This window comes from Diplotaxodon limnothrissa, linkage group LG2, assembly GCF_057381915.1.
Source record: "Diplotaxodon limnothrissa isolate DT_005_m linkage group LG2, D_limnothrissa_male_GT1.1, whole genome shotgun sequence".
In the NCBI taxonomy this organism is placed as follows: domain Eukaryota; kingdom Metazoa; phylum Chordata; class Actinopteri; order Cichliformes; family Cichlidae; genus Diplotaxodon; species Diplotaxodon limnothrissa.
Genome location: NC_140597.1, coordinates 2,994,075 through 3,052,411, shown reverse-complemented (window position 1 = coordinate 3,052,411; position 58,337 = coordinate 2,994,075). Strand labels below are relative to the sequence as shown.

General features: G+C 43.3%; 2 protein-coding genes across 2 annotated transcripts; one reads left to right on the top strand and one right to left on the bottom strand.

Moving 5' to 3' along the window:
* Positions 1–6,235: 6,235 nt before the first annotated feature.
* Positions 6,236–15,204, top strand: rell2 (RELT like 2). The gene is made up of 6 exons (XM_085365672.1): positions 6,236–6,333; positions 7,928–8,131; positions 11,125–11,187; positions 12,182–12,245; positions 12,751–12,927; positions 13,012–15,204. The coding sequence occupies exons 2-6, from the start codon at positions 7,942–7,944 to the stop codon at positions 14,609–14,611; spliced, it is 2,094 nt and encodes a 697-aa protein (XP_085221798.1). The 5' UTR covers positions 6,236–6,333; positions 7,928–7,941; the 3' UTR covers positions 14,612–15,204.
* Positions 15,205–21,574: 6,370 nt separating this feature from the next.
* LOC146638027 (F-BAR and double SH3 domains protein 1-like) lies at positions 21,575–41,261 on the bottom strand. The gene is made up of 21 exons (XM_085365661.1): positions 41,241–41,261; positions 40,198–40,295; positions 40,067–40,112; positions 37,204–37,277; positions 35,673–35,817; positions 35,166–35,302; positions 34,707–34,770; positions 33,604–33,732; positions 33,185–33,307; positions 32,254–32,349; positions 29,994–30,110; positions 28,371–28,475; positions 26,675–26,830; positions 25,825–25,950; positions 24,457–24,540; positions 24,243–24,387; positions 23,878–23,978; positions 23,443–23,559; positions 23,207–23,366; positions 23,075–23,130; positions 21,575–21,625 (listed from the first exon to the last, which is right to left on the bottom strand). The coding sequence occupies exons 1-21, from the start codon at positions 41,259–41,261 to the stop codon at positions 21,575–21,577; spliced, it is 2,151 nt and encodes a 716-aa protein (XP_085221787.1).
* Between the last annotated feature and the right edge of the window lie 17,076 nt (positions 41,262–58,337).

Genomic DNA, 58,337 nt, shown 5'->3' with positions numbered 1-58,337 from the left:
GTGGGACAGACAGAGGCTGAAGAACATGCGCAGCGTCCCACAGACGTAAAGATTGTCAGCAAAGCAGGCAAGTGTGTGGATCTAGAGCACTCCAGTAGTGAAAAGCAATCCTTCAGGCTTCCAAAGGGTCTGATTGGTACCAGGAGCACTGCTGAAGTGATAATTGAAGATAAAACATTTAGTTGTCTGCTAGATACCGGCTCGCAAGTGACTACTATCCCCCAATCCTTTTATGAACAACACATGTCAGTGCAGGACATCAAGCCTCTCTATGACCTCTTGGAGGTTGAAGGGGCGAATGGACAGGCTGTACCTTATTTGGGCTACATTGAAACTACTGTCACTTTTCCAAAAGAATTTCTTGGTATGTCTATTGAGGTGCCCACATTAGCTCTCATAGTTCCTGACGTTCGAGCTACCTCAGGGTCCTACTTACTCATAGGGACAAATACACTTGATGTGTTGTATGACATTTATTGCAAAGCTAATCCAGGAGATCCCAAGACATTTCCTCACGGCTACAAAGCGGTCATTAAGGTGCTTGAACTCAGACACAATCAGTCTAACGTCAGTCACCATGGTGTTGTAAAACTGAAGGGCAGAATCTCTCAGGTTGTCCCAGCAGGGGCCACAGTGGTTTTGGAGGGTGTCTCTACTGCCAGCGGTCTTCAGCATGAACAATCAGTTGTTGTTGAGCAGCCTTCCAGTTCCTCTCTACCTGGTGGTCTGCTAGTGAACACTTGTCTGGTTGACCTGTCCAAACAACGACCCTTTAGGCTTCCAGTTGTGATTACCAACCAATCTGAACATGACATTGTCATTCCTGCTAAATGTCAAATTGCTGACATTAGCGCTTACCAATGTATTTTGTCAAAGGAGCAGAGTGTGGTTAACTTGCAAAAGGCAGATCTCACTCAAGAGGCCAATTGTAACTTCAACTTTGGAGAGTCCCCAATCCCTCCCGAGTGGAAGGGTCGTATCACACGACTCCTTAACAACATGCCAGATGTATTTGCGCAACATGACTTGGACTTTGGAAGAACCGACAAGGTGACTCACCACATCAAGCTCTCAGACGAGGCTCCTTTCAAACACCGTGCTCGTCCGCTACACCCTCAAGACATTGAGGCTGTCCGTAGGCACATTCAAGAGCTTCTTGATACAGGTGTAATCAGAGAGTCCGAGTCTCCCTTCTCTTCGCCCATTGTAGTAGTCCGTAAAAAGAATGGCCAGGTCCGGTTGTGCATAGACTACAGAAAACTCAACCTTCAGACAATAAAGGATGCTTACACGCTTCCTAAGCTTGAAGACACCTTCGCGGCTCTCTCTGGTTCCCAGTGGTTTTCTGTGCTTGACCTAAAGTCTGGATATTATCAAATCGAGGTAGATGAAGTGGATAAACCCAAGACGGCCTTTGTCTGCCCTTTGGGCTTCTGGGTATTTAACCGCATGCCGCAAGGCCTGACAAATGCGCCAAGCACATTCCAAAGATTAATGGAGAAGTGCATGGGGGATATGCATTTGAAAGAGGTGCTAGTTTTCCTCGACGACTTGATAGTGTTCTCAAAGACCCTGGAAGAACATGAAACAAGGTTGTTGGAGGTGCTCACTCGGTTGAGAGAGTTTGGATTAAAGTTATCACCTGAAAAGTGTGTGTTTTTCCAGACCTCAGTGCGGTACCTGGGACACATAGTGTCCAGAAATGGAGTTGAGACAGATCCAGAGAAAATCTCTGCCCTTCGTACTTGGCCAGTTCCTCAGACCCTCAGGGAATTGCGATCTTTTCTTGGGTTCGCTGGCTATTATCGAAGGTTCGTAAAAGACTATTCCAGCATTGTGAAGCCCCTCAATGATCTGACTCAGGGCTATCCTCAATCAACCAAAAGGGGTAGATCAAGAGACAGCCAAGAGCATTATCACCATCCCAAAGAGCCGTTTGGGAACCGTTGGACATCAGCTTGCCAGCAGGCATTTGAGTCAGTTATTGAAAAGCTGACAACTGCCCCTGTCCTAGGGTTCGCTGACCCTCAAAAGCCTTATGTGCTCCACACTGATGCTAGCACTACAGGCCTTGGTGCTGTCTTGTACCAGGAGCAGGAAGGGCAGTTACGTGTCATAGCCTATGCAAGCAGAGGGCTGTCGCATAGCGAGTCTCGATACCCAGCGCACAAATTAGAGTTTTTGGCGCTTAAGTGGTCAGTAACAGAAAAGTTTAGTGACTACCTATATGGGAATCACTTTACTGTTGTCACTGATAGCAATCCCTTGACGTACATATTGACGACTGCAAAACTTGATGCAACGAGCTACAGATGGCTCGCAGCTTTGTCTACGTTCACATTCAAGCTGCTGTATCGTCCTGGGAAGCAAAACTGGGATGCGGATGGGTTATCCCGTAGACGCCACGGAGCTCTTGTGGATGATCTGAAATCCCAGAAAGAGAGGGAGCGCATTTTCCAGTTCACTCAGGGTCATCTCGCTGATCTTGAAAATCTCGAGGAAGCCAACCAAGCGGTTGTGAAAGCCATTTGTGAAAGACAGTCAGTGTATAGCGCCAGCTCTGTTAATCCGAGTTTGGATGGCTGTGTTACTCTTGTTGAAACTCTTGCTATGTCCTCTGATGCTGTGCCTGACTGCTATGGACAAGAAGATGAGTTTGGAGGATTGCCTGTTATTCCTCAACTGACTGAGGCTGAGTTGATGGATAAACAGAGAGCTGACCAATGTCTAAGGCATGTCATATCCCAACTTGAGCATGGGGTAAGCCCACCGCCTACTTTAAGGGGTGAACTTCCAGATCTTCCACTCCTACTTCGAGAGGTTGGTCGGTTTCAGCTTATAAATGGCATCTTATACCGGAGACGCCAGCTCGGGTCTCGGGTATCTCACCAGCTAGTACTGCCCCCAGAGCTCAGAGAGACTGTTTTGAGCAGTCTGCATGACCATATAGGTCATATGGGCATTGAGCGCACATTAGATCTCGTTAGGGCCAGATTCTATTGGCCCAGAATGGCCTTGGATGTAGAGAGGAAAATAAAGACCTGTGGTAGATGTGTGCGCAGAAAGGCGTTGCCTGACAGAGCTGCACCGTTAGTCAACATCAGTACCACAAGGCCACTGGAACTGGTTTGTATGGACTTCCTCTCTCTCGAACCAGACAAAAGTGGAGCTAAAGACATCCTTGTGATCACTGATCACTTTACTAAGTATGCAATTGCTATACCAACATGCAATCAAAAGGCTCGCACAGTAGCTAAGTGCCTATGGGACAATTTTATTGTGCATTACGGGTTCCCAGAAAAGTTGCACAGTGATCAGGGACCTGATTTTGAGTCTCGTACAATAAAAGAGCTCTGTCAGATGGCTGGCATACAGAAGGTTAGAACTACTCCCTACCATCCCAGAGGAAATCCAGTGGAGCGGTTCAATCGCACATTGCTGGACATGCTAGGCACTCTTCAAAACAAAGACAAGTCTCACTGGCGTGATTTTGTGAAGCCCCTTGTTCATGCTTATAATTGCACCAGGAATGAGGTGACTGGATTTGCACCGTACGAGCTTATGTTCGGTCGCCAGCCTCGCCTGCCGGTGGATTTGGCTTTTGGGCTGCCGGTGAAAGAGGAGCAACAGATTTCACACTCACAGTACGTGCAAAATCTGAAATCCCACTTACAAGAGAGTTACAAGGTAGCTACTGGAAATGCTGCCAAGATAGCAGAAAAGAATAAATCCAGATTTGACAGGCGTGTGACTATTTCAGATCTGGAGGTAGGGGACAGAGTATTAGTCAGAAATGTCCGCATTCGTGGAAAAAACAAGATTGCAGACAAGTGGGAGGCAGCCATCTACATAGTCGTAAGCAGAGCAGGATCCCTTCCAGTGTATACTGTGAGACCTGAGAAGAAAGATGGTCCACTGCGGACATTGCATAGGGACCTATTACTCCCTTGTGGCTATCTCCCCAACGAGAGTAGTGACAAGCCTGTAGGGCAGACACAAAGACGCAGGCCAGCAACACGTCTCAGTCCAGTTGCAGACTCCGATCAATTCTCAGAGGCTGAGGATGAGATTTTCCCCAATTACTGGTTCAGAGACGCCCCCAGTTCTGAGATACCTACGGTCACCATTCATCAAGAAACGCACCCTTATTTATCAGTGTCTTCTGGGGAAGATGCACAACTTCCAGAATTTTGTCCCTCAGTTAAAGGTTCTACTGCTCGATATCCAAGCTGCAATCCACAGACTGACCAGTTATGTAACTTACCTGTTGACAGTCCAGATTCAGCAACTCTTCCAGTGTCTGAGAGTCACTGTCATGACACAGAAATCGTGAGCGATGACCAAAATCCACCAGCAGAGATGGAGACCGAAAGGATTGCACCTGGAAGTGATTGTCATGACTTGAATCCCGGGTTATCTTCTCTTGCTCCAAACCTGTCTACGGATGTTGAGGCGGCAGGTCGAACTGAAATGGGATTGTCAAATGAGTCACCAACAGATGAATCTCCTGAAGAGCTCTCAGTAGACCAGACACTGATTGGAAGCCAAGACCAACCTGGTTCTGCTAGACGATCAAATAGGGAGCGAGAACCGCCTAAACGCCTTCAGTATGTGAAACTTGGGCATCCACTTATAGCGGTGGTGCAATCTCTGTTCCAGGGTTTAACCACGGCTTTTACAGACATTTTGGATGAGGGTTATCACCCATTAGATTGCCCTGTCCAGACCCATCAGACAGTAATTACCCAACCATTGCCATGCAACAGGGCGTGCATGAGTTCAGTGGGGGAGGTTGTAGCCCAGCTAGAAAAAAAGAGCAGTGGAAAGTAGTTTTTTTTTCATGTATAATGTAAAGAATTTAGTCATTTCTTTTTTCTTTTATGTTTAAAGGAAGATGTGGACCAATAAGATTATCTGTTGTCATTTAACTTGGCCAATCAGCAATGAGCTCCCAGTGACCCTTGCTGTTGACCTTGATCACATGATTTCCTGTGTTGCCATTTCGTTCCTGTTCATATAATGCCATGTGCCAGAGAAACTAATGTTCCCGAAGTCGAATCGCTAGGAGTTAAAAGCAAGTCTGCTGCAGTTGTTTTTGGTTGTTCAGAGTTTCACCCTGTCAACGGATGACTCGACAGACGGACCCAGTCTGAAGCAAGCCCCATCGAGGAGCAGTGATTCCACAGTTCCAGTTAACTGGATGGCGAGCCAACCCGAAATTGAAAAGGATTTGCCAAGGTTTTATTGAAGCCAAAGTTTCGTTCCCATTGAAGCTTCAGATACCTGCAGGACTACGAACTTTCTTCCTTCATCGGAGTGTGGTAGGACAAACATTAAACAAACTGAACGGGCCCCAACGATCCATCAGTTATCAGACATTATCCACTCATATAATTGACTCAGAGAAAGCTGTATGCGCGCACTTTTATTTAGTTTGTTATTTTGGGGGAAATATTTTGTATTTTATTTTATTGTTTTTTCATTACATTGTTGCAGCTGCTGTGTGTCAAATATAACAAATTTGTGAACAGTATATTGTGGTGTGGTCTCTTCTTATTGGTGTTTATACCTTGGGCTCCTGCCGATCCTAGATCTTCTGATACTGGCTAGTGGGAGTTCGGTCATTCTTAATAATAATTCACAAGTTGGGTTACATTATCACTGCTTAAAAACACTTTCAAAGGGAACAAGTGCTAATACAGTATGTGTGTGTGTGCATGTGTGTGTGCCTGTGTGTGTGCGCGCGTGTGTGTGTGCATGTGTGTGTGTGTGTGTGTGTGTGTGTGTGTGTGTGTGCGCGTGCATGCATGCAAGGGCGTAACTGGATGCTGATAAGCCAGCTGGAGGGCCAAACTGATAAGCAGTCATATGTTACACCATACAGTACATGTATGCAAGTATGTTATTCATAATCACGTTATGTAAAATGTACATATACACAGTAATACTACAAATACATGACTCTAACCTTTCTCTATGATACAGTTTGTAGTATCACTACATTAAAGCACAAGTTGTACTACAGGCATAAAGCTTTACTTGTAAAAGATTTTGTAACATTTCTTTTTGTGAATAAAAAGGACGTGGTTGCCCTGCGCCCCCATCTCTTCTCTGGAGATAGACAGAAAAGGTGGGGCTAAAGGGAAGCCAGACTGGAGGGGCACACGCTGTATGATAGTTTCTTATCCACCACACTCATTGGAAACAATGTTTATCGGCTAAATCTGAACAGCGTTTTTGCTTTGTTGTTATTGGTTTCTTTTAGTAGCTTGTTTTTTAGTAACATCGCAGACTTTCACAAGTTCCGATGTGTCCACGCAGGCAGTGAACCTGGTAAGAAATATTTGTTACAGGAATATTTGTTGCTTAACAGACAAAAAGCTGAGTTCTGAACCTATAATGTGTATTTGTAGGTGAAACTGTTGCCTGGGCAGAGCCTAAGAGACTTTACAATAACCAAAGCAAAGTAAATGAAGAATAAGACGAGTATGGTAAACAATGAGCAGGAAAAAGATTGAGTGGTTGAGACGTTTGCAGGTGACACCTTTTTCCAGATCTGTGTTTGTCTAAGATCTACTACACATAAGCTTTTTTTTAACCATAAGAAAATGTCAATGATTTGGAATTTTTTCAGGAACTACATGAACACGTGTGTGGGATTTGTTGTGTCATCAGCCTGCTTGCTTTCCCTCATGATTCCTGTTCTTACTCCTATTTCCAGGAGATTTTGGATTCCCTTTGTGGGCTTAGTTGGATTTTGTGTTTGTGGGGTTAATGCAATCCAAAATACATCTTTGGATCTTTTTGTTAATCATGTCTGCCTCCATGGCTTTCTGTTGGTATGTTTAAAAAAACTTCACGCAATCTGTAATATAATCCAAAATACCACTAAAAAGATTATATGAGTGTTACAATTACTGGTGTTAATAGAATAATTATTAGGTTTAATGTAAGATACATATATAATTCTTGAGACTATTCTGAATTAGACAAACAGGTGTTTTAAATAAAGGTACATTTGTCACGGTTTGTCTGGCCAGACTCAAATGCAGGACTGAGATTATTTACAGTGTTGGTGCAGACAGTACTCTATACAAAGTCTTTTTGAAGTTCTCAGTTCAAACGTCCTATTTGTACAAAATTCCCTGGAAGGAAGGTCGGTGAATCAGAGTTCCCGATCCTCTGAGACTCTCGAGAATCCGCCAAGCAACAAACACTTTCTCCAAACTCCACTGGGCCGTCCTGCCACAGGAAGAGACGCATTAAACTCTTTAGCCAGTAAACTGAAACAGAGCCTTGCAGAGAGACACAGTGCAGACGACTACAGTTAGACAACACTCAGGCAAAGACTGAAGGTCAGGTCCCAGCTTAAGTAGCAAACAGCTGAGTGCCAGCTGAGCCACAGGTGCTTGATTGATTCAGGTGCAGAGGGCGGAGCTTCCAGGAGGATCCCGCCTCTGTGAGGCTGGTAAAAACACCCACACACAGAGCAACAAGCACAATATCAGACGCAGAGACAAAGAGAGATGGTGGAGACGCACAGGAGGACCATGACAAAACTTTCAACTAAATAATAATTAGTTTATGATAGAAAACACGTACGTAACTTTCACAACTCATACACCCTGTTAAAGCGTAGTCATGCTAAAGGTTAGAAAACAACCCTTCACAGCCTAACTGCCTATAATAAGACAACAGTAGATGTGTGTGTGGCATTTGCATTAACTAATACAGATGAGGCATGCACGTAGTATGACACACATTTCTTCCTGCTCTGTTTCACGTCCACTTCCTCTAGAGGAGTCTCTCTATCCTCTTAACCTAATATTGATGTTAATGTTGCAGCCTCTGAAAAAATGTTCCTGCTTAGATCATTACTGTCCCAACAGTGGAGTTCAAGGATGACATGGATTCTGTTTTGTTTCAGGTTGAAGCCACATTATGACTGAATTAGAAGCCATGGGGGCAGGGACGCCTCCACCCTACATAATGTTTCTGGTGGTCTTCCTTTTCTTTCTTACGGGACTGCTGGGCTTCCTAATCTGCCACCTCTTGAAGAAGAAGGGCTATCACTGTCGAACAGACGTGGGGGATGAGGAGGAGGAGGAGAAGCTAGGAGAAAATGCAGATGGTGGGTTGGAGAGAAAAGGCTAATCAAGGAAGACAGAAAGTAAAATAAGGTTTAAGTTAGCCATACTGGCATTATTGTGCATGTGACAATTACATATATATTTGTAATAGATTACTATTAGAGTACTATGAGTAATGTATATGATCCAATTTTATTTGTATAGCAAGAAATCACAGCAACAGTTGCATTAAGGTGCTTTATATTGTAAGATAAAGACTCTACAATAATACAGAGCGAACAGAAACATTTTGTTGTTTGTGACAGTGTCTGTTAGTAACATAAATAGAGGATTAAAGCTGCATTCATTTATTTAACCACAACAATGACAAACAGTGGGCTATTGTTAGCTTGCTAACACATCTATCGTAGTGGCTGTGCTCGTGTGCTTGTCATGTCACAGATGTGCACGTTAAAGCAGATGACTCGTAAGCTGGAGAGGAAATAGCGTCTCGCTAATTTCAAAGATCATCATTTAGCCTGGAGAAATACTTTGTAAAACTAGAACATCTTACTGGTAATCAGTGATTGTAGCCAGGCTGAAAGTCAGAGCTCTGTTGAGCAAAGCTTTCCCTTCATGAATGTTTTAATTGTTAAAGAAAAGATCATTCATAACCATCTCGCAGATGTATCACTACCTGCAGCTGCTTTCAATACTATTGATATTTATTTACATTTTTTGCTCCAGTTGTTCTGAGTTAACCTCCAAAAATCTTTTCCTTAATAAATGAACCAAATACCGACACATACCACAGGACTTTAGGCTGGCAGTAGTTAAACTGTTACTTAAACAGCCATCGCTTGACGCAGCTGTCTTCGCTAAATGTAGGCATATCTCCAACCTTCCTTTTATCTAGAAGATTCTTGAAAGAGTAGTTGTAAACCAGCTAACAGATCATCTGCAGAGGTTCATTTGAAGACTTTCAGTCAGGTTTCAAATTCACAGCACAGGAACGGCTTTAGTGAAGGTTACAGATGATCTTATGATCTCTGCGGGGGACTCATCTCTGCGCTAGACCCCAGCACAATATTTTATTACAGATATTATAGTATGTGCTGCACATATTAAGGCACTGCAGTGGTTTGGTTAGTAGCTAGTCTATTACATAACTATCTAATAGACTCCAATTGGTTCACGGAATCGGGGAGTCTTCATAACACAATAAGGCTGGAATTATAAAGTTCCACAGGGTTCTGTGGAAATTTTGATTTTCATTCACCTTTTCCACCCACAATGTGTTTATACACCTCTCTGCATGTAGTCATTTGTTATCATTAATCTCTTGTCTCTTCTTCCTCTCCACCCCAACCAGTCGTGGCAGATAGATGCCCCTCCCTGAGCCTGGTTCTGCTGGAAGTTTCTTCCTGTTAAACGGGTGTTTTTCCTTCCCACTGTTTGGGTTGTTGGGTTTTCTCTTTCTTTGTATTGTTGTAGGGTCTTTACCGTGCAATATGAAGCGCACTGATGCAACTGTTGTTTTGAGTTTGCGCTACATAATTAAAAATAAGTTGAATTCTAAATAGTTCCCATTGCTATTAGAAACCATAGCAGACATTTTCACTGCTATGCAGATGATACCCAGCTTCAGATAACACACACCAAAGAGACAAAGACCTGGATGACCTCTAATTTCCTGCTTCTTAATTCAGATAAAACTGAGGTTATTGTACTCGACCCAAAATAAAACAGGAAACATGAAACAGGCAGAGAGAAAAACCCAGAGACTGAGATTATACACAGGCCAACTTAAGGAATATCCAAAACCCTGAATAACAATAATCGAAGAATATAAATTAATCAACAAACGCAAAACACTGAGTCACAGACCCGTGACAGTAAATTTAAAATGAGAAACATTCGGTCTTAGCGTGAAGCTGAGATGCCAGTCGTGTAGCTTAACAGATAGTAGAGCAGACCATCCGCTAATCGGAAAGTTGGCGGTTTGATCCCTGGCTGCTCGAGTCTGTGTGCCAAGTATCCTTGGGCAAGATACTGAACACAAGTTGCTCGCCGATGGATCCATCGAAGTATGTGTGTGAATGTTAGATAGAAAGCAGTTAAGCATAGAAAAGCGCTGTATAACAACCAGTTCATTTACCACTTGCATTTGTTACTTGTAGTTTGACTACTGTAATTCATCATAATTATTATTACCTAAAAACTCCCAGAAAATCCTTCAGTTGATCCAAATGCTGCAGTGGGAGCAGACAGGGACTAGAAAGAGAGCAGTTTTACTGGCTTCCCTTCATTTCCTCTGGGATGAATTCCATGTTATCTCAAAGACCTCAGTGTAGCATAGTACCTCGTTAGAGCGCACTTTACTTGTGGTAAAAAGTAGGATGGGAGGCAGAGCCTTCAACTTTCAGGTCCCTCTTCTGACAAAAATGTTAAGATTAGTCTTAAAGCTTTCCGTTTTGGGTCTGGATCAGCTGACCTTGAACACTCCCTGCGTTATACTGCAATAAGTGGTGTGCAAATAAAACTGAAGTGATGTGAATCACGTGCCTCTAGCTTACAGTGCCGGCTAGCATTGCTGCTTGCAGCACTGTGAAAAGCAGAAGTGAGTAGGTGAGTCTCTCCCTGACAGTACATGGCCTTTCTGCCATTAAGAATCACTGAAGTGTCTTCTTTTGATGACACACATCAGCTGAGCACCTTCCAGACTGAACTACGGCACACTTTAGAAATCTGACCACCACCACTTGTTCCGCACCCACGCCCACTGGTGTGTGGACATGCTCTCATAGGCACACACCAGATCCCCAGCTTTGAGTAAATAGCCCCATTACCTTGTGGCTGTCCTGGTACAGACAAATGCCAGCAGAGTAAACCTGAATAGTGGAGCTCCAGAGATGGTTGGCTGGTCTGCTTGCCACCTTCTGCCAGGTCCTGCATTCAGGCCCATATCTTGACTTTCACTCTCTTATGTTTTAAGAACAAAATAAAAGGAATTTATCAGCTAGAAGATGAATGTGTTTGTTTTACTGTGTTTCAGATGAGGATGAAGAGAACCAGGACACGGTGGAGCAGATCCTTAAATGTATCATACAAAATGAAGGTGACAGAACCCACCAATATTTTCTCAATATTTTTTTAATTTCTTGTTGGAATTTGGAAATTCTAAACCTATAACATATTCCAATTATAGTTATATAATGGTCATGGAAATGATGTGTAGACCAGGGGTCTGAAGTTCTCCAGAGGCCTGGTAATGAACTATTCATTTGATACAGGTGTGCTGACCCAGGGTGAGAGCTAAAAGCTGCAGGACACCGGCCCTCAAGACCCCTGATGTAGACTCTCAACTTTCATTTAAGGGTATCCACATTCAAATTGGATGAAGGGTTTAGGACAGGGGTGTCCAACTTCAGTCCTCGAGAGCTACTGTCCTGCAGCTTTTAGATGCATCCTTGTTCCAACACACCTGAATCAAATGGCTCGTTTGATTGGCTTGTTATCAGGCCTTTGTCAGACTTGATGGCATGCTGAAGAGGTAATCCAACCATATGATTCAGCTGTGTTGGAGTAGGGATGCACCCCCGGTTTAGGAGTTTCAGCTCCTCGACGTGTGCCTCGCTCTTTTTAAAGGGACCAAAAGTAACTGGACTATTGACTTAAAGGCTATTTCATGGGTGGGAGTGGGCAGTTCCTTCATAATGTCATGGGATGGGTAATGAGGGAACAGGCTTCAGGTGGGAACAGAGCTGACACTAATCAGGTTGATGAGACAGGAACAGGAACTGGACCTAACACCAAGACGCAGAAACACGTGAATGTGACACTAGGACTGGGAGTAAAATGACAAGGGTGACATGTAACATGCATAGAAACAGAAACCTTAAAACTACAAGACAAACAGATGCAAATACTACACAAGGCAGAAACGCAACAATAAGAACCAAAGCCAGGAACATAAACTACATTTTAGAGCATTAAATAAACCGGAACAAAAATGTCCAGATACATAAAACTGGATCACGGACCCAGGACCTAACAGTAGAAGTTGTATTCCTGTTAATTTACTATTTACTTCTTTTATTTGTGTCCTCTAGCAAATATGGAAGCCTTCAATGAGATGTTGGGAAACCATAAAGTCTGCGTACGTCATGACCCCAGGTATGCTTATTCAGCTAAAGCTATGTTACACTACATGGTAATCTTTACTTTTTTATATGACCTCTAACAATTATTGCATTAACCGTTAAAGAATTACACATTTTATCACATTTTATGACCCAGTCATAAGGATGATCTGGGCATTCTTCAAGAATCTGCCTATGTGAACGTCACTGAGACTCTAATAATCTTAGGCTACGTCCACACGTACACGGGTATTTTTGCAAACGGAGATTTTCCGTTTTCGTTTTCAAAAATACCCGGGTACGTGTGGACGTAGCCTAAGTGTGATCTAAATGTTCTAGGACTTCACTTTTTTCCCCATTTTCCAAAATATGGGGTTGATTTGGACATTAACATCTTAGAGCCAGAGACTGTAAGGTAGCTTCAGGTTTCTTGTAAAATCAAGGCACTGAGGGGATTGAGCTGGATAAAACATTCTGATCTATTTAAGGTAGAAAGGTATTTAATCTAATTTCAAAACTTTGCTCATGTTAATGGCCAGGTTGCGTAAGGAGTCCATTGGTGGTATTCCTCCCCATCTCCACACAGTTCACTCAGGCACCGACCACAACTCCTGCCACCTCTGTGCCCAGATTAAATCTAAAAAAGGCCGCAGACAAAGCAGAACCCTACGTGCCAAGCAACGACCTGGGGAACAGACTGTCTTCTCTGTTGGCAGGTAATAATGAAGAACTGGACAGACACAGAGATAAAGTAGTGACAAATAAGAGGATTTATAATTAATTTATTGAAATCCTTTCAGGTTCCGAGTGACACACACTGATAAAAAGTCTCATGGTGGGCCAAGTCCATTGGCCATTTCAGGGGACCAGCTGGACCAATCCCAAGACAGCGATGATAGGAAAGATGGCGGATACAACCTGAGAAGCATGTTTAAGGAAGTCCGCCGACCTTCAGAAAGTGCCAGTGGAGTATCTGCAAATGTGGGAAGAAGAAAAAAGAGCGTGACTATATTTGGGCTAAGGCGGGGCAGTGACCCTGTAGGTATGAAGGTAGGGGAGGAGACGGGCAAAGATATTGGAGGGGTTAAATTTGCTGTTCAGCAGCAACCTGTAGTGCTGGAAGAGCCCGTGCCTGTTAAGAACATTAAAGTTGATCTTCAGCATGGCACTAAATCTGATTCCATACTTGAGACTGAGCTACAACAGGAGAACAAAACATCAAGTTCTCTTAATTCTCCTTCTTCCCAGATTAAAACTCTGCTCAATCCTGAACCTTGTAAAAAGATCCAGTCTTCATCCGGGAGTACAGTTGTTTCTGCCCCAAGTTCTCTTCCTATTCCATCTGAGAAGGGAGTAAATGTTGAGGGTCAGTGGATAAAACCTGAAGAGGCATATGAGTTTGGTCCACTGCAGACATCTACACCCATTGTACCTATGCCCACATCAATTCCAGGTTTCACTTCTGTCACTCATACTGGTCAGCTTGACGCCTGTTCCAGGACAGGTTCTCAGCTTATTCAAGACCTAAGCTCTGGTTCAGATATGGAACCAGGTTTAACCCTAGATTCATCCCCTTCATCTTCCTTCCCAATCAAGACGCCATCTTCAGTTTCTTCATTAAAAACTCCTACATCCCCCCTAGCAGGGGCAGCAAGTCCCAAAGTTGGCTCAAAAAATATGCCACCAGAAGCTGTAAAAGGAGAACTTCCTCGTGTCCTCACACCAAGCCCGAAACTCCCACTTCACCAAGAAATGTCTAGCCAATCACCTGTTTCCTATTCATCCTTTAGACAAACTTATAGTCCATCACAAGCCCGGGCTCCGGAGAGAGAGCTTGAAGGCACCACAATGCCCAAAGCTGAAGAAAAATTAGAATTTAAGAGACCTGGAATTCTAAAAAAAAATAAACTGTCACCAGTTGCAGCAGGGGAGTCTAAAAGCTCTGCCCTTTCATCTTCACCTGAACAACTTTTTAAAGACAGATCAAGCAGTTTACCTTTGTCACCTTCTAGCCTGTCTCCCTCCTCACCTCAAGGTGGCAGAATAAGTAGTGTGACCATTGTTAAAGCCAGTCCTGACAGCCAGAGGGAGTTCTCTGTTGTCACAATGGTGGAAGAAGAGAAGTCAACCACTAACGACCAGAAAGAAGACGATTATGAACTTGGAGCTGAAACAGACAAGAGGGTTATCAGATCAGCTGAAGGAGAAGATTTTGTACCAGGTGCTACACAACCTGAGAGCCAGAGCGGAAAAACTTCTGGTGTAGAGGTTATCCCGTCTTTGAGTCAAGAGAAGGAGGACATGATGGAAATGGAAGATATTAGAGACTGCAAGGTGATGCAGGTGGAAGGAGCACAGTTAATGGAGGAAGAAGTGGAGCTGAAGATGGAAAAGGACTGACAGCTGAAGTCACAAAGTGGTGAAAAGTTAAGTGTCCAGTGCTGATCTAAAGAAAGTGACTGTTGCCACCACTGAGTAGAATAAGGCATTCTTATAAAATAACCATGAGCATATTTTTAATTATTAACTGGTTACACTGTAGGGGGACTGGACTGGATGCTTGATTGAAAAGCCATCCACACAAATTTCAAATTGTCTTTATATAATGGATAACCACTCTTCAGTTCACACTTTGGTCCATACTAAGCACTTCAGTACCAAATATCCCCAAATGATGGGAATCCTCTAAGCTCTACACACTTTCTCACAGCCGGAGCTTTGTCAAAGTTCTGGGAACCGATGGAGGAACTTTTTACTGCGTAGCTAAAAATTCAAGTTATTAGATCTGTTTTTGGGCTGTGTGTAAGAGTAGGACATAAGTGAAGCAAACATACAGTGATTTGTCCAGATACAGTTTGGTCAATCACATGAATGTAGATCTGGCAAAATATTACCATACAAACAACAGTTTTAACATGAGCCCTAACAATGGACCAAATCAGAAAGAAGAGAACTGACAGCAAAGATGCAATTTAGTTTTTCTAAAAAAAATACTCACCTCATAGTGAAGAAATGTAAAGAGAAATTAAAGTGGCTGAAACAGGATTACAAGAAAATAACACAACTATAGGTGATGTTACCTTATCAACCACTGACATTACTTCAAATTTCCCGATGAAACTGATGTTTAGTGATCCTTGTTCTTTTGTTTATCTCACAAAAGATGACATAGAACATCCAGTTTTACCTCAAAACTCTCAAAGTGTTTTTCAACAAAGTTGTTTAGATATAAATTGGATGGATCAGTCATTGAGTCAATTTTTTACAGACATTCATTCTGAATGAATCTCAATACCTCTGGTGATCTTGAATGAAATTTCTGTATCTTTTAGAATGATTGCATTGACATTTTTTGACATTTCATCAAGTTTTTCTCGAGATGCATCTCAATAACTTTTTGTCTAGCTCCACGATCACGTCAAAATTATTATTCTTTCCCACATGCTGGTTTATTACAGAGCCCCACAAGGGACATTGGAGAAAAAAAACGGAGATGAACTTTTGCGAGATCTCGCGAAATAGGCCGCATCCTTCAGAGGTCGCCAGCTCGAAGCTGACCGTGAGGTCGAGGCACAGTGTGCCGGGAGTATGGTCCTCCCCCCGGCTCTAGTAAGCCTCGACCTCGCGGTCAGGTTCAAGCCGGTGGGTAACAGATGTCTTCGAAAACGTCGGAGCGCTTTTGCAAATATGTGATGTCTTGATAAACCGAGCAGATGTTTGAAGTTTACACAGCTACATTCTTGCCTCAAAATATCTTAGTTTAGTTTATTTTGAGACCCAGAAAGAGTAATATTAAAACTAAGTAGCTGCCACCATTGTTGGAAACTGGAAGTGGCTGGGGTGCGCTATGAATTCTGGGATAGTTTGGACCACGAAGGATACACCGACTCGGCCTTCAAATGCGACCTGCGAAGGATGCGGCCTATTTTGCGAGATCTCGCAAAAGTAACTCTGGATCTCACAAAAGTTCATTGTCATTTTTTTGTCCCTTGTGGGGCTCCGTAGGTTTTAATTCCACAGCTGCTAAAAGAAATCATGTTCCTGTTAGCCTCAGCTGTACTTTGACTTCAGGGGTAATTAGCAGACTTTAGCATGCTAACGAAACTCCTGAGGAGTGTTGAATTGTGTGATTTTTAAGTTTGCTTTTATATTCAACATGAACAGATGGTGTTCACTGTCTTTCAAGATTTCATACCACACAGAAATGAACACAAAATGGTTGTTTGTTAAATAACTCGAGTCAAAGATGAGCATATTCATACGATGGCTGGCAAATCTAATCATGATGGGCCTAAAAACACTAGTGACCACACTAGATCCTGAATGAATGGTTCCTGTGTATTGCAGGTGTAATTTTATGTTGAACACCCGGTGTTACAGAAACTTAGGTTTGCTTCGTCTTTGAATTAAAAAAAGTGTGTTTATTGGCTGAACTGCAGAAGATATGTACTTGAAGGTTATTTCTTTCACATTTAGTGCATGGACATGAGCACTAAGCTAGCTATAGCTGAGGTGATAGCAGAGCCCATCACTTTTACATAAAGTGATATCCTTTTACTAATGGCTGTAGTATGACCTGTGGATCAGCGGGCTGTTGAGATGTAAGATGGTCTAGCTGATGGTTGAAACAGTAATTCTTTACAACACATCCATTAGATTGTGAAGCAAAGTGGAGCCATAATGACTCCATGGGCAGCTGGAGATTTATTAATGTGCTGGCTCTCCATTAAGTTGTAATTGTGTTTGATGCTATGCTATATAAAGGTGCAAATGTTGCAAGCTGGTTCAAACAGTCCTATTATTCCATTTTCTTTCCCCCAAATTAATATTTGTGCTAAATTACTGCTAACTGTCATTCATAGGAGAGTAGGTGACAGCACAACAAAGAACTTTACCTTGACAGCAGAACATTTATGATATACACTCTTCTGTATGTGCCCTGTCAGTAGTAGTGCCCCGATAAGGACTTGCACACTGTTACTTTGTTCAAGAACCTTTGCCTTTTATGATGGTGCTAGACACTTTCATTGGCAAATACAAACCTCTTTAACCCCACACCATGGCTCAGTTTTCTGTCGTTTAAATATGAATGCATAAGTAAATAAATGCATAAATCAAACATGTTATTTTCAACATTAAACTGATGCAAAAACAATATTGGAAAGCAGAGCAGCAAACTGTCTGCTGGTCGTTTGGACGACTAAGCTGCACTTTCTTCCCAAGAAGCTGTCAACCTGCAGGCAACTTCCAAGTAAACTTAAAAATAAAAATAATGTAAAGGTGTACATTTTCAAAATATTGGGAATGCTAAACTGCAACTTGTAACATTTTACATGATATAAAATAAAAGTGAATAGACTGGATCTCTATTGATGCATGCACTCTGTTTGCAATATTTGATTGTACAGTTGATCGTAGCTGTGAAACTTGAACATGGTTATATGAAGAAAGGCCACGTGTCAGAGTAAAACCAGGGTGATATTATTCATTCATTTATTTATAACTTTACTTTTATGTCTATATATTGTCTAATTTAATGAATATTAATAGTAACAAGGTCATTATATGCTTCAACTACAGAAGCATACTTAGCTACTTATATATTCCAGAGGCCAGAAGAAGACTTATTGTCTGCTTTTAGTTGTTTAGAAATTTAGTTCCATTTTTGTGTAACGACACTTTACTCATTTAGTCACTAAAATAACTGATGAGGCTGAGCACTGATGACCACACAAGTTTTAATTTGTTTGAAGCTGCTATAGCTATCAGACTACATTATCATATAATTGATCTTTGAATGTATCGAACCTCCCTCACTTCATGAAGAAAAGCCTAAAACACTCTCATAAAGCAGGGAGAACAACAGGATGTGAAATGTTAATATACAACTTTCCGTACTACTGACAGAAACCACAATATTGGTGTTTTGGCCATCTTTGAACAAGAGAATGGAGCACAAAGTTATATGCTTGTTTAGCAAGCTACAATATAAGCTATAGACAAATTTGATCTCACTTAGCTCTCAATGATGTAGCCTTAAAATGGGGCTAATCTGTATTTATTCAGCTTTATACTTTCTTGTGTGCTTCGAGCCCTGGGACTCACAGCTGTGTTAAAACAGAAAGTTTAAGAGACACAGTTCAGAGTTCAGCATTATTTCCTGTCCTTGTGAGAAACAAACCCAGAAGTCCCTGGTCTAGTGTCCCAGTTTTCATTTTTTCCCATGCGTTCGCTTTTCATTCCATTCTCTGAGTGGCTTGCCTCCTTGTGCAGTGTTATGCATGGCTATAAATGAATGAACATATAGCATCTTCATGCGTTAGCGTGTATTTCCATTATTCTCCAGCAAACTTTTCTAGCAGCATTAACATGTCTGTACTTTTCAACATGATACGTTCACAGGGCTGTTTGTTTTACACAGCTGGATATGTGTATATGAAAGACACAAGTTTTTTTTTCACTTATGCACTATAATTAAACACCCATAACAGTTAACTCGGCATTACATGCATATATATTATATACTCTTTGAAAACATAAAAATAACTATATGAACTGCCTATGATTTGCCTTAACAGAGCAGGTGTCTGTAGCTTATTTTCTCTTCAATTCAATTTTATTTATACAGCGCCAAATCACATCAACAGTTGCCTCAAGGCGCTTTATATTGTACAGTAGATACAGAGAAAAGCCCAACAATCATATGACCCCCTATGAGCAAGCAGTTTGGCGACAGTGAGAAGGAAAAACTCCCTTTTAACAGGAAGAAACCTCCAGCAGAACCAGGCTCAGGGAGGGGCGGGGCCATCTGCTGTGATTGGTTGGGGTGAGAGAAGGAAGACAGGATAAAGACATGCTGTGGAAGAGAGACAGAGATTAATAAAAAGTATAGTTCAGTGCAGATGATTCATTAATGTTCTATTTTATTTTTTATTTTTACAGTTGAAGTGAAAACTTGACATTCTTAATTACCTCTAACATATCAAAATTTCCAGTTAGACTAAGTACAATTAAAAATAAAGCTCAAATACAGTATAGTGACTGGATTATAAAAAAATATGGAGCCCATGATTTAAGACCTATTCTTTTTGTGGTGATGATAACAATATGATTCCATGTAAAGCTGGATTTTCATTCACATAATTGTATTCGGTCAAAATGAAGCCGATGATTTAAACACTGATACTATGTTCCTGGTTAACCATGATTAGATCAGTCTGTCTGTTTTCTACAGGTTAATGAATTCAACTTAAATCATGAGTCAAGTTTACTGGATTGCAGCATCGCATCGAGTTATTCAGAACCATTTGTTGCTAAGATATCTCATTCCGAGCTTCAATTGCAATGAATTTCACAGATTTCTTTTCTTTAAATATAAAAGTTGACCTCATGGACAGTGCTGTGTTTTTATGCAGAGGTCAGATTATGTATTGACTGATCGAAGTTAAAACCAGAATAAAGGCAGGTCTATACTTCACATATCACCTGTACTGTCCGCGTGTGAGGAACTGATGCTATACTGACAAACAAACGTGATATTTGTTAGTAGAAAAAGTATGTAAAGTCACATGACTCGTCATCTGGTTTTCACTTTAGTTGCATTTTTTTCTTCTGCTTCAGGCTGACAAGATAAAACCAGTTCTTGGAATTTGTGTGGTTCATTGAGATAAGAACTCGTGCTGCTACTGAAGCGCCACTGAAAGCTGCAAAACCTGAAATAAGCAAGCAAACAAAAATAACTACTATAATTGGCTTGATCAAATCCTGGAGTGTGAGTGTTTGAGAGATGTTTCTTGTGATGAGCTTGGAATATTTGTAAAATATTATACAAACACTAAAGAAAATGTAAATAAGCAGATGGATTATAATATATTCTGATGCAATAAAAAACAAAACAAAACTCTGGTCTGTGCTTCTGAAAGCTCTGAGTGTGTCTTTTTTCCTTATTAGATAATGCCACAAGAGCCAAGTGATTCAGGTGGTAATGACTTACATAAATAAGCAAACAAACTCCAAATTTAATAACTTAATTTATTCCACAACAATGACTTACAGTACAAAAACAATTATATAGAAGAGGATATTTCAAAAATCCAAAAGCAAATTATGACACTAGCCTTGTTATTATAATATCATAATATAAGGGTAAACAAGTAGATCATATGTTAGCCTTCGACATGCTAACTAGCTTAACTGTTGCCGTTTAGAATAGCATGTATGCTAGCTAATGTTAGACTTCATGAAAATAAAACAAATACCTAATGTTACATCTGAACTGTGTTTGTTAGTGATTGCTACACTAAAACTTAAGAGGTCCAAGTTTAACACGCGATTGTGTAGTCATGTGGGAAGGATGGGTTGCATTTTGGAAGGGTTGCATAGCTGCAGAGCCACCTTTAGCAACAACAACTTTCTGTATTTCTTTATGAATCACACATTGTGCAGGAGTTTTAGCCCGCTCTTCTTTACAGTGTTGCTTCGATTAGTTGGGGTTTGTGCACATTTGACTTTAATATTTAACATACTTACTGGGGTCTGAAGAGTGTAAGATGTAGCGCTCGGGTGTTTTGCAATTCTCTGACAATTGCAAAGTCTGAACTTGGAGTGAGTTTGCACACCTCCATGCTCCCGACCAGCAAACTGCCAAAACCTCTTCTTTATGTTAATCAAGTGCATCTGACTATCAACAGTTGGCTGCCATGTAACTTGTTAATTCCTATTAAAAAAGTAGTGCTATATAAGCTTTCACAGAAGTGTATGGAGTGCTGTGAAAACTTTCTTTTTCACACGACTGCAATCAATTAAGGTTGTTTTTACAATGCCGCTTTAAAAAGATACTTTTTGTAAAAGTTTCATGTCAAGTATTACATTCTTTACATATAAATGACTTTGTAATGCTTCTTTGCTCTTCTAGCTGCCCAAACAAGTGGGGACATATTGTAATCCTGACTGTTGATCTAGCTGTAGCTTTAGTAATACTCATATAGGAATGTCTCATTTTGGATTCAGGACAGACTCGCTGGACTATCTTGTGGTTCAAAGTCGTATTGCATGTGCAATTTCTTATTTTTACAAGTTGTATTAATAAAATTGGCATTTTGATATTCCTTGTAACAGTGCTTTGGCAGTCTTTAAAAGGTCAAGTACTAAAAAACAATGCTCTGGATCTAAGCTGCCATGTTTTCTTGATAACCTGTTGTTCCTGCAAAAGCGACGATGAACAGAGCGGTGATACACACACAGATTGCAACTACTGTACTTGTGTGACGCCTCACATGACCAAGAAAACCACCTGACGATACATAAATGGCACAAATCAGCAATGTTTTGGCTGTAACAAGACAGCTACGACTCCAGTCTGTCTCAAGCCTGAGATGAAGTCTTCTGTGTTGGAGGTGGAGGAGGTGCTCGACACTGAAACAATACAGAGAGAAAATAAATGTGGGTTTTAATAAGCACTGATTTGTGTGAGCTCAAAGATATTCAAATCTTCCGTCAGCTAGTCCCAGCTCTGTCTCCGTGTCACCCTGTACTGAGCATCCTCTTCTGTCACACCAGCCCTCTGTGTGTCCTCCGTTGCTACATCTATGAATCCTCTCTGCATGTGTCCAAACCATCTCAGCCTTTCCTCACTAACTTTGTCTCCAAAATTATCAACCTGATCTGTCCCTCTCATCACAAGCATCACATCTACGGTGCTGTTTCTCTGCATGAAGCCCTACTGCTGCTCACTGATCGCCACCTCTGTACCTTCAACAGCTACCTGCACATCATCCTTGTTGAAATCAGTACCAGAACACCACTTCTCCATTCCTCAGGCATCCTTTCCTAATCCTCTACACTTCCTTTACTAACCACCCATGCTCTCATCTCCTACATTCATGAACTCCTCCTTTTTGCGCCGATTCTAAAGCTGTTAGTTTTATCTCTCTCCAAACAACATTGACCGAACCAGCAGCAAAAGAAGATCCAAACTACGCTTCACATAAACATCGTCATGGATTCACTCTGACTTTTGCTGTTTTGCTTCCACCAGGATAAAATCTCACTTCATGCACGGCTCTCTCTCTCTCTCTCTCATCTGTTTTCTGCATTATTCGCTTGCTTGTTTTTACTTTTACTTACTTCCGAAAAGAAAACCTCATTTCTGCTGTTCAATACTGAACAAATTTCAACTTTTTAAAATTATGCAAAATTGCAAAACACTCAGCTGTGTCTCTAATCAAACCTCTGTAACTTTGCTCTGCTTCACTTCAGCAGCATCAGGTAATGTTCATGTGCTGATTAATGGTTTTCTTTCGTTTTTTGATCTACTGCAGAATATTTTTATAAAATCCCAGAACAGGAAAATCACCTTCATGTTTTTCTGTGTTTTATCTTCAGCTACTTTGACACAAAGGCCTCTGCTGTGATGCTCACAGCTCTGATAAAGTCTGGCAAGTGTCAGCTTCCTTTTTATAGATATAAAAATGTGGAAATGTACTGATGCATGATCAGAATTATAATATTTCTGACTGTCTGAGGCAAAATTTCCCCGATTCAAATCGAATCGATTCTAGAAATCAGTGACGACACCCAGCCCTACTTTTATTCTTGCTTAGAGTCCAGTCGTATATGCAGTTCACTTTAAGCCTTTTCTTTGCCACCTCTCTCTGCTGTACATGAACTTCTATCTTATCTTTCTTCATCTCCATGCTTATTATTATAATCCCTATAATTAAAGTCCCTGCTCTCACCTCCAAACTTTTGCCTTTTCTTTGTCTCTTCCTGCCTGTTAAAATGCCCTGTCTGGGCTTGTGCTTCCATACCTCCTCTGAGGTAGGCTTTTATTTTCTATAAGATACGTGTGGGTGTTGCACCTACTGGTCTCAGTGGAGTGCTGGAGTGCTCAGGAGAGCTGTGGCTGCTGGTTCCGGCCTCTGGCGGTGCAATAGACACAGAGTGAAACACCTCAAATGACACATTTTAGATAGAAAACAGAGAAATAGACTCTACCCGGTCTGTTGCCTGCCAGCTTTGATCCCTCCATTAGAGCAGCCTGCTGTTTGTCCTCCATACTGCTCGGAGAAGCAGCGCTCAGTTCTGAATTACAGCTAGGAGCTGAGGGTGTGGGGATGGGAGGGGAGAAAGGGGGCATGGTTGGGGTTGGAAGAGGCTGGAGAGGAAAATAAACATCAGAAAAACTGATTTTTGAATTTCAGAAGATTCTGATTACCAGGATGTAGTCTCACCTCCATCTCCCCTTTTTCTTCCTCATCCTCCTCTTCATTGTGAACAAGCTCTACCATCAGCGATGGGAAGACGCCGACGTGTCCGTTCAGCTCTCCCTCCCAAAAACCATCATCAACCTGTAAAAAGACTCACTTAGATTTGCAGTCTTCACCCTGAGTGACTGAAGCGAGGTAAAAGCTGGTGGCTGTTAGGGTTTCCCTCCCTTCCTCTGTAGCTTTGAAAGAGCTAAATTGTTATGAGGTGTTTTTTACTGTAAATCGCTAAATAAGCCACACCCTCTATCCATTCATGTAGAGCAGTCATGTTTGTAGGGACAAAAAAACAAACATTCTTAAAAAAAGTATTGCTGTTGGTGCATGATGGGCTCTACGTTGTTTTCTACAAATCCAGGGTTGTGATCACTCCAACGTCCAACGGCAGCGTAGAACACACACCTCTCCACGTGGACGGCGTATCAGGTGTATTAGCGCCCCCTCTTGGAAGGAAAGCTCCTCTGTGCTCTGAGCCTGGTAGGAGTACAGAGCCCTGGCTACACCTGAGACACATCAGAGCACATGGTGTAAACTCATATTACGGAAATTGGAAAAAAATACATCTTAGATTCATCTTCTTAATTTATCTTAGTTTTTCAGTTATTTCTTATGACTTTCAGTGACTGAATGAAAATAGACTTGATCCAAGTTTTAGGAAGGATTTGTAGGGCCTGGGTCAATATTTCCCCTCTGAGGCAGCACTTATTTATACAAAGTGCACAGTAAGTAATGTGACGTCAAGTGCAAGTGTAAACATGGCCACAGACCTCTACTCCCTGGTGTCTCTTTAGTCACAGTGGAGGAGGTGGAGCTGAATGAGCTGTCCAGCGGAGTGCTGTCCTCTGCTGGCAGACACAGGAGCTGCACATACCGCTCAGGGACGTAGCCCACCTGACCACACGAGTTACACACCTGCACAGAGAACATCAGAGTAACCTTTCCAATAAAGTACATTATACTGTATCACATCAGTATTGCTACCTTCAGCCAGTCCTCCATATCTCCATCCTCGATTACTTGAAGCTCCTCCCCTTCCATGATTGACAGCTCATCTGATTGGCTAGCCTAAAAGAGATAATTTTCCATTATTTAACTGTAAGCCTGTTAATGCAGGTTATCAAATAGCTGTTATTACTCTATATTAACATTATAGTGATACAAACCTAAAAAATATAACACAGACCTGCTTATTTTATGAAAACATCAGTTCAGTGCTGTATGCAAAGACTGGTCCAGCTTTGAACAGCAGGACCCCAGAGACACTCAGTCTGTCCTTTTCTACATCAAGTGCTGTGTAGAGAATGTGACATCCGTGTTTTTGCTAACCGAAAACTTTGGACGATGAGTGAAGTACAGGCTCTGATCAGAACTCGGGACAGTTTTCTGTGAAGCGCTCTTCCAACCTAAGGAGGGGTGCAAGCAGCATCCCAGGGGATGTGGTTAAAGCCTGCACGGACCAAATGGCAGAGATCCTCACTGGGCTGTTCAACCTCTTCCTGACTAATGTCATTTCCACCCGTCTGAAGGGCTCCACCATCATTCCCATCCCTAACCGATCTACCCACCAATGTCATCGTCAAGTATGCCAATGACACCACTGTGGCTCATCTCTGATGGAGATGTGACAGCGTAAAGGGCAGAGGTGGAGAACTTGTCCTGCTGGTTCTCAGAAAATAACCTGAAGCTGAACGTCCTTCAGGAGGCACAGGCAGGTCCACCCTCCTCTCATTATAAATGGAGAATGGGTGGAATCTGTCTCCACCTTCAGGTTTCTGGGCACCCACATCTCAGCTGATCTCATCTGGATCAACACCAACACCCTGGTAAAGAAGGCCCTGCAGCGGCTGGACTTCCTCCATGTCCTAAAGAGGAATAACCTGGACCAGAACCTGCTGCTGTCCATCTACTGCTCCTCAGTGGAGAGCCTCCTCTCCTACTGCCTGGGTGATTCATACCTAGGGGCCACTACTGAGGACAGGAAGGCTGCGCAGAGGGTAAAGAGCACCGCCCAAAAAAATCATTGGCTCCCCTCTATGACCCGTGCAGGCCATCACCAGATCCTCCTGACTTAAACTTCTTTTTTGTTCATTTCACATCTCCAACATCGGGCTCGAGCATGCTTTGGGGTAGCTGATGAAGGACCTTCTTGCTTTGATGCAACAATGCTATCCACTGCACCACTATGGCACCAACAACAGCCTTGAGCATCTTGTAAACACCTTAACAGCTCTGCTTCAGACTTTGTACAGATCTTTTAGACTCATTGATTCATTGAATTTGCTAAAAAAAAAGTTTTAAAAAGTGTGTGTGTGGGGGGGGGGGGGGGGGGGGGGTGCTGATGATCACTACCTGATAGCTGTAAATACCTCTGCAGGCTGCAGGGTAAACACACACTCCAGATGCTGACACTGGATCTGTGAAGATCTCTCCATTATCATCGTAGTCCTCAAAGTCAGTCAGCTCAAACTCATCCTCCTGCAAAACAAAGGATTTAAGGGTGTCGTCTCCACTCTGATCCCAAAAATATTTTTAGAGCATCTGCAAGACACGCTGAGTGATAAAACAAGTGTCATCCAGCAAGCATGCACTGAAGTTAATTCTGTATCTGAAATAGTCCTTAGCCTGTTTGTTCCCCTGTGTGTAACATCTGTTGTGTGCAATTATGTTGTGGAGTCATACTTGTGTGTTTTTGTTGTAGACAAAAAGCGACTTCCTGTGTTGTGTTGGAGGCTGACGGCTGATTTTAAGGTCAGGGCAAAGTTGAAGTTAAAGAGAACGTATTTTGCTTTCCTTACTTTCTGTCACATGTATAATGTTTCAGTGGTGGAGGCTTATATTAAAGTTATACAGTCTAATAAAGTTTCAAATAATGAGGTCAGGATGATATCCCTATGTTCTTCATCTCAGATACACCTCTGGTTGGTCTGCAGGTCATGGTCAGAGGCAAAGACTCTTGGGTAAAGAAAAGGGTATGGCTAAAAAGTCATAAACACACAAGTAAAACTTAAGGTGTAACACAACTGATTGACAATTTATACCATGTACTTTAAAAAAAACACTCAAATGAAGTGGGGTCATTTTTGACCCCAGAGGACAAAAGGAGTATTGCGTTACGAGTGATAGAGGCCTCTAAAGAGGACATGCAAGCCACCATGTGATGAAAACGCAGCTCAATCTGTGTGTTTGTTTGTTTGCATACTGAAAAGTCTTCAGTAGACTTCCTCTGTTCGCTGAGATGTCGCTCTCTCTCCAACTCCTCTTCCACCTGGTTCATGGCAGCGTGAAGCCATTGTTCTGTTCCTGGTGTGCTCTCTGACAGCAGGGCCAGGCGAGCCTCGGCCTTCGCCCTGTTCAGCTGAAAAACCAGGAAACTTAGTTAGACACACACAGACATGTGACTCTGAACCCCGAGTCGCACGGATTCTGTGTAACTCGCGAATTTTCCTGAGCTTTGGTTTGGTCATAAGCTGAAACCAAGCTGATTTTGTGTGCCTCAGTTAAACGACCATGATCAACATCGAAATCTAAATCCCTCTGAGACAAATTCAACTACACAGACACGACATCTTTCATATTTCAGCTATTATAATGTAGATTTCCAGATGCCGTTATTATATATTGCCAAACTCATTGCTCCCTAATATAACCCACCGTCTGTGTTATTCACTTCACCTCTCTGTGCTCGTGAAGTTATGCCTGATTGGTATGGTATTGGTGATGTCACTGCTGTGATGTCACAGATTCAGATTCAGCTAATGATATAAAACTGATCAAAACTGATACAGCACCAATTTTTATTTCACCAGTGCAACAGATTTTGTGCTTTGGAGCGTTTTTAATCTGACGATTGATAGTGTTGATACTTTGTGGTATCAATAATGTTGAATGTTGGATTTTGAACTTATAGGCTGGAGAAACTTTCAAAAACAAGTACCGTAATTGTCGGGCTATAAGCCGCTACTTTTTGCACAAGCTTTGAACCCTGCGGCTTTTAGTCAGGTGCGGCTTTTCTATGGATTGTCCATGATTTTTGTGATATCGTAAGACGATTTGTTTTGTTTGTTCCGCTGTTGTACGGCACTACGTTGCCTGGCGGAAGGATCGGGGTTCAAGAGTGGTATGTTAGTCACATGTCCGTCCGCCAGGCAACGTAGTGCCGTACTAAGTAGCGCGAAAAACAAACTTCAAAGTAGCGCTACGCGTTCAGCGGGAGGCGTGGATGACGAGTGGCGATAAACTTGTGAAAAGCAAGTTATGCCCAACTCCACCGGTGGATTCTGACAGCGTGGAAAAGTGTGAAAACATCCACGATCACCAACGGATTTTGAAGGGCTGGACTGCTGCATGATGGAGAGGACACCGCCACGGCCCTTCTGAGGGTGTTCGACTCTGACACTGACAACAAGGATTTCTTTGGTTTTGAAAGTGACAACGAAGGAGAGAAGCGGAGAGTGGATGACGAATCCACCCTGAGCCTGTTCGTTTCCGACACTGGAGAAGAGGACTTTGGTGGTTTTAGAGCGCAGGAAGAAGAGAAAGATGGTGAATGACTGACTTTTCTTCTTGTTAAAGCCGTGTCTCTGCACCTGAGCCTAAAAGGTAGTCCGAATCTATTTTTCTGGTGTGCTGTAGGTTACTGTTATGTACTACATGTGCAAATATGTACCCATAACTTGTTTTTCAAAATATTAATAAAAGGGGTGTGTCTCCAAACAGCCATCTCTTTCCTGACAATTCCCTTTGTGCATATTCTCTTACATATGATAAGTCAACATTGAAACACCTGCGGCTTTTAGTCAGGTGCGGCTAATGTATGTACAAAACAGGATTTTCCCCTGATTTTAGCTTGTGCGGCTAATATTCAGGTGCGCTTTGTAGTCCGGGAAATACGGTACCTTGGCTTTCCTGACGCTCTCCTGTACCTCTGCTATCTTCTGCTCCACACTGAGCGCCGTCTCCCCGGATAGGAGCTTCAGTCGGCTCTCTAACATCTGTAGAGCCTGATGAAACAAAGCAGATCTTAAAGTTAACGTAATGCAAAATTATACATTATACAGGAAACCAGAAAGGAGCCACTGCATCACAATGGTGACGGTTCTTCCTCTAGCCCTCTGTAGAACCTGGGACCATTTCGTGGCCTTTGCGTTTTTTAATTCCACGCCATTTCCACTGTGTTTAATGGAGTATAGCCAAATTTTCAAACATGTATTTTTTTCCCATTTTATTTTAAAATTTCAGTCTGAGTTTTTTAAATGAGCTTAAATGGCTGAATAAAAGGCATCCACTATCGAACCTCGTGGCCGATTTGTGCCCCATTGAAACCCATTATAAATGCTATTTTTCACGCCAGAAAAATTACGGTCAAATCGATCGTCAGGTTTCCAGCTTAGGTTTCGTTTTGGACTACAGGCCTTAGAGTTGTAATTTTTTTATTTGTCCACCGGGTGGCGCCCTTGCTCCACATGTGACGCCTGCTGGAACATACACATGTTCTCCAGCGGCCTGCTCGAGACAGATACCCGGAAAAGGCACACTAATTTCCCGCGTACCACAGCAGCTTGGCCCGCTGCTCGTTCCGGACCATTTTCTACCCTTAGGTTCGTTTGATTTTTTTTTTTTTTTTTAATCAACAGGAAATGACGTATTTGTTTTCACGTGGTAGCGGAAGTGTGTGCTGCAGACACGGGAACCGAACCATATGCTCCAGCGCTGCGCGAAACACACCCGCGGCAGAGGCACTCCTCCCCGGGGGAGCAGGAGCAGCAGCGCCGCCTGGGGACATTTTTGGCTTCTGGAAAAAAAATTAAAACCGGATCGAAATTAATGTTCGTGCCAATCTTTTGTCCATCTAAAGGCCTAATTATAATAACAATAAAATATTACTTCAAATGTTTTTTTTGGAAAATATTTTATGTTTTATGTTTTTGGGGCAAAAAAAGCAGTGCGCTCATGTGACGAAACCGGGATATAAAGGGTTAAAATCCGCGAAATGTAATTAAAACTTGACATGAATATTTCAAGGAGAAGTAGGTCTAAAAGATTGGCTAATTTAAAGTGGAATAAAATATTAATATATAAATTTTTTATAGCACTTTTTGGGCGTGGTCGATAGTGTGCATTTTATGAAATGCGCTCCTGGAAAAAAAAATAAAAGGCGATCGAAATGACTGTTGGTGCCAATCTTTAGTCCATCTAAAGGCCTAATTATAATAACAAACAAATATTACTTCAAATGTTTTTTTTTGGAAAATATTTAGTTTTTTTGTTTTTTGGGGCTAAAAAAACAGGGCGCTCATGTAATAAAACTGGGATTTAAAGGGTTAAAACAATGAAAATATAATTAAAACTTGACATGGATATTTTAAGCAGAAGTAGTTTTAAAAGATTGACTAATTTAAAGTAGAAAAAAATATTGATATATAACATTTTTAGAGCACTTTTGGGGCGGGACCATTTTTTGGTCCCGAGGTTCACGAAAGGATGGGATTTTGAGGTTCTACCAAGGGCTAGTTTCTCACCCTCTCTCCGTGGGCAACGATCTTGTGGTCTTTAGCCACCTTGGCAGTCCATTTCTTGGCCTCCTTCACCAGGCAGCCCTCTTCTTCTGAACTACAAACTTCCTGCAGAACTGACACCTATGAAGAGGAGTACCAGCGACCACAATGTGAATTTACACAGATACTTTTTCATTTGAGTATTTCTTAGTTTAGAGTATAGTCCCGGTTTATTACATTTCAGTGAAAAAAACCTTCTAATTTACTAAAAGCTTAACAGCTTTAGTTTGTAATTCATTTTAAGATATAGACTTTGTATGAATGATAAAATAATGTTTTTAAATACAAAATTCAGTATTTGGCAGTACAGAAAACCTTTGGAATGACCAAGAACTAACATGGAGTTTGAATTTGAAAAAGTAAATGATCTGTTGTAAATCCTTGCCAAATAAAGCTTGTGGATCATCAAGAATGAGATTTCCAGGCTGGAGACTGAGTTAATGTCCCTGTGTTACTGTTAAAGACAGAAACAGGAGAGGGAGAAGGAATGTTTGCAGGGGGTGAGAGAGAAAGACAGGCAGGAGCAGTGTTGGTCAAGTTACTTGAAAAAAGTAATCAGTAACTAATTACTGATTACTTCACCTGAAGAGGTGATAAAGCGATAGAACTTTCAGCCCAATTCTGCTTTTTCTACATAATCCATCATACAAAATGTAATCAAATGGAAAAGTCTTTTTTTAAAACTTGTTTTATTAGTTTTAACCTTTTAAAAAATTTAATTATCTGCAACATTCTCTGACTGGAAGAAATTAGTTTAACATTTAAACCTATTTTCTGCACATTCCAACACATAAAATAAAATATTTTTTGTGTTTACACTCAGTCTTTAAAATAGATGCAAGTAAAACACAGCAGAAAATAAATAAAGTCAAAGACTCAGCGGCCCTGTTGCTCTATTTTCACCTGTAAAGCAGGAGTGGGGTAGGCGGAGGTTTACCCTGGTGCAGGTGTGCTGCGGTCAGTGGAAGAATCCGCGAGTTTCTCTGTGAGTTTCCCATTAAGTCGTAGCTACTCGGTGCTTGTTGGAAGTTTAGGGTTTTTTTTGGCTGTAAAAAGAAGTTTTCTTCCCACGCACAGCGGACACTAATGTTTTTGTCACTTTTTATGGAATCAAACTCAAAGTAAGGTCAGTACTTCCACGCTTTAAACGCTGCACGCTCATACTCTCTCCCACAATCGATATGTGATCCATTGTTGATCTGCACACAGCTGTTGTCACGAACGTCGCACTCACTTATGTCACTGTCATCAGACACTCTCGCAAAAAAATCACGGTTTTAGTAACGCAGTAACGCAGCGTTCCTACGGGAAAGCAACGGTAATCTAATTACCGTTTTTGCAATAGTAATCCCTTACTTTACTCGTTACTTGAAAAAAGTAATCGGATTACAGTAACGCGTTACTGCCCATCTCTGGGCAGGTGTGGAGGTGTGAGCATGGACAGGTACAGGGAGAAAGGTGGCTGATATCGTGGAGAGAAGGCAGATATGCTGTTTGTGGAGAGTAGATAAGTGCTAGACAAACATTTACCAGTTCAGTAACAGTGTTATTGAGATGAAAAGTGAAGACACGATCATGAGTTTAAAGAGTGAATGTTGCCAGTGCCAATTTATTAGTCCACAACGGTTGGATGTCAGAAGAGAAAGAATAAGAGTAAACTGGTTGAAGTAGTAAGTGAAGGGACCAGGGGTGAGGTGTGGGATAGGCAGGATGTTAAAGAGAGAAATGGGAAAGGACAGATGGTACTGAATCTTCCAAAAAGGGTGGAAACGGTTGTGAAGGAGGGTCTTATGCCATGTTCACTTGAATCGCTTTGAATGACTTTCTGAAGCAGGTCGCATTAACTGTGTCTACATGCACAATGAGTTACTACCATGTGGTTTTCTGATCAGATATGTGCATTGGGCATTGAGTGAGCATATAATGCAACCACACTCTGGTTCAACTGCTGTACTGTAGGCAAGAGGAAATTGCAGCGGGTGGGGAGGGCAGCGGGCGGGCAATTGGCACCCCCCTCAGAGACTCTATTCTATTCTATTCTATTCTATTCTATTCTAAATTTTTTGCCAATGTTTGCCAAGTCACACATTTTCTCTCATTGTATTAAACTGAGCCAAATATGCAAAATATCTCAATATGGAGCTCATCACTAAATCTCTACTACAATTTGTGGACTGTCACTGTGGCACTTGGACTACAGTCAGCATGTCTTCCTTAGACACACCTTGTCACGCAGAGCAGGCTGGAAGGTAAATTCAGGGGTTTTGCTGAACGATACCGAATCTTGGAGAAACTGCTGAACATTTCTGTCTCTGGTCACCTGCAACACAAAAACGAATTAAACAAAAGCAGGTTACACCATCCTCAAAGAAACAAATAACTCTCATTAACCGCAGCGCTGCAAATTCTGCTGAATTTTTCACAAATGCTAGAAAAGCATGAACAAAAATACAATGTTCTCACTTCTACCGACTTTGGATGAACACCTGAAAGTCAAATGTACTCAAAATGTGCAGGGAATAACTCTGAACTGGCAAGAGAGTACAGGCTAAGGGGAACATCTCGAGATTTATTCAGCTTCTCCCGGTCTAGAGCTTACTATCTGCAGTGACAGATTTGATTTGGTTACAAACAACATCTACACAAAGTCCACACATGAAACTGTTTATGCCATTTCTATACATCTACATGTAAATGATGCTTCTCACCTCATGTGTGCTGGATGGTGAACTTATTTGTACAAGCAGCTGGATGTTCAAAGAGTATTGTTTCTAAATGTGGTTATCACGGTTTCCTCATAGTGAGGAGGGTCTTACTATGAATCTGTCACAATGCATCATTTATTCAGGCTAATCAGATTACAGTTTATTTTACTTCTTATTCATTCTCATTATTCACTTACAAAAATAAAACTCTAAATCCTCACACAAGGTATCAACTCTATTTTAAGAAGACATGTTTAACATGATGATCCAACACTGTCACAGTTTACAACATAGACAAATGTGCAATGGGACTAATCACAGATTGAACCAATCATTTGCAGTCTGAGGCCCTGTGATGACCAATGACCACAGGTGTCGATATATAAAATATACAAAGCATGCCAAAGCATCTCATCTCTCTTTTTTGTAGTTCATATATACAACACCAACCTTTGCAACACTGTCGCACACTCCGCTGTACTGTTTGTGTGTATGAAGACAGCAGTCCATCTCAGTCCCACACAGCAGGATGAAATGGCATCTCAAATCCTCATAAATATCACCATCCATTTGCTGAGGAGGTCAGACACTAAAGGTCAGTTTTCAAACATTTTCTACTGAGTTTCTGCTGAAGACTAATCACTTATGTTATGTGTGTTTCCTGTAACTCTGTGTTCTCATTAAATACAGTACAGGCAGCAGGCTAAACGCTACATGGCAAAACAGTCATCCAAACACTTGTGGTGACACTAGTTCCTTAAAAAAAAGTAGCCATGAAGCTTTTTGTGAAAGGACATTTTGGTCCATTCCATCTGTAAAAACGTCAATATAAATGTAGCACACTGACGGTGTTAGTGTGTGTGGATTACCTCCATAATAAATGGTAAGTCGTTTGTGTAGTAGTGCTGCCGATGCGCTCTGACTGCTGCTAATGTCAGCAGATACTCGTTACGAACTTCAGTCAAGCGGTCATCGCACTCTTTGAGTCTGGCAGTGAGCTGCAAACATGTAAGTGAGCACAAACACAATGTCACACAAACAGGCAACATTTATACAATTCAGCAGTGTGTGCTGTGTAATAACCTTCTCATTCCACTTCACAAAAACACAGCCTGCGTCCCAGGGGGTCAACCACCACCTTGCTCAGGACCCCAGTGCCTGTCCCTGTGGGGGACGGCCCACAAGGTGGTGGAACCAAACTGACGGCCAAGCCTGACAGCTTCTTGTTGAAGTGCTGTAGCTCATTTGGGGTTTTGTTTTAATCTCTTATTGTGGCCCCGCCCCTGGGAGACCCTACCAATGACCTCGAAAGGAGTCTCGGAAAAATAGGAGTCATCTGATTATGATGCCTCCTGGGATCATTCTTTAGGATGTTTTGCTGTTGTTGTTTATATCCTAATGCAGAGGTGGCAAAAGTGCAGACATTGTGTACTTAAGGTGAAATACAGATAATAAGTGTTAAAAAATACTCCGGTAAAAGTTGGACTACTGATTCTTTTCTGTACTCAAGTAAAAAGTGAGAAAGTACAGACTCAGATTAAGATCTTTGAAGGAGTTGCTTTTGTGTAAATGCAACTGAACCTTATATTAATGTAATAATAAAATAACATTATCAGATAAAAATACAAACTTTATTCTAGTCTCAATTTTAATTCTAATAAATGTACTCAGCTTGAGTATTTTGAGGAAAGGAAACCAGAACTCATGAGAGGTTAAACATTTAGTCTGATCTGGAAGCAAATGGACATACTGGGAGAGGAAACCCAGAACACCCAGCTTAGCCTGCTGCTACTACGACCCAACATTGGTTAACAGGAAGAAAATGGATGGATAGAGTGATAATATAATTTGGTTTGCATTAAAGGCAAGAGAGATTATCCTGGGACAACTCATAATCACAGGGGAGAAACCACTTTACACCAGGACACAGTTCAGCATAGAAATAAGATTTCAGCAGCTCAATCATCCGTACCTTTGTGGTCGTTTTATGGAGTCCTGTTTTAAAGTGAAAAATTCCATGTTCACTTTTTCTAGCTCTGGAAGAGAAAGTGAAATCATATTTATGTCATTCAAGACAAGAGAAAACTACAGCACTTAACATATTGCTTCATATTTATGTTAATGCTCTATATAAAATACAAGTTGTGGGAAACGTTCAATCTGCAAGCTGAGCTCTTATTGGCTGAACTCCCATCGGCAGTAGTAACTTTTTTACTGTTTTATTAAAGAAGTCGTGACAATAATATGAGTAATAGTTTAAGAGTACAAGTGTAGAATAAAATATATAGAAGTGACAAACATTGTTCCAAAATGTATTTAATACAACCTTAAAAATCAGACTTTTAGTTACTTTTAAAATATTTTAAAACAAAATGAAATGCTGGTCAAAAGTCTTAGCAGAAGATTCAAACCTCCGCATTGAAACACAGACCTGGCCTGTGCATCTGCAGTTTTCTCACGTGCAATACTGGCAATGTGACTGAAGTCGTGGTAGCACTTCTTGACCCTTTGAAGTTCCCGTAGAGCATCCACCACTTCAGCCTGCACCCTCTGCAGCCGTTCCAGGCCCTAACGCACATATGCACACAACCCAAAGGCATCAGATTTCATACATTTTTTAAGCTAAATTAAACTGAATTCTATTTATATAGTGCCAAATCACAACAACAGTTGAATTGAGGCACTTTATACTGTAAGGTAAAGACCCTAGAGTAACTGAGAGAAAGCCCATCAATTAAACAGCCCGGTTTAAACAAGCGCTTTGACAGTATTGGGAAGGAAAACCCTTTAAACAGGAAAACGCCTCCTTCAGAACCAGGATCAGGGAGAGGCAGCCATCTGCCACAACCGTTTGGGGATGAGGGGAGGAAGGCAGGAAAAAAATGTTTCATTATGTGAGTGTTGTTCAGAAATGTTTAATCTGTGTGCACTGTCTCACTCTCTTAGCCCGGACATCCTTTGCATTGCGGAGACTTTTGGAGACTTGCCCACTGAGTCGACGGTATTCTTCTGCAGCGAAAAGTCTCGATGCCGCAGTCTGAGCTGTAGCATCGACCACAGAGCGCCACACGCTGAACACACTCCTGAAAGCACACAAACTGCATTCATATCACCACCAACAGACACCTTCCACAATGTCAGATACTACTAACACACACAGGGTGGCCTTTTGTAGCAATGCTTTGTCTCACCAATCACTGCATTATTAGACACAGAGAGATAGAGAGATTAAAGCGCAACACCCATTCATTCACACACTGTTGTGTGCTTTAATCTTAAAGCCTTTTAGACTCCTCACATCCACAGATCACCAGTTAATTAACCATGTATGTCTGTTTTGGGAGCCAAAGTACCCAGAGGAGACCCACACCAAAGGGTTTGCAAACCTTATTACAGACACATGGATAGATAAAGTTGAGCATCATCTGCACATCAGTGAAAATGTATGCTATGTCTTCTAATGTTACTGCCTAACGAAGCATGTATAATGTAAACAGAACCGATCCCTGCACAGAACCCTGTGGAACCTCACTATGTTAAGACGACTCTCTATTTACATCAACAAATTAGAGTCTCTTAGACAGATATGATTCAAAACATTGCAGCTAAAGCGTGCTCTAATCGCTGTAATAAACCACTGAGATGAGTCCACTGTCAGAGGCCACAAGATCATCATTTGTAGCCTTTAAAGCTGTTTCTGTGCTGTGATGCACTCTGAGACCTGATGTACATTAAAAGAGATCATATTTAAGATCGAAGCATTAATTAATAGTAGGACTTGGGATCAGGGTCTAAAAGACATTGGAAGTAATTGCTGAAGTTAACTCAGATCAGCTGCAGTCAACATATATTTCAATAGTATTGAAAGTAGTTGAAGAGAAACCTTCAGTCAATAATGAATCAGTAATCAATAGTAAGGCGGTCTAGCTTTATGGAGGGCTGTTTTATAAAGCAACAAACTCTTTTTTCAGGCTAAACGATGCTCTTCTAAATTAGTCATAAGCCATTTATTATCTGCTATAAGGTGCATGCTTGAGAGGTTTATTCTAGAGAGAGCCAAGTTATTTCAACATAAGCATCAGCACATTGCTGATCTAAAAGTATTTTATTTCCTTTGGTAACAACTTTTGTTCACATATTAATAATATTACATATAATATTATTCTGCTTTATGTACATTAAGTAATTGAATGCAGTTCCTCAAATGGGCAACAAGTCAAATGTGATGTATATATCAAGAGATTACGACAACAAAATATTTCCACATTACCACTGCTGTCCAATTACTGTTTTTTCACAAACTACAAAAAAGTTCTTGCAGAATCATCCGTTTTTCTTAACATGTCTGTTTTGCTGATGTAACTTCCAAACAGCAAAAAGAGCCAATCGAGTGTTTGGTCTTTCAAAGTAAAATCAACAATCAATAACAGCTGTTAAGAAGATTGCATGCTGTAAAGTTGTGTAGTTACCCAGAAGTGATCACATCTGTATTTCCTCTCTGCCAGTCTCTCTTTTGGTACTGGACAGCTAACCTTTGAAGAGCCTGAAAAAACACAAGAAAAAGTGCATCCTCTATAACATACAAAGTAACTTTCCTCACACAGGGATGTAATAAATGTAAGAAAATGTGTCAATTGAGTTTTTTGTTTTGGCAACTTGTTAAATGGACTGGCACAATCACACAGCCTTTCAACACTATCATACACACACTCACAGCCCAGTGGATGCATTAGGGGAATTACAGGCTCAGTATCTTACACAGGGACACTTCAGCCCGTGGACTGAAGTAGCTGTGATCAAAGTATTATTACATGACCCACTGGACCCTCTGGAGGTGGAGCTTACCTTCTTACAGTAGGGTTTTTGTAGCAAGACAAACATAAACTAAACTAAGGAGCTGGCACTCCTAATTTTGCTGTTGTAGCCCCCTGAGATTTGCTACATATTCCCTTTGGCTCTTCCCACCGGGCAGCTCAGTTTGCTTTTTACAGCTATAAATGTTGTAATATGATCAACAGTTGTCAGTGTTAACAGTTTAATAGTATTTCAGCAAAGGTAGGAGAATGCTACCTTGTTGTCCTCTAGGGCTGCTCGATTATGGCAAAAATGATAATCACGATTATTTTCACTGAAATTGAGATCACGATTATTTGACGATATTTATTTAACCCTTTAAGACCTACCATAGAACCAAGTCCACCAGAGCTTATATTATTTTTTTTTACATGCTGTAGAGCCATTTGTGGGAGCATTTCAAGTTGCTATACATCAATACAACTGTTATAGCCCATATTTTAATAATATGTATGCATTAAGTCCATAGTAATTACATAAATTGCAAAAAAGTGCAATAAACTACAAAAAAAATTGAAAATCGCTTTTGTTTTGTTTACATATATTTCTACTTGGAGAAATTTAAGAGGTTTATCCCTCAAAACTTTAAATACAATAAAGTTGCAAAAAAATAGTTTCCCACCACAGGAAATTTATTTTGAGTGTCTTCATAGTTTTATTTTGGACATACAGCAATTTTTATATACTGCAGGAAAAACAAAAAACAATCCTATGATGCAAATTTGCAAAGAAAACAGCATGTGCATCATTTCACTGTGGGAAGTGTTACGAACAGCTGATAGGAACGGCAAAGCCTGTTTCTGGAATATTGTGTTTTTGTTCCTGCAAGCGCTTTTTATGCAATTTTTGCAAAGCTATATGTGGAACGAAACCGTGACCGAGGACAAGCTGATGGCATCAGATGTAAGTACAACTCCTCCGGTTTCATATGCAAAACAAATTATTGCGCTAGCTTACACGGTTCAGATTCTACAGGGATTTAAAAATAGTTACGCAAAACGGAGCGTGCTGCTCTGACCGGCTTTAAAGGGTTAACAATGACTTTAAAAAAATAATATAAAATAGTGTGCAACACCACTGAAGTTTTTTTTTTTTTTTAAACTCTCTTTTCAACCAACAGCAGTCACTCTCCTCTCCAAATAACTTCTGCTTAGCTTTCCGAGCTTCCCTCGGGTCCTCTTAATCATCCGGTCTCCAACCTTTTTTGCGCCACGGAGCGGTTTATGCCCGACAATATTTTCACGGACCGGCCTTTAAGGTGTCGCGGATAAATGAGGGAGGGGCTAATAATCGGCTCAGTCATTTTTAATGATCGTTGAAAGCCCAGATCGTAATCGTGATTAAAATTCGATTAATTGAGCAGCCCTATTGTCCTCTAACAAAGCCAGGCACACATGCATGCATGCATACAGACACACATCCACTCACATACTTTTCAGATGTTCTACGTGAAACATTCTACACCACGGTGTGAAAACACATAAAGCTCTGAGCTGAAACCAAGGAGATTTGTAACATTAAGTGAGAGAAGCAGTGACTTTGTCCTCAGCAGAGACACTCCACAGCAAACCTACTTCTGTGGTTTGTACCTGACTGAGACTAGGTTAGAAGTCAACCTTCAGACTGCTGAACATAGACCGTCACCTTTCCAGCTTGGTGTCAAAAAACCCTCCCCATTTAGGTGCAAGGCCACACATGGGGTAAAAGATGCACGCCTGAGCCTTTCAGACTCTGTGACAAAATATGGTGGCTTGCTAGTATTAATGTAAACCCTGCAGGCACCTTAATTTTAAACTGCAGCTCAAAACTGCAGAGGCAAAATCTTCTGAAACTTCTGTAACATCCTTTGAAACTGTGCCTAGCATGCAGCTAAAATGCAACCTAACCCTATCCCTGCACCTAAGTGGTTTGCTGACTACCTGATGTGCAGCAGTAGCAAAGTAATAACACTTTTCGGCCTAGGTAAACTAGACTCACACAACTACCGCTTTGCCAACACCGTGGCATCAAAAGCCAGAACAGCAGCAACAAATGTAGCACCTTTATACCTTCAACACCTTCAGCCCGAGGTAGAAACCACTTTTTCTCACTCCACTTGAAAAATAACAGGGTTAACCAAATAACCCCTTCCACCCATACCAGTGTTAGTTACTCTCACCAGGTAGGTTTAAAATGTCATTAATTTACATTTCATATTTATTTCCAGGATATCAAATGTCCTAAAAATATTATTATCTTATTACTTTTAGAACTAATCAATGACAAACAGTAGGACAAAAGCCTAATAAAACTGTGTGAGGACACACACACACATACACAAACCGTGTATGTGTGCAGACGTCACACAAGTCAAAACCCAATCCAGCACTCAGGTACTAATGTGGGTCTTAAATCAATATATTTTGAGCATTTCCAGTAAACAATGAAAAGTGTCAGTAACAGCAGCAGACAGGACTAGAATAGATCATGTTTACTCACCTGACCGTATTCTTTCTCTATAGCCGTGCGATGCTTACTGAAGGACCTTTGGGAGCAAACAGAAAACAACACATGACACACAGGACATGTGTAACGTAACACCTGCTCATGAGACAGACAGTGTGTCAGACCTGATCTCCTCCAGCAGTTCGGTGTCCAGATGCTGTTTGGTCTGCAGCTTGTTGAGCTGCTCTGAGAACACCACTTTCATCTGCTGGCTCTCCTTTACCTGTTCACACACGGGGCAGCTGTGCAGTAAGTCTCATTGATAAAAGACGATATTGGTGGGCTTTGTTTCACCGGAAGTTTTTCAGATTATAACTTCAGTGCTGACTATGGTGGCTCCCACTAATGGACACCTGGTAATGTTTGGCCTGACTTGGAACTGGGAGAGGTTCATAAAAAAACAACCTCCTTGACCAAAGCCTAATGACTAAAACAACATTCACTAGTCTACATTAGTTGCTGGTTTGTGCCACGTTATGCTGTGACAACAAAAAGTGCACAACAACATTTTATGGATTCCTAAAATTATATTTAATATAGTATATACAATAATTACAATAATTTTACATAATATAGTTATTGTGAGCTAAAATGACAGCCAGGTGCAGGGTACAAGGCTATTTTATAGGTCAAACAATGCTAACCTGTGACACAAATACAGCAGTCTCGCGGTATGATTTAGATAATTAAACCTTATTAAACAGTGTTATGTCATTTTCTGTTGTTGGTATCTCTGTAATGTATCATTCTATTGCTGTATAAGAGAAAAAGCCCACAGAAAAGTACAGCACCTTCTAGCTGAAGACAACAAATATTAGAAAGCTTCATTTACATTTCCAATTACTGGAAGTGGTCCCAAACATTAGCTTTGAGCAGGTCGTGCACATTACTGCCTATTAACGCGTTTAGGAGCTAGCTTATTCATCAGTCGAGCATGTTGAGGCTGTTAACACTTTGTTATTGAGAGCCAACACCTCAGCTGATACAAACCCAGTAACATCCCAGGTTGTTTCATTTCTTTAGCTTTTGAGTTGCAGGGAAAACAAAGGCTGACAAAACATTGAATGAGGCCATAAAAGAATTATTTTCAGAAAAAGTGAACCAACCCCGAGGAGTCAGTGCAGTGTGAATATTTTACTCATTTACGTCAGATTCTTGGTATCCTTACCTTTCTCGGTGGTGGCTGCATGTTTGGATGTAGCTGGCAGCTGTTCTCTCCGTTATGGCGTTAGTTTGTTGCACTTCTTGTGCACCGTTACTTCCTTTATAGTTTCACTAATGCACATGTGCAACTCTCTCTCCCTCTCTCTCTCTCTCCCTCTCTCTCTCACGCGCTCTCTCTCTCTCTCTCTCCCTCTCACGCGCGCTCTCTCTCTCTCCCTCTCACGCGCTCTCTCTCTCTCCCTCTCTCTCTCCCTCTCACGCGCTCTCTCTCTCTCTCTCTCTCTCCCTCTCACGCGCTCTCTCTCTCTCTCTCTCCCTCTCACGCGCTCTCTCTCTCTCTCTCCCTCTCACGCGCGCTCTCTCTCTCTCTCTCCCTCTCACGCGCTCTCTCTCTCTCTCTCTCTCCCTCTCACGCGCGTTCTCTCTCTCTCTCTCTCTCTCCCTCTCACGCGCGCTCTCTCTCTCTCTCCCTCTCACGCGCTCTCTCTCTCTCTCTCTCTCTCTCCCTCTCACGCGCTCTCTCTCTCTCTCTCTCCCTCTCACGCGCGTTCTCTCTCTCTCTCTCTCTCTCTCCCTCTCACGCTCTCTCTCTCTCTCTCTCCCTCTCACGCGCGCTCTCTCTCTCTCTCTCCCTCTCACGCTCTCTCTCCCTCTCTCTCTCTCTCCCTCTCACGCGCTCTCTCTCTCTCTCTCTCTCTCTCCCTCTCACGCGCTCTCTCTCTCTCTCTCCCTCTCACGCGCGCTCTCTCTCTCTCTCTCCCTCTCACGCTCTCTCTCCCTCTCTCTCTCTCTCCCTCTCACGCGCTCTCTCTCTCTCTCTCTCTCTCTCCCTCTCACGCGCGCTCTCTCTCTCTCCCTCTCACGCGCTCTCTCTCTCTCTCTCTCTCTCTCCCTCTCACGCGCTCTCTCTCTCTCTCTCTCTCTCTCCCTCTCACGCGCTCTCTCTCTCTCTCTCTCCCTCTCACGCGCGTTCTCTCTCTCTCTCTCTCTCTCTCCCTCTCACGCTCTCTCTCTCTCTCTCTCTCCCTCTCACGCGCGCTCTCTCTCTCTCTCTCCCTCTCACGCTCTCTCTCCCTCTCTCTCTCTCTCCCTCTCACGCGCTCTCTCTCTCTCTCTCTCTCTCTCCCTCTCACGCGCTCTCTCTCTCAGATTGCTGTTTGGCTTGAAATCCTCTAGAGGGCAGCAGAGTAACACTGGTTTGAAGAGTCCATGTTATTACTAATAATTCTTCTGTATCACCACAGGACAGCTGTTGAAAAATAGTAACCAACTAATAATAGTGTCTGTAACGAGGTCTGGGATTTTGTGTCCCCTTGCTATGCACATTCAAAAGCTTCCATTAAAACAGCTTCTCTGGAGCCTGCTTGGTCAGTTTTTCTGTGTTATGCACACAGCATGGTGAGCACTGAGTATTATGCTACAACAGACGTAAAAATGCTGAACAAAACTGTATTCTCAGTTATGTTTGCAGGAGTGTTCATTGTTCAACACACTGACTTACTCAGGCTACAGTAACTTTGCATCAGCACCACCTGCATATTGGACTCTCCTCTTTCCTGCTCACATCCTTGACTTATTTCTAAATTTCTGATATGTATTCTAATATCTGTAGGTACTATTGTGTGTATTTATCTTAAAATCTATGTGGAGAATGGTTGTCTATATATATTTCATCTAAAACTGTCACATGCTTTTTAATCAGGTTTAGCTAGATAAGCAGCTGAGATAGACCCCAGAAGCCTGAATGTTGTTTCCCAAAGCTAACCAGAATTATCAGGTGTTTATCTGGAGTGTCACAGAAGAACCCAGAACAACATCTAAATTACTGCAAGCCTCAGTTGCCTCAGTCAAGGTCAGTGTTTGTGTTTTTCTGTGAAAGCAGTCTGTGGACTGATGACACAAAATGACTTTTTGGAAGGTTTGAGTGCTGTTACATCTGGACAAAAGCTAGCACAACGTTTCATAAAAAGAACATGACACCAAGAGTCAAACGTGGTGGTGTGGTGGCCTGGGGCTCAGCAAAGGAGCCCAAAGTAACTGATGGAACCACGAACTTTACTGTCTACCAGAGAATTATCAGCTTTTGTCTGACGTTCAAGCGCACTTGAGTTATAAACTAGAACAATGATCCAAACAATACGTCCACTTAAAAACCGAAGCAGGAATCCAAACAGACATTGTTCAGAATGAAATAAAGCAATCGTGCTCTCCTAAATGTCCCAATCAATGACAGCAATTCCATGGACTCTGAAGAAAGACCCAATTTGCAGCATAAAATTTAAAAAGCTATATATTATATGCACTCAGGTTAAGTGGTGGAATTTGCAACAGGGAGAGCAACAGGTGAGTTTTAGGACCAGAGACTAAAGGCTTAATCTGTAGGTCTTGGAAGTTTTTCCACGACCTACCTTTCTTCTTCCATTTGTGCAACATCTCTAAAACTAGAGCAATCCTGTCTCAGAGTGACGCTGAAAGACTAGTTCATGCATTTATTACTTCCAGGCTGGACGACTGTAATTCATTATTATCAGGAAGTCCTAAAAACTCACTGAAAAGCCTTCAGCTAATCCAAAATGCTGCAGCAAGAGTCCTGACAGGGACTAGAAAGAGAGAGCAGACTTCTCCTGTTTTGGCTTCCCTTCATTGGCTTCCTGTTAAATCCAGAATTGAATTCAAAGTCCTGCTCCTCACATACAAGGTCTTAAATAATCGGGCCCCATCCTATCTTTGCTCTGGCACTGAGGGCTAATCCCAGTGTAGCAAGTGAACTTGGTGGTATTGGCCCAGTGTGACCGAACACAGGAAGGGACATAAAACCAGTTGAAGGGATGTTGCCATTCTCAGTCTTCCATGTCAGATTGTCAACTGCACAGGAAGGTTTAATGGCCTGCATTTGTATAGCGCTTTTCTTAGTCCCTAAGGACCCCAAAGCGCTTTATACTACATCCAGTCACACACACATTCACACACTGGTGATGGCAGCTACATTGTAGATGTCCTGGGGCGCACTGACAGAGGCGAGGCTGCCGGACACCGGCGCCACCGGGCCCTCTGACCACCAACCGAGACCGAAACAATACTGTTGCTCTGGGTCTAAACAGAGCGCGTTGTGTGTGACGTCTTCTTTTGCGCATGCGGCCACTTTGAGCGTTCACACTAGAGTGTGTTTGCTGTCGCATTTTATTTGTAGTGTGAACAAACAGACAAAAAAATCTGATTTGATCAAAAAATGTGAATTGAGCATTAAGACCTGCAGAGTGAACGTAGCCTTAAGCTGGTTTTATGGTCTTTCAAAGGGAGTGTGTCACTATCTGCTCCACCAGCACTGCACATCTGCCTGCAGTGAGCTCTGTTGCCAGATAGAGGCAGTGTACAGTGTATTTGACACAACCAGTTAGGTTCGTTTCAAATAAAAGGAACCCTGCATAATCCAGCATTAAAGAGAGGGAAGCCATACAATGTGATTTTCTGTGGGAACTTTCACATATCTCTCTTCCTCTGTCTGACTGTGGGTGGGCAGCTACTAACCAGTCTCTTTCAGTGGTAAGGCAGAGCTTCTGGAGACTTCAGGCACACCTGTTGCCCATCACCAGTTTGTACTAAGCCCAGCTTCCACTCTCACTTATTTTCCACTGTCACCCTGCGAGCCTCCTCCCCTGCCTCAGGCGTGGAAGATGTGAAGAAAAATACTTTTGTACCTTACCGGCTGGAAAGAAAAACACACTGCATTAACCTCTGTGGAGGTGGTGCTCAGGTTGATCCTCTTCAATCAACCTTTAAGCTCAAGAGAAAAATCTTAGTTGGTTGCTTGTTCAATTACCCTGTCAGGGACCAAGCAGTAAAGCATAAAGGACACAGGTATACTTAGGCTACGTCCACAAGTACCCGGGTATTTTTGAAAACGCAGATTTTTCTATGCGTTTGCACCTTTCGTCCACACGTAAACGGCGTTTTTGGTCACTGAAAACGGAGATTTCTAAAAACGCCTGCCAGGGTGGATATTTTCAAAAACTCAGTTTTTTGCATTTACGTGTGGACAGAAAAACGGAGAAAACGCAGCGTCAAAGGTGTGCGCATTTTTTGACGTCACACTGTGCGCCACGTTATTGTTTCGGTGAAATGAATTTCTACAATTGTCACGGGGTCCCCTTCCAGACCTCTCCCGGACAAACACAGGCGTAGTCGGTAAGGTATTAGTGTGGATACTTTATTTGAAACGGCCTCCCCAGTGCATAAAAAGATGGTTGCAAAGACATAAAACTGAGATCCGCGCTACACAGCCTGTATGTTACAACACACTCCCCTTCATCCCCGGCTCGCCGTCTCTTATATCCCGTAACCCCTCCCCCTTGGCGTCACCACCAATTCTTTATTCTAACTTTAATCCCCGTCTCCCTCCCCAAGAATTTCTTTTTCATTATACACTCACAAAACATATACATTGATACAGGCTCTCAACTATTTCCCGGAAGTCTACCCGACTTCATATACACATTAACGGCCCACGTAATGAGGCCATTCTCATGACGGTCCAGACACACGTGAACTCATTATTTAAACCCCACACCCCCATACCATCGGCTTGCGTCACCCTGCACGATTGGCGATCCCCCCGCACGTCTCCCCGACCGACGCCCTTAACAAGTAAGTGGGAACCAAAATCTAGCCACCCCCGATGCGGCTCACAACTTGCTCCTCACCCCTTTTATTCCTCTACTCGGTCGTCAGAAAGATACGCCGCCCCGGGTGCCAAATCGAACTAATGGTGGCGATCTAATGGTGGCGGTGCCATACTCAGCGGACTCTGCCTTGAGACGGGTCACTCCGTCACATCATCCCCTTCCCCCCGGAGGTTGGCGATGTGCGGCAACCTAGAGAGGTAATCCGCCACCACATTGAGTGTACCTGGTCTGTGCCGGATGGCGAACCTGAAAGGTTGCAGTGAGAGGTACCAGCGTGTAAGTCGGCTATTATGATCCTTCATGGACTGGATCCAGGTAAGCGCCCGATGATCAGTCTCCAACACAAACTCTCTTCCCAGTAAGTAATACCGGAGTTTCTCCAGCGCCCACTTAATCGCCAGAGCCTCCTTCTCCACCGTCGAGTAATTGGTCTCCCGCGGCAGCAGCTTGCGGCTCAGATATAGGATCGGGTGCTCCTCGCCCGGGTCCCCTTGAACCAACACGGCTCCCAGGCCGCTCTTGGAGGCATCCACCTGGACCAAAAACTGCTTCTTAAAGTCCGGACTCCAGAGCACGGGGGTCGTACACAGGCAAGTTTTCAGTCCCTGGAACGCCTGTTCACATGCTGCGGTCCATATGACCGGATTTCGTTGGTTCTTCCCCAGTAATGTCGTCAGCGGCGCCGCCATTGTTGCAAACTGGGGCACAAACCTTCGGTACCAACCAACCAGTCCCAGGAAAGCCCGCACCTCCTTCTTGGTGCGAGGCCGAGGACAATTCTGGATAGCTTCCACCTTATCCAGCTGCGGTCGCACCTCTCCTCGTCCCACCTGGTAGCCCAAGTAGCGAGTCTCCTGCCGCGCCCATTCACACTTCGAGGGGTTCAGAGTCAGCCCGGCCTTATGAATTCTTCCCAAGACCTCCGACAAATGCTGCATATGCTCCTCCCACGTGTGGCTGAAGATGACGACATCATCCAGGTAGGCGGCGCTGTAACCGTCACAGCCCTGTAACAACTTGTCCATCAGCCTTTGGAAGGTAGCCGGTGCCCCATGTAGGCCAAAGGGCATCACGGTAAACTGGAAGAGCCCGGCAGGGGTCCTGAAAGCAGTGTACGGCCTCGACGTCTCCTCCAGTGGCACCTGCCAGTAGCCTTTGCACAAGTCCAAAGTGGTGATATACTGGGCAGCCCCAATCTTCTCCAGTAAATCCTCAATTCGCGGCATGGGGTACGCATCAAACTCGGAGATGGCATTTAGCTTTCGAAAGTTGATGCAGATGCGTAAAGAGCCATCCTTTTTGAAGATAATGACCACCGGGCTGCACCATTCGGAGCAGGACGGCTCGATCACTCCAAGCTCCAGCATCTTCTCCACCTCCTGTCGCAGCTTCTCCACCAAGTGTTGCGGAACCCGATAGGGCCGTTGCCGGATGGGCTGTCCCTCTTTTAGCCGGATCACGTGTTCAACCAAGGTAGTCCGACCTGGGTTAACGGAACACAGCGAAGGCGTCTCCTGCAGAATTTTCAGTAGCTCCGCAGCCTGCTGTGAGGTCAGATGAGTCAATACCGGAGACCTTGGATCCGTAGCCTGCTCAGGTTCACTCTGTCCTCCTCCGTGCACCACCCTGGCCATCAGTGCCTCCCTCGGAGCCGGACGGGGCTGCTCCACCCATTCCTTCAGGAGGTTCACATGGTAGGTTTGTTTCGGTTTCTTTTTTCCCGGATGATGGATCTCATACGTCACTGGTCCCATTCGGCGAAGCACGATATAGGGCCCTTGCCATTTCGCCAGCAGTTTACTGTTGGAAGAAGGGAGAAGTAACAGCACCTTTTGTCCGGGCTGAAACTCACGTTGCCGGGCCTGTTGGTCATACCAGATCTTCTGGCTTCGTTGAGCATCCCGCAGATTGGCTTCGGCCTCGGCCTGGTACCGCTCCAACCGCTCTCTCATCTCCAGCACAAACTGCACCACCCCTTTCTCATTTGGAGCCACGGTCGAAGACTCCCACCCCTTTCGAACGAGATCAAGCGGCCCCTGTACCTCCCACCCATAGAGTAACTCAAAGGGGGAGAACCCCGTGGACGCCTGTGGAACCTCTCTATACGCGAACAAAAGAAAGGGTAACCACTGGTCCCAATCTTTTCCCGTGTCTGACACAAACTTCTGTAACATCCGTTTGAGAGTCTGATTAAACCTCTCCACCAACCCATCTGTCTGTGGATGGTACGGTGACGTCTTGATGGCTGAAACGCCTAACTGAGTGTGGAAGAGCTGCATTAACTTCGACGTAAAGTTAGTCCCTTGGTCGGTCAAAATCTCATCAGGTATCCCCACCCGAGAAAACAACTGTATCAGTGCGCGCAGAACATTAGGGGCTGTGATCGCTCGCAACGGAAACGCCTCTGGGAAACGGGTCGCGTAATCACACACCACCAATATGTACTGATAACCCCGACCACTTTTTACTAACGGACCCACAATGTCCATAGCTACCCTACGGAAGGGGATAGAGATGACCGGCAAGGGTTGTAGCAGAGCCCGATCCGATTTGCGCGCTGGGCAAGTTTTCTGACACACAGGGCATGCACGACAGTACTTCTGTACATCCGTATACATTGACGGCCAAAAGAAACGCGTACTAACCCGTAAATAGGTTTTTTGGCGACCCAAATGGCCTGCCCAGGGGAGGGTATGAGCTAAATGCAGAATGAGAGGTCTACAACTAGCAGGGATCACAAGCCGCTGGTGGTCCCCATCAACTGCATACAACACATTTTTCTCAACCACAAACTTCTCTTTTCCTCCCCATTTCCCTGTTCCCCCTTCAGGCACATTAGCAAACAACACTTCCAACGTCTCATCCTCCCTTTGCAACACAGAAATATTTTCAGGTACATCCCATTTCATGTTCTTATTGCCCGGTCCCTGGGACCATAGCTGCTTCTCAAAGCGGCGTTGGCGACGAGATTTTCTCGGCCCTTTCGTGCCACCCTCGCACAGACTACTGTCCAAGTCTGGCAGGGGTTGGCATCCCGCCTTCGTCTGGGCCCTAGTGACCACTGGGCCTAACACCTTCATTTGAACATTCCCCGTTTCCCTCCCTTTTGTCTCTGTGTCCCGCTCTTCTTTTTCTTGCAACAAATCCATAAGCACAGGCACATCCATCCCCAGAATAACCTCTACCGGCAAATTCTGTACCACCCCAACAGACAATAAATATGGCTGGTCATTAATAGTCACTGTTATTTCCACCTTTGGGTAGGGATGTTTGTCACCATGCACACATAACACTTCTTCTTGTCGACTATAGTCCACACAGTTCACTGGTACCAAGCTTTGCTTAATTAATGACATAAAACTACCAGTGTCCAGCAAAGCAGTAACCTGCTGCCCATTTACCCTTACAGTTTTATAGCGTTGCCCCTCAGCTGGCTGGACCTTTGTTGGTTCCGCCTCCAGCCGAGGTGCATAGCAGGCCCCAGTGACTTTGGCCTTCCGGATGGGGCACACCGAGGCTTTATGGCCTGGCTGCTGGCAGTAATAACAAAGAAAGTCCTTACCCGCTCCTCGTAGAGTGGATACCTTGGGGGCCCCGGATGGCTCGGGGTTACTCTCCCGCTTCGGCAGACCCGCGGATTGCGGGGACGATCGCTGTGGCGTCCCAGCTGAGCGGACCGGGGCCGCTCCTCTCCGCGCATTGAAATACTGCGTCACCAACTTGGCTGCGGCCAGTCCGTCCGCGGGCTCATGCTCCCTCACCTCCCCTGGAAGAACTCGAATTAGCTGCTCCAAAATAATCGCTTCTCCCATCTCGTCCTTCGTATGCTGCTCTGGTCGAAGCCAGCGCCGGTACAGTCCTTTCAGCCGGTAGTACGTCTCGGTGGGGCTCTCCCCAGGTGGAATAATATTAGAGCGAAACCGCTGCCGATACATCTCCGGGGAAATGTCAAATTTAACTAACAAGGCAGCTTTTAAATCCTCATAACAGTGGGCTCTTTCTTCATCCATTGCGGTATAGGCCTCCAACGCCTTCCCCGCTAGCAACGGAACTAGCCGACAGGCCCATTCATTCTCCGGCCATCTCCAGGTTCTGGCCACCCGCTCAAAGCGCAACAAATAGTTCTCAATATCTTCCCCCATCTGGTACGGTGGAATCTTTGGCCCCTCCGATCGCCTCCACTCTCCGCCCGTCTGGTCGAGGCTGCTTGTCGTTGCCAGGGACTGGCGAGCCGGTTCCTCCAGTAACGACGGCCGGTATTCTCGCTGCCGGGCCGGGGTAGGCAGCACCATCCTGGGGCTACTCGCTGTTACCGTGCTCGGTGTAGCCGTAGCGGCCGTAGTGCTAGCTCCCGCTAACACTTGCCCTGAGCTCTGCTGACTAGCTGAATCCGCCGGCAACAGCGCATTAGGAGAGGGAACGGTCCTCAGCCCCCTGAGTTCTGCCAATAACACCGTCTCTCTCCTTTGCTGTCCCGCCAGGAAGTCCCTCATCATCGCAATCAGTTCTCCATCACGTGCTGCGGTCGAGGTTGTAGGCAACTCCGGACCAATCCTGCCGGAAATCTCCTCCTCCTCTGCTGAAGAAGACGACGCCGGCACTGTGTCCCACGCCAGCTCCTCTGCTGTCTTCTCCCCCGGAAGCTCATGCTGCTGGGACCGCAGCCCTGTGCGCTTCGCTGGGAGGCGCGTTTTCCTCTTCCGACTAGCCATCCCACTCCTGACACCATATGTCACGGGGTCCCCTTCCAGACCTCTCCCGGACAAACACAGGCGTAGTCGGTAAGGTATTAGTGTGGATACTTTATTTGAAACGGCCTCCCCAGTGCATAAAAAGATGGTTGCAAAGACATAAAACTGAGATCCGCGCTACACAGCCTGTATGTTACAACACACTCCCCTTCATCCCCGGCTTGCCGTCTCTTATATCCCGTAACCCCTCCCCCTTGGCGTCACCACCAATTCTTTATTCTAACTTTAATCCCCGTCTCCCTCCCCCAGAATTTCTTTTTCATTATACACTCACAAAACATATACATTGATACAGGCTCTCAACTATTTCCCGGAAGTCTACCCGACTTCATATACACATTAACGGCCCACGTAATGAGGCCATTCTCATGACGGTCCAGACACACGTGAACTCATTATTTAAACCCCACACCCCCATACCATCGGCTTGCGTCACCCTGCACGATTGGCGATCCCCCCGCACGTCTCCCCGACCGACGCCCTTAACAAGTAAGTGGGAACCAAAATCTAGCCACCCCCGATGCGGCTCACAACTTGCTCCTCACCCCTTTTATTCCTCTACTCGGTCGTCAGAAAGATACGCCGCCCCGGGTGCCAAATCGAACTAATGGTGGCGATCTAATGGTGGCGGTGCCATACTCAGCGGACTCTGCCTTGAGACGGGTCACTCCGTCACAACAATACTGTTAATTCTACTCTCTGCAGTGTTTAAATGCTCACATATACACACAGTTACTGTCCGTCCACACAGACGACTCGGTTCTGCTTCTATGCCCCAGCTTTGTTTACTTTTTCCCGCCGAGGCTTCTAGACTTCTGATTGGCCAACATTTCTGCACGGTTAGGACTACATCGCCACCTGTTGGTTTGGCATGTTCATAGCAGCGTTTTCCTTCATTTCTGCCTTTATGTGTGGACGGGATTATTTTTTAAAACGAAAACGGAAAATCTCAGTTTTCAAAAATACCCGTGTACGTGTGGACGTAGCCTTAATTAAAAAATATATTTAACAAATCCAAAAAACTTAAACAGGCAGACCACTAAAAGAGGTCAACTTAACAAACTTAACTCAAAATAACAATCAAATCTCAAACAAACATAAGACAAACTTACGGAGCCCTGCAGGGGACATGGGAGAAAAAAAAATTAAGACGGACTTTTGCAAGATCTCGCAAAACAAAGTGGGGATCTCGCAAAGGTTTGCGAGATCTCGCAGAACAAACTCGGGATCTCGCAAAAGTTTTGCGAGATCCCGAGTTTGTTTTGCGAGATCTGGCAAAACGTTTGCCTTTAGTGCTTTAGCTTTAGTGCGCATGCGCCAACCAGCGTGCAGCCTGTTACAGTCGCTCCTGCTTTTCTCTTAGTTTAGCTCTTTTTTCTTACGTATTCTTTTTTTTTTCTGACTTGTATTTTCCTCCGTTTTCTATCTCTTACTCAATCATGTGGATTGAGAGAGTTTTTGTTCTTCTGGTGGCCGTGGAACTGTTACTTTTATCATGGAACGGGACCGCGGCACATCTCCTACACGCACGGACTGTTTACTCCAGAGATCAGCTGATCGCCCTGATGCCGGCCGGCTCGCTGGCCAGGCCCGCAGAAGTGCCCGCAGAAGTACCAGCTGAAATTTGGAGGAAAACACATCGGGGATGCAGAGGTCAAGGACAGAAGAGAAGAAAAAAGGTGACGGTGAGACAGCGGAGGCTCGAAGCGAGGAGGAGGTTTAAACCGTGTCTGCCGTCTATCGTGATGGGAAATGTGCGATCGTTGGCAAGTAAAATCGACGAGCTCTCAGCACTGGTACGGAGTCAGAGGGAATACCGAGAGTGTAGCCTGATGTGTTTCACCGAATCATGGCTGCACCAGGTCATTCCCGATGAGAATGCTTCCGTGGAAGGCTTCCACACTGTTCGGGCGGACAGGGACAGCATCGCTAGCGGTAAGCGTAAAGGAGGTGGGCTTGCTGTTTTAGTTAACAACCGGTGGTGTAACCCTGCCAACATAACAATCAAAGAAAGGATTTGTTGCCCGGACACTGAACTGTGTGCTGTTGGACTCAGGCCGTATTATTTACCCAGGGAATTCTCTCACGTCATCTTGGTGGCTGTTTATGTTCCCCCCTCTGCTAACCCCACAGCTGCATGTGACACTATCCACTCTGCCATAGCTCGGCTACAGACTCAGCACCCGAGTGCCTTTATTGTGATCTCGGGTGACTTCAACCATGTATCACTGGACAATACACTACCAACATTCAAACAATATGTGGACTGTCCCACCAGGGGAGAGAAAACTTTAGACTTACTGTATGCTAACGTCAAGGATGCATACAGCTCCTCCTCCCTCCCCCCACTTGGTAGGTCAGATCATAACCTGATTCACCTCACCCCCCGCTATGTGCCAATTGTGAGGAGGGAACCTGTGACCACCAGGACTGTTAGGAGGTGGTCAGAGGAGGCAATAGCGGAACTACAGGGCTGTTTCGAGGTGACCGACTGGGAAACACTCTGTGAGCCTCACGCCGAGGACATCAATGGGCTTACTGAGTGTATCACAGACTACATAACTTTCTGCACCGACTCCATTGTTCCAGCTCAGACTGTTCATTGTTACCCAAATAACAAGCCGTGGGTGACTAAGGACATCAAAGCCCTCCTCAACAACAAGAAGAGGGCTTTCAGAGGGGGCAACAAAGAGGAGGTGAGGAAGATCCAGGTGTTACTAAAGGACAAGATCAGAGAGGCTAAGGAAAATTACAGGAGGAAGCTGGAGTGGAAACTCCAGCAGAACAGCATGAGAGAGGTGTGGAGGGGCATGAAGACCATCACTGGATTCAGGCCAACCAACAGCAGGGGAGCTGAGGGAGGTGAGAATAGAGCCGACGAGTTGAATCTGTTTTTCAATAGATTCGACACCACAGTGTCTGCTCCCACCCCCACAACCTCACCTGTAGTCAGCCTGGAATCCAGAGCCACACCACTGTGCCAGCCTCTCTCTTCACATGTTGCCTCCTGTGAGATTCCTGACACCCCTCCCCCACCCATCACCTTCACTCAATACCAGGTTGAGATGCAAATGAGGAGACTTCACTCAGGCAAGTCTGCTGGACCAGACGGAGTGAGTCCCCTTGTCCTCAAGGCCTGTGCCCCCCAGCTGTGTGGAGTCTTTCATAAACTGTTTATGCTGAGTCTGAGTCTGCAGAGGGTCCCGGTGATGTGGAAGACATCATGCCTCGTCCCTGTACCAAAGACGCCTCGTCCCAGTGGCCCCCAGGATTACAGGCCCGTGGCACTGACCTCCCACATCATGAAGACCCTGGAAAGGCTCATCCTGGACCAGCTGCAACCCATAGTAAGACCACATCTGGATCCCCTTCAGTTCGCTTATCAGCCTCGTCTCGGAACAGAGGACGCCATCATCTACCTGCTCAATCGTGTCTACACCCATCTGGACCAGCCGGCGAGCACTGTGAGGGTCATGTTTTTTGACTTTTCCAGTGCTTTCAACACCATCAGGCCGACCCTCCTGGGTGATAAGTTAGCAGCGATGCAGGTGGATGCTTCTCTGGTGTCCTGGATTGTTGATTACCTGACAGGAAGACCACAATATGTACGTCTCCCACAGTGTGTGTCTGACAAGGTGATTAGCAACACAGGGGCACCACAGGGGACTGTCCTCTCCCCCTTCCTCTTCACCCTCTACACCACAGACTTCAGCCACTGCACAGAGACCTGCCATCTTCAGAAGTTTTCTGATGACTCTGCGGTGGTTGGATGCATCAGCAGGGATGATGAGACAGAGTACCGGGCTGTGGTCGACTCCTTTGTCACGTGGTGTGAGCAGAATCATCTGCAGCTCAACGTGGCAAAGACCAAGGAACTGATCGTGGACTTCAGGAAGACCAGGAAACACTTGACCCCTGTTTCAATCCAGGGGGTCAGTGTTGACATTGTGGAGGACTATAAATACCTTGGAGTACACATTGACAATAAACTGGACTGGGCTAAAAACACCACAGCACTTTACAGGAAGGGCCAGAGTCGTCTCTATTTTTTGAGGCGACTGAGGTCCTTCAACATCTGCCAGAAAATGCTGAGGATTTTCTATGAGTCTGTGGTGGCCAGTGCGATCCTCTATGCTGTTGCATGCTGGGGGAGCAGGCTGAGGGTCGCAGATGCCAACAGACTTAATAAACTGATCCGTAAGGCCAGCAATGTTGTGGGGATGGAGCTGGACTCCCTCAAGGTGGTGTCGGAGAGGCGGATGCTGTCCAAGATAAAGACAATGTTGGATAACACCTCCCACCCACTCCATGACATGCTGGTCAGTCACAGGAGCTCGTTCAGTGAGAGACTGAGATTACCGAAAAGCACCACTGAACGACACAGGAAATCATTCCTGCCTGTGGCCATCTCCCTGTACAACGCATCCACTTAACACACTGTTTGCTGCTACAACTACACATGTTTCTTTTCCAAATATTTATTTATAAGTGACTTATGTATGTATGTATGTATATATATGTATATATTGTACTATTCTTAGTTAGCGTATTGTCTGTCTTGTCTTAATGTTGGTTTAAAATGGAGCACTGTAACAAAAAATAATTTCCCCCAGGGATCAATAAAGTATTCTGATTCTGATTCTGATTCTGATTCTGATGGTCCCCCATAAATATTTGATTGTAAATAAGGTGAAAGAAGTCTCATTTAAAATTCTACATAAATGTTATCCAGCCAGTCACTACATGGTAAAATTTAAAAGGGACATAAATACTAATTGTACTTTCTGTGGGGATCATCCAGAAACTGTGACACATCTTTTTTGGTACTGTTCTTTTACACAGAGATTCTGGAAGGAATTTAGCAGCTTTGTTATTGTCCATATTTTAAGGGAGTTTTCTTTACGATGGGAAAATGTTTTATTCTGTTTCTTTAAGTTCCCCAAGAAGCATGATAAATGTTTTTTTATGATAAATTTGTTAATACTTTTAGCTAAATTTTTTATCCATAAATGTAAGTTTACTAACAAAACACCATATTTCTGTCATTATTTTAAGGATGTGCACATGCACATACAATCAATATCAGACTGCACCAACAAAAAGGCTCTCACAACAATATATGTATGTGAATTTTTGCGTGTATTCTTATAATTGTTACCTTTTTCTTTTACCCCTGGCTTTTTGGGTTCATGTTCTGTTGTTTTGTATACTTCATCTGTTCGTATGTTGTATACTCATTGTTTGTTAAATAAAGTTTAAAACAAAAACTTCAGCTCTTCCAGCCCTTTGCCAGACAGAAGAAACCAAACCCCAAAGAAAGATGTATTAATATAACATAAAACACAACTTTGACCATATAAACACTGGAAGGTGTGATGGAAGAATAAATACATTTAATAAAGAAACAATATTGAACAATAAGTAGAATACATTTAAAGTAGTGACTGCAAAGTAAACTAAAGTGAATCAACTGGTGGTGAAGTGTGGAGCTTACCATGTGTGGCTTGCCATCACATACCCCATTACGTTCCCTTCTTAATGTTGGTGAATTTCAACAAATTAAGTCTTTATAAGAATGTGACTTTGTTTTCAACTGTAACCCTTGTTATCCGACAATAAAAAGGGTAGTCTAATTTTCCTTTGAAACCTTGCCAGTTGCCGTGTGAAAGAAATTTTCAAGCAAATAGTATTGAAAAAAGATAAATTTAGCAGCTTTCCACATCAAAAGGCGTTCTCTACTTTTTGCAAGTTTGACACAAGACGCAGTTGAACACAGCAATAATTCTTAGAAAGTAAAACCACTTTGCCACATCTGAGAGCTTTATCAGAGAGCGCTGCGAAATGGAAGAGTCCACGATGTAAGAGCCGAGAGACGGCAACAAGTTATTTTAGTCCCGGGTTAGTCTCTGGTGTAAATAAATCAAGCTCAATCTCATTACGTTCACATAAATCCTAGTTTGAATAGTAGGTTAGATTTGGCAGGTATTTCATGTCCTGACACAACCCAAAAGGCTGGTTTGTGTTTCCAGCTGGAACTTAACTTGCTTACCCAACAAACTTAATATTGTGAAGGACATTTATTGCAAAAAATGAACAAAAACCTGTCAGTGGATGTAGTGTTAATATTACTCATGAATTGAAAGTGGTGGATTAGCACAGTGTTTAAGCAGTAACCACTTTTACCTTACCGTTAGCTCCTTTTCATTTATCAGGTTCTTAGTATGACTTTACCTTCCTATGTGGTGGCTGCATGTTTGGAAGCTGTTACTGTCAGTTTGTTTCAGCTGTGGTGCATTCTCACTTCCTTTTTAGTTTCACTAATGCACATGTGCAACTCGCTCTCTCTCTGTGATTGAAAGCCTATAGAGGGAAGCAGAATCCAGTGCACAGGCTGGTTTTTCTTACCTATCCCTCCTCTGTTCCACATCGAGGAAAGCACTTTGATAACTGAAGAATAAAGTTGTCATCAGCATCAACCCGTCTCTTCAGTGCTGTACATACAGCATGGTCAGTATTACGTTTCGTGCCAGAAAACATAAAACTCTGTATTGTAAGTTATGTTTTCAAAGAATATTGATTTTCTATAGAAAGGTGGCTGCAGCAGTGTTTGTTTGGTGCTGTGTTTGTAAACGGATAAAAGGATTTCTGATCAGGAAGAGAGCTGGTGGGATATTTGCATGCCATAGAAGAATACGAGAGCTCAGGCAGAGCTGTGTCATTGCAGCATGAAAGCAAAAAAATTGTTGTGTAGAGAAAATCACGACTACAATCAGCATTATGTTCTCAAACCAAATGGCATATTTGAAAACAAAAAAACAATCGGTAACAGGTAAACATTTTTAATTTGCACTTTAATAAATAAATAATAAATAATATAAATAGAAAGCAACATTAGAACATATCTGAAAACAGGTCAGCATCAGTAAGTTAAATTCCACAAAAGAACTGCTGTCATACTGAGATAGTGTCTGATTTACTCACTGACAGATTAAATAGATTATTTATGAGGCACAGGGACCTACAGGGCACTTAAGATGACTTTTCTTTTGTTGAGAACTTATACAGTGGTCCATTATTTCCCAAACTACAGAGCAAACTTAAATATGCGGCCAGTCTCTACCATAGGAAAAGTGTATCAAAGGAAAGTGTAAACAATAGTATTTTTCTGTGAAAAAGTAGTTGAACACAATTTCATATAAGCTAACATCAAATGTTGCAGCAAATCACTTTAACCAGACTTTCCATGAACACAAAGGATTCAGAATGAATCTGGATGCCAGTTGTATTGCGACAGAAGAATCAGGTGGTAAATTTCGCTGTTTTTAAGCAACTGTTGTAACACTGAAACAGCGTTTCCAGTTTCTTATGAAACTCTTTTGGTTCGATTGATTGATACGGTTCTGTCTGCACACACCCAGACGTCACGATACTCTAAAGGAAAACACATTAACAGAGATTAATGTTAAAAAGTGACATGAATGATTTTAGGTTCAACATAAATGAACAGTCATGATCGCTTACCTGAGAGAAAAGTTTCAGGCGCTCTGACAGGTTTGAGATGAGTGAGTTTGGGTCTGTACAGTTGAGTAACTTGATGCCCTCGATAAAATACTGAATGGAAGAGTTCTTTCCAGAGAAACACAGGAACATTAGTACAAACGTTGGGAA

Bases quoted from the DNA above. Each gene is read 5' to 3' on its own strand.
- rell2 (XM_085365672.1), top strand. From the start codon at position 7,942: ATGACTGAATTAGAAGCCATGGGGGCAGGGACGCCTCCACCCTACATA. The intron at 11,188-12,181 runs GTGACAGAACCC...TGTGTCCTCTAG, and splicing joins ATGTATCATACAAAATGAAG to CAAATATGGAAGCCTTCAAT. The intron at 12,246-12,750 runs GTATGCTTATTC...GTTAATGGCCAG, and splicing joins TGCGTACGTCATGACCCCAG to GTTGCGTAAGGAGTCCATTG.
- LOC146638027 (XM_085365661.1), bottom strand. From the start codon at position 41,261: ATGCAGCCACCACCGAGAAAG. The intron at 33,308-33,603 runs GTAATCCACACA...TGACCTCCTCAG, and splicing joins ACTTACCATTTATTATGGAG to CAAATGGATGGTGATATTTA. The intron at 28,476-29,993 runs GTGAGAAACTAG...TTGTTTCATCAG, and splicing joins TCGTTGCCCACGGAGAGAGG to GCTCTACAGATGTTAGAGAG.